Source organism: Rattus rattus, chromosome 2 (genome assembly GCF_011064425.1).
Source record: "Rattus rattus isolate New Zealand chromosome 2, Rrattus_CSIRO_v1, whole genome shotgun sequence".
Classification (NCBI taxonomy): Eukaryota; Metazoa; Chordata; class Mammalia; order Rodentia; family Muridae; genus Rattus; species Rattus rattus.
The window spans coordinates 29,984,538-30,056,626 of record NC_046155.1 but is presented as its reverse complement, the minus strand read 5'-3'; the positions used below and the strand labels follow the sequence as shown (position 1 = coordinate 30,056,626).

The following is a 72,089-nucleotide window of genomic DNA, read 5'->3' as shown; positions in this document are numbered from 1 at the left end:
GGGAAGTTAAGTGATGCAGTATTTTTAATATCAAAGCCACTCTACCTGTCAAATTAAGACTCTACCTCCACCAAAGAAAAGTACTACTGGCCAGATGTGGTCACGCCTCTAGTCTCAGTACTCAAGAGGCAAAAGCAGGAGGGTTGTGAATTTCCAGACCAGTCTGAGCTACCTAGAGTCTTCTTTGGTGGGGGAAGAAGTCTGTACTGCAATCTGAGGAACTAGCCAAACACAAATTCAGCCAACTGAACTCAAAAGGTTAACCAGTTATTCAGTAATTCTCATTTTACTTAGCCCAAGAAAAATTTAAGTCTCATGCAGAAAATTCCATCTCGTCTCGGACATCATAAATTGCCTTCCAGGGTCAGATGGAGACGAAGACTAGAACATGTGAATTGCAAAGATCTCAGTCTCTGAAGCAAGCTCTGGCACCAGTGTCAGACACTCTGGCCTGCCTACTCCGTTAGGCAGTGTCGGTAAAGGGCCTCGCTTTTTGTTTTGTTTTGTTTTGTTTGGATACGAAGGCAGTTCGTTCTTTAATATGAGGAAATGGGAAAGCCAAGTCACTTGCACTGAATCGTTATTTCTGCACAGAGCATTTTGACTTAAGTACAAATGAAAGGAACAATTTAACTGTGACTTCCTGGCCATTCAGAAACCACTGTCAAAAAGAATTTTTTTTTTTTTAAATTCTGACTGCCAAAGAACTGTGTGGATGGTGCTCCAGCACCTCAGAAAGGGCAAAAGGGGACATTGCTTTCTTTTCAGGCCATTCATCACCCTACTTCCTCTCTTTATTGTTGATTTTAAGAGTCTAAGAACCCACAGCCCCGTATCCTCAGAGGTATATGCCGCAGCTGAGGACCTACTATTTAACCTCATTTCTCTGTCATAGCATTCCAAACTTTGCATTTATAATTAAATAATTTTATCTGGGTCCTTCTTCTTTATTTGTAACCTGGGTATTTTCACTTGAGATTTTTTTTTCCTTTACAGATAACCATTGAATTGACTCTTCAAAGGTCCTTGACAGATATGCAGAGTGGAAGTGGGTCTGTTTAGAGGTTTGCCAGTTAATTAGGGGTGAGGTTTTGTGGATCTGATGGCAGGAGCTGTGAGGGCTGTGAAGGGGTCGACACAAAGGAAGACTGTTCACTAAGCTCACACTCATCCATGGTCCCTAATGATCTAAGTGGTCCCTGTCCTGTGTTGTAGCAAATCGTCATAGTGGTGATGTAAAGACTGTTTAAGAAGACAAGTCGTCTTTTTCTTTTCAGCTCCAATATTCTTGGGAGTTTTTGATAAGGCAGCCAGGCTTCGTGTTGAAATAATCAATAGTTGATAATAGATTTAATAGTGATTAAAGCAGGGACACTTAAGCTCTTACTTGTGATTTTGCAAGGCGGGACCAGGGCTCTGCCTGATGTGCTGTCGCACTTTGCCGGGGAAATCTTGGAGTTCGAATACTTCATTCTAGGTCTCATTTTTCAGGTTTCTGTGGGGTTAAGATATAACATTAGTCCAACTATACGTACCTGACAACATCAGAAGCAACCTTAGCTATCTCACTATGAAACTGATAGCCACATGGGGAAACAAAGAATAAATTTGAACATAGTATTCTGACTGTACACTTAGGCTAGAATCTAGCCATAGAATCAAAAAATAAAATAAAATCAAAGCACAGGGAAATCTCAGGCTGAGTAGTCTTATTGTTAATGGCATGTTTGTAGTGAAATCTCAGTACCATTTTGTTGTAGTACATAAAAAATACAAAAAAAAAAAAAAAAAAAAAGTAGCCATACTGATCTTGTATGATTTTTCAAAGTAGCAGGAAAGAAATATAAATACTTAACTCAGAAGCCAAGGCAAATGCCCTGTGATGTTAAATTTGAGTCTTTATTAAACAAATGCCAAACAGTGTGTGTACACACTTTATTTTCTAAATATTTTCTCCACTAAAAGGAACCATGACTCCAGATACGGGGCTAGGACAGTAATAATGACCATAAAACACGTTATGCCAGAAAACATTCAGCTATTAAAAGCTAAATGAGTTTGTGTTAAAAGCACACGAGCCATCACGGAGAGTTTCCTCGGGTCAGAACTGGCACCAACTGAATGTCAAAAAGAGTAATGGTAACAAGAATAAGCAGAGTTTCTCAAGAAAAAGGGGGGAAGATTGTCGGTTTCCTCTGCTCACTCACAAGTTCAAAGATCAGGGGGACAAAGGAGAAACTATAGCCCAAGCAGACACTGGGAAGAAAGGGGAAAAAAAAAAAAACAAAACAACGACCACACACACACACACACACACACACACACACCCCAAACAAACAAACAAACCCAAAATAACATCAAAACAACAGGTTAACTAAAATTCACAAAGAAAAAGATAACGTGAAGTAGTAAGCAGTCCGGAGCTCCAGCCCGAGCTCCCGCCCCAGCTCCGGGCATTGGTGGAGGAAGGGGAGAGGGGCTGGGAAGGGTTAGGAGGGAGGGGAACAACAATCGCATGGTCATCCTGAGTTTAGGTGGCCATAAGAAGAATAGAATTGCGCTGCTCGCTGCTGAAAGAAACCCATGGTTAACAGCACAGTTCTCACAAGCCTTAAATCCAGGGCAGGAATTTGGTCTGAGGGCGAGCTCCTCTTCACTGCTGCCTAGAAGTAAAGAAGCCACGCTATCCTTCTCCGGTAACGTAAGAATGGTAAGAGTGCCGCGACCAGAGGCTGTCTTAAAGGGGGGCTATTGTTTGACACTGAGCCACTCTGGAGATCGGAAAATACAGACAGGTGACAAATCAGGATGCCTGGGAACGCTGCCATCGCTACTGGCCGAGAGACAGTCCTGGAAGGGGAGGGTATGAACAATCCAATGAGAAGTTTCAATTACTGGGAGCCTGGGCCAAGGAAGACACAGTGATCAGTGGTCCCGCCCTCTGGTGGCGCGCACTACTATTCAGCTCCGAGCGTGCAGCTGCTGGTTACTTATAAACCAAGGCAGGCTGATTGATTGCTCCTCTATCTGGACGTAACTAGGCGCGCCGTTTGCTCCCTTCGCTCGGAGGTGAACTAGCTGGACTTTGCCTCACTCGCGGACACGGACCGCAGACTGAGGCTTCTCTGGAGTGAATGAGAACCTGCCTAGCCTAAGGAATGTAGAAATTGTTGTGAAATGCCACGGCACCGTAATTGCAAAAGACGAAAGCATATACTTTCAGATTCTAGAGTAAGCACAGCCCTGACGCTGAAGATGTGTGTCCTCACTACCCCAGCATGCTTACTGGGAATAAGCTCTAAGCCACTGCCCTCGGCTCACAGACCTGGAAAGGCGCTTCGGTCTCTCTTTTTATTTGCCTTTCATTTAAACTATTACTTATTATTTCGAATTTTTTGGTTTTTTAATCCCTCTTCTAATTTTACCTACTTCTTTTATATTTGAGTTTTAATTCTCATTATCTTCCTCATCGTTTCAACCCTAAGACATTGTCGTTTTTTTCCCCTCTTTTTAAATTTTCTAAAAATTAAAATATAATGACATCGTGACTCGGGCCAATAGAAACATCTAATTCTTGATAGTGGCATCAAAAACACATTGGAAAAATATAGTCTTAAAGTATTTTTAAACTGAGGAAGCTGGATATCCACATGTATAAGAAACGGAAGTAGAAACTTATCTCTTATACTGTACCAAAAGAAGAAGAGGAGGAGGAGGAGGAGGAAGAAGGGGAGGAGAGGAGGAAGGGAGGGGAAGGGGGAGGAAGGGAGGAAGGAAGGAGGAGGAGGGGAGGAAAGAAACTCAAACTGTTAGCATCCTCTTTCCTCCCTTACCATCCATCTCTCTCCTTTGTTCAAAAAGGATTAAATTAACTACTTGCTACAAGTTACAACTCTGCTGTAAAGGAAACCATTTATTCTGAGCCAGCAATAATGACTGATAATGGGTTTAATAACATGGATTCAAGTCAACCTAAACAATGCATTCCCAAGGGAAAGTCACTGCATGAAGCTTTGCAGGCAATAAACACACGCCAATACGATCAACATCTGCATCCATTAACAGCTTCGAGGAAGGGGCCAGGGGTAGATCAGAACTTGGTAGTTCGCTTTAAACATTCAGCCCTTCTTAGACTCAAAGCAAAAGGCCAGCTTCTTTGAAAGAGTAATAATAAATTTCTGAAGATGTTGACATAAGGCAGAGTTCCCTGAAGGAGCTGCGTCTGGGTTAAATATCCTACATACTCTTCTCCATCACGGAGTAAAATATTGCCATTATGAAGAGGTCTATGATTAAGAGTCAAAATCATCTCCGGCTGCCTCGGACGTTTTGTGTAAACGGCCACTTCTTTTAATAATGGTATCTGATTTGATGCTCTCAGAAAGTGCTGTTCATGCTTAGCCCAAAGCTAAGAAGCTAGAGGCATACAAAACCGACATAAGAGATTTCCTCCTTTCTCTGTGCTTCCCTTTGTTGACTGTTAACGTTGAACGTACTGGCGTATGAATGTAAAGGCTTTTGCTCAGGGAATGTATCCTTTAGGATGACTTGAATCCATGCTACAAAGCCATGACCATCACTGGCTCAGAATAAATTATTTCCTTCAAAGCAGGGTTGTAACTTTTACAGAGTAATTAATTTTTAACTCTTCTGTGGGGGATATTGGGATTAGGTAGCCATATAAAGGTCAGATTTTGAGTTGGGCAGGAAACAGTTTAAATAATAACCTGCCTGCACCAGTCATCAAAATTGCCTTTAATTATTTAAATTAAATTATTTAAATCCATGTGTTGAAGTCAATAGCCTACCTTCTTGGAGACTTGGAGTTCATACATAGCATAGTATGATACCAGTAGGTCCTCACTGAGGAGCCGTGCCTGCCTTTGTTTTTCTCTATCTTCAGTAATTATTTGATCTCATAATCTTCTCTTCCCTTCCTTCCTCCCATGGGCAAGCTTGCGCAAACACATGTAGAAGAACTCTGCCCTAAAGGACCATTAGCTTGCATGGTTCTACAAGATAAGAAACTAAGGAATGCGAGTTTAAGGACAAACTCATCGACCTAGAATGTATTAGAATTGCAAAACTCAAAGTATAATCCAGAACTCTTTTCAAATCCCATTCTGAAAAACCAACCCTTTTATCCAGTAACAAGTCTTTTCCTCTCTTGATATCTGAATCATTTGAGAGCCTATAGGTGCTGTGTTTGTTTCCCCTCAATAACAGAGAGCAAACGTTCTTGCAGATCGGCAGGGCACTCACCTTAATAGTGATGGGAGATAGCTGGTCTTGAAGGATGTACTTTACTGCAGTGAGCCCTTGTGCTAATGCAGTCAGGCTGCAGTTCTATTTATACTGTAGTAGCTCCTACTAAGCAGCACTGGTTACAGTAGCTGATGAATGAATGAAGTTATGCAAATGAAGCAATCTGAATGGAATGTGTGGGTGTGTGTAGCTTTCCCCTCCAGACACATTCCCAACAGAGCAGTCCTTTCAGAGTTATACTTAATTACTGTCTTTTAAATGTAATCTTTAAAACAGACGCTCAGTGATGCCTTTTCTGGAATATCTAAGAAAACAGAACAGACCATCTCTTCTGTAGAAGAGTTGTTTTCTTTCTTTTTTTTTTTTTCAGGCAAATACTTTTCTGAAAGGATAAATGAGTGCCCTTAGAAAGTAGGTAAATGTCTAGGAAGTATCTATGCTATCACTTTTTTTCTTCCTTGCATGCGGAAATGTCACACATGTATCTATTTCTAAGTAGAAAGTAGAATGATACTACAAATGTTTCATGAGCCCCCCCCCCCCGTTTCCATTCTCTAAAATTAACACTGTATCCCGAGTGTTTTCTGCTTTCAATCCTATAAATTTATTTTTATCAGTCCCTTCTTGCTTAACACTTGGCTCTTTCTAGTGTTTTTTTTTTTTTCTCTGTTCACGTCAGTAGTCCAGCCGAAGGAGGGTGGTGCATGTGCACGATTCTTAGAAAATGTCAAAGTTCATTGGTAACACCAGTTTTACAGTAGTGGAATTTGCCACTGGATCAAGAGGTGCATGCACCTCGTGACTTAATAGCTATTTCCACGAAACCTCCGCAGGTGTGTGTTGGTTTGTAGTTGACTGACTGTCTAGATGAGTTTTCTCCCTCTCCCGTTTCCCACCCCCACGGCCTGAGGCTGCCACAGTTGTTGTCACCTTTGACACACTTATCTTTCTGAAGAACAGGAATATTTTGAGGACACTATTCCATGTGTTGTGGGTCTTGGACTGAACTCAAAGGGGAGAATGAACCGAACACTGGCTTTCACAGCTTTCTGCTTGCTGGGTGAGGCTACCATGTGAATAGCTATATCAGTATCCCTGCTGCCGTGCATTCTCAACTGTGATGGGCTGTACTACCTGACCTGTGAGCTGGTACGAGTGAGTGGCTTCTACCAGGTATTTTATCACAATAATGAGATATAGTTAAGAAAGTCACCCCCGTCAGCAATGCTTATTGAAACGTTGTCCCTTGGCGCTTGGACTTTTAAATGAAATCTTAATTGATAAATTTCATGTGGAAATATCTAATTTCTAAATATCATATGGAGATGGCATTTGCATTTAAGAATTGTGAGTTTTGTGCCTTGCTTTAGGATATCGTTCACATCTATGACTGAAAGAAGATTTGCCTACAGCTATTTTCTAAAATTTTACTTTTTAATATTTTATACTTGGATTTTTTGATTGATTCATGATTACTATGAGCACAGAAATGTAAGTTGTGGTGAGGTGTGGTGATACACCCCTTTAATCCCAACTCCCTGGAAGCAGAAAACAATATATCTTTGTGATTTTGAGACCATCCTCAAAATGTATGTATGTACGCATGCATGTATGTATATGTGTATCTGTATGTTGTTTTCAACTGCTTGTTCGAATTATGTTTTTTTTTTCTTTTTTCTTTCTTTCTTTTTTTTTTTTCCGGAGCTGGGGACCGAACCCAGGGCCTACCATTGAGCTCGTACCCAACCCCCTCGAATTATGTTTGCAGTCCAGTTTAGACTATGTAAAGTTTTAATGCGTTATGTTGGGAGCAGTGTGCAGAGGGCTGTGAGTAAAGACTTCTAATAGCGAGAAACTTCTAAAATTTATTTACTTTATTTTTTTGAAGCAAGGGTCTCACTATGTAGCCCCTGGCTGGCCTGGAATTCTCCATGTAGACAAGGTTGGTCTTGAACTCACAGGGATTCATCTACTTCTGTCTCCAACGTGCTGAGACCAAAGTGTGTACCACCATGCCTGGCTGATAGCAGGAAGCTTTTAAAATATTGAGAAACATTCAATGTGCTTTGTGAGCATAGTCTTCTGACTCTGTAAAGGGCCATCCCAAGAAAAAGAGAGTAAAGAAGACCAGTTTGATGGCCAATTAAAACACTCCAGACACAGTGAGAAAAGAGCTGGGGTCATGTTTGTAGGAACAGTTCAAAGTGTATGAGGTTGAGTGTGGGCCAGTCACACACTTCGCAAAGCCCTTGAGTGTCAGCATGAGAAACTCCATAGTTCTGAGTCTCAAACAAACAAACAAAAAAGTGTGAGCTGTAATCATTTCCAAAGTACAAATGTGTGTGGTGGCCTCTTTGGCTGTAGGAAGTTACGTTAAACAAATACTGCATTGCCATTTTAGGTCAGGGACTGTGTACCATCAGCATGAGCCATGGGACAGCATGTGAAGATTTTCTTTTCAGTTGGGTGTATTATCTACATCTGGTCAACCAGCAAGTCCTTTAGACACTCCTGCCCTCTTAGGTGTCAGGCAATTCCCTTCGCTGACCAAAGCTGTTGATAGGTCATCAGAATGTTGGTTTGGCTGCTGACTTTTCTTAGTGAGAATCTTGCTTTGAAAACGTGGTGAAGCAGATTGATTTCCTGTAACCAATCCCATTAAAATGCAAGGTCCTTTAGAAAACTTTTACTAGACGTGCATACTCAACTTGGAAAAGTTGGATAATATCGAAAAGAGGAAACTCAACCTCTGACCCTAAAGAAAGTAATTAAATGGTTTGGAATTCATTTCAAGGAAACCTAACTTCACTGAGGTCTCTTAGCAGTGATAGGCTTGGGTCTGTGCACAGAGGGCTGTCTAATGATGATGCCAATAATAAGCCAAACAGTTTGTTGCTAGGCTAGGTGCTGGGGCTGCAGTGGTGAACCAGTCAAAGTTCTGCCTTCCGAAGTTTACTCCACATCGGGAGGAAGCGGTTGAGTAATATTCTGGCAAATACAATCTTCCTGAGCACGGACTCAGGAACCTGGAGCAGAGCAGGTGCTGAGGAAGTGCAGTCCCAACTTACGTCAAAGGTCCATCCACAAGGTGCAAGGGAGGTCAGGGTGGGGCAGAAAGAAACACCTTCTGGGCAAAGAACACTCCTGGTTAAGGGGTCAAGTGAAGACAGGCTCAATCTGCTTAAAGAACAGGGAGAGTCTGGCTGGACCATAGTAGGCTCTCAGGAACATAATGGTGGGGTTAGAGATGGCAGAGAGCAGGAGGCATGTTTGGCTGGGCTCAAGAAGCCAAAGGAAGGGGGTTGGGGATTTAGCTCAGTGGTAGAGCGCTTGCCTAGGAAGCGCAAGGCCCTGGATTCGGTCCCCAGCTCCGGGAAAAAAAAAAAAGAACCAAAGGAAAAAAAAAAACAAACAAACAAACAAAAAAAGAAGCCAAAGGAAGCAGCTTGACCTCAACTTAAAAGACAGAAGGAGCCAAAGAAAAGTTTTAAGCAATATGTGATTTGACTTTTTTTTTCCATTTCTCTTTCTTACTTCCCTCCCTCTCCCTCTTCCTTTCATTTCTTTCTTCCCTCTCTCCATTCTTTCCTTCCCTCCTCCTCCTCTTCTAGACAGAAATTCACATATCCCAGACATTGATACAAGTCACGGAGTAGAGGACTTTTTAAAATTACATTCATTTGTTACTCATGTGCCATGAATAATGGATAATAGGACACCTTGCAAGGCCCCGCTGCTCTCTTGTACTGCCTGGGTCCCAAGCATCAAACTTAAGTTAGCAGATGTAGCAGGAAGCGCCGTTTTACCCACTGTACCAATTTAGTGACTCAGTCTGGGTCTTCTGACCCTCTTGACTTTATCTCACAAGTGCTAGAAGCACAGGCTTCCGTCACGCCTAGTTTCTGGGATGCTGGGGATTGAACCCAGGACTCGTGCTAAGCAAAAACTCTACCAACTGAGCTTTGTGTCCCGGCCTCTTAAAAACAAACAAACAACAACAACACAAAATCTATGGCTGCCGCACAAGAGACATCTGAAGGTCAAGAAGGGTGAGCAAGGAGTTTACAATAGATCAGACTCTACAAAAATATACTTATTGCTTTAAAAAATGTATATGTACTTATATGTCTGTGTGAGTTTATGCACACCATGCATGTGTGGGTGTGTGCCTACACAGGCCAGAAGAGGATCTCAGATCCGTGGAACTGGATTTACCAGTGGTTGTGAGTTGCCACATGTGGGTTCTGGCAGCTAAACCCAGGCCCAAGAACAGTATGCACTCTTAACTGCTGAGCCATCTCTAGCCCTTAGGACAGACTCTTCAGTGAGGAGAGTGGCGCTGACTGCTTCTACACTGCTTTGGCCATCCATCATAACTGAGCCACGGGCTTTTTCATTAGCTGCTTGGATATGATTGTCTCCCTTCTAGGGGTGAGTAAACAGTAGCTCACCTCTTGCCAGAGGGATAGCTTGGCAAAGGCTATACTAATAATTGTAAGTGAAGCCAGATCTGATAACAAGCTCTGTCCCTGGAGGCATGGGAGACGTTGATAGAATGGGGTGATGTTGAATTCCAGGGCCTCAAGTCACAGTTTACTATTTTGTCAAGCCTTTATGGTCTAACATGGGAAGATTCCTGAGTCTGTGATGGGATCGAGAGGACTTATTGCTAGTTCACAGAAAGAAGCAGTGTCCCCAAATGATCTGCCCTCGTTTTATTTCTACAGCTGTGGTAAAAACACGCCAACAAAAAACAACTTGGGAAAAGGATGGCTTTTTCTTACGCTCCCAATTTCAGGTTATACAGTCCTGTGGGAGAAGTCAAGGCAGGAACTTTAAACAGTATTCGCATCGTATCGCAGCCAAGGGAAGAAAACGAATGCTTACACGCTGGCCTTTTGTGTTCAGTTCCATTTCTCTCCATCTCTATAGTGGTCAGGACCTTCCCCCTCTCCCAACCAGGGAATCGGCCCTCACAGTGGACTAGATCCCTCCACATCCATTAACCCAACCAAGACAATCCCCCAAAGCCATCCATACAGTGTGGCCCGCTGCACACGCCTGCCCCAATTGCTTAGTCTCTTTTTCTCTAGCGATTGTAGGTCGTGTCCAGTTGAAACCATCACCTGGTCTTAGCTGATAGAAGAGGAAGCTTTCTAACACAGTGTGACTTCATCACAGGACAGCGCTGACGCACAGTGGGTCTCTTACACAAACCCTCTGCCTTCTTGGGCACCTCTTGTGTGGTTTCACTTCCTTTTCTGGCGGAAGTCGGAATAAAAGATGCACAGGAAGGGAAAGCAGCAGTGAAAGCTACCTCCTCTGCTCGAGCAGAACTGAGTTACTTTCTCTTTCCTTCCTCCCACTGCTGTGAAATTTCCCTCTCCTGGGGAGGGAAAGGAAGTGCTCCCTGGAGAAACGTGACAAATCAATGAGTCCAATGAGCAGGAGAGGATGCCGTTATTCCTGGAAAGATTTCTGAAAAGAGGCACTTAGTATTTTTTAAATTATTATATTTATTCACAGAGAGAGAGAGAGAGAGAGAGAGAGAGAGAGAGAGAGAGAGAGAGAGAGAGAGAGAGAGAGAGAGAGAGAGTCCTGTTTTTGCCTTAGGAGACCAGGAGGGGGCATCAGGAGTGAGCTCCCTTACACAGATCCTGGAAAACAAACTGGGGTCTTCTAGAAGCGCGCCACGTGCTTTTAAGCACGAGCTGTCTTTATGGCCCCAGCTTTTATCACCTGTGACCCTCTGCCACCCATTGCTGCTGCGTCCTTGGCTCCCCCTTGGCCTCTATCCTTTCCCTCCGCCTCCTCACGCTGTAGCTTTAGGTCATAGGGCACAGCTGTCTTTCATCAGTGCCCACCGGCTTCCACAGCTGCACATCTTTGCTCACCCGGTTCTTGACAGTGATGCCGGATGTTTACCTTCCTAATACCCCACAGCTAAGTCGCTCGCCTTGCTTATCACTGCCAACTCTGTTTCCGCGTCCCTTTTGTTGACCTGCTAACCCTTCGGGAGTAAGGGCTGTGGTGGTATCAGCGTCACTTTCCAGGTGCTATTGATAACAGGTAGTTAGTACATATTCTGTAGTTTGGATCAGTGCTTGCAAAATCTCCATGAACCAGGTAAAGGAGGCATCATCCACGGAAGATGTGTGAGACACCACGGCTATCTCTAAGGTCTACGGAGCAGAGCAGGTGGAACTCTGGGTTGAGCTGTACCAAACTGGCACCACTCTGCTATTTTTGGCTTGCAGAGTGATAATTTTATGTATCTTAGCCTAATGGGAATCAGACTTCATGTTCCTGGGTGGCAATTCTTCCTGAAGTAAAGTAGCTGGCCGGCCCATGCTCTACAATCGTAGGTTACCCATTCAAATGTTCAGTTCAGGGCATCCCTTTATTTCCTGGCTTCCTCTTGAAACCCACCCTATACCTTTATGTGTTTTGGATGTCCCCGATGTGTGTGCACTAAGTCTGTAGTGATTTCGAAAAAGATAGACTGGCTTCCTGATCCTGACAGCTTAGGCTCAGGACCCCCGAACTCCCAACCCCCCACTTCTTGGGCCTTTCGCTGTTCTATCAGGTTTAAAAGCGAGGCGAGTGGATGGGTGCGGTGCTTCCTGTCTCCCAGAGTCCCCTTTGGTACCTACCCCTGAGCCTGCCCCTGGCCCACCCCTAGGACGCCATCCTGCTCCCCTTCCGGCCACTGTTACGTCCTGCACAGAGGCGGAAGCAGGTGAGTCCACAGCGGTGTTCGCTTTGTTTTCTTTTGTTTTTCTGCGTTCAGAAAGCTGTTAGTGCTAGAGAAGAGGTGTGTGTAACGGTATGAACGGTGCACTCAACAAACAGAGCTTTGCCTTTAGTTTAACTCTGAAGGGCAAAACAAGTTTTTTCTCCCACCTTAGACTAGGTTTTAAGTAAAACTTAATAAGTAAATAGATAAATGACTATAATAAAAATTCAAAATTAATATGAAATATCCAATAGGAATAAAGTGTTTGTTTCATTCATTTTTTCTCTTTATGTCCATTCCCAACCAGGAACATATCTTTTAAAAATTACATTATGTAGGGAGCCGAATTGGATTTGGGCCTGGCCGCTTTGTGACTGTATAGCTCAAGGTGGCTACGTGACTCTGGGCTGCATGGCCACAGAGGTTCAACCTTGAAATGACTGCCATACGGACATGAGATTGTTGAACTAAAGCCTCTCCCAGGAAGACCCAGGAAGCAATGACAGGATGTTTCAGCCTGAACAAAACACCGGATGTCCCTGAGCAGATTCCTGAGAAGGGTTCGACCTTTTCAAAGAACATGTCCCCGGAAGACTGTTGCCTCTTTGTTATAGGAGGACATCTTGCAGTGTAGTGATTCACCTTATATCCTTGGGCACTTCCCAAACTCCCCCACCCTAAGCTTCAGTTCCAGCTTCTATTCCTGCCTCAGAGCTTTAAATGCTGTACATTTCTCTCAATAAACGAGACCTTGACAACAGAACTTTTGCTTGGTCTCCTTCTTCTCTCGCCCCCCATTTAGGCCCAAGGTTAGCGCCCCTTCGGGACCCTGAATAACTGGGTCCCCGCTGGGGGGGACAACATTATACATTATAATAACACATTACATATTAATATATTAATAAATATAGTAAAAATATATTAAATATATTTAACACTTGAATAAGCACTATGTGACAAGTATGTACTAGACTAAGTGTTTTTACATAGTTACATATATGATATATATTACTATATAATATATATATATATATTCACACTTGAATAAGTATTGAGTACCAAGTATTGTACTTTACATAGTTAACTGGGTCATCGCGGCAATCTTGCCAGGGTGGATACTATGTTCTGTCCTACACAGATGAAAAGAAAATAGAGCACAGATATGTAAGTAATTCACCAAGGTACAGTGGCTAAAAGCCCAAGCAAACACTTTAAGGAATGGGTGGAGAGTCCTGATCCTGTTACATTTCATCTCTATTGCTACCCTCACATCCCAGCAAACTTCCTTTGCCATTCTGAGATTACAATTTCCTAGGTGGCAAAGGTTTGCTCTGCTAAGAAAACAAAACTAGAAGTTTGCCTTGATCTGAATCATTTGGCCCTGTGAGTGAGGGTCATACTCAAGACTTAGGGTATCATGGGATGTGATCTCTGTAGAAAAAAGGTTTTACAGTGCCGTAAAGAGAAATCTATGTGCTGTGGTTAGAAGAGGGAACTCTCAGAGCATTTCAAGTCAAAGAACAATTTTCTTTAAAAAAAAATATACATTTTGTTACCAGTGCATAAACAAAAGGCAAAATGGTTAGTGTATTAATAAATGCATGGTTTCTAAGTTTAAAGTCATATTTGGTCATTATAAATTCAGTTAGACAAAAATTATTTCCAGCGTAATGGTGGATTAGTTACCATGGAAACCTTCCTGACACGAATGCTGAAACTAAAATATTAAAAGGAATGGTCAGGCCTGAGAGATGGCTTAGCAGTTAAGAGCACACACTGCCTTTGGAGAAGACTAGGCCAGTTCCCAGCACCCACATGTTGGCCTACAACTTCCAGTAACTTGAGTTCCTGGGTACCCAACACTCTCCTGGCACCCAGAAGCACCAGGAATGTATATGGTACATATACATGTACGTGCAAATAAAACATTAATACACATGAAATAAAAATAAAACCTTTTAAAAGAATCAAAGGCTGCGTGTAGTGGTACACACCAGTGATCCCAGTACTTGGGAGCAGAGGATCTCTGATTTGAGGCTGTAGAGTCCAGAACACTGTAGGCAAGCTCTGTTTCCGTCTAAAACTGTCTTTTATGTCCCAGAAAAAAAGATAGAAAGTTACACCAAGTGCCAAGGTTAGGGGATAAGGCCCAGGACATGCCCAAGGTGGAGATTCTAAGTGGAAATTGAGTTCCCAAGGGGCTGCAAACAGAACACAGGAAGGACTGAAACGGATAGACCAGAAACACAAAAGGAACAGCTAGGAAGCCAGCCTCAACCATGCCTCTTTGAGAGTTACTTGTCCTCTGACAAGTGTGTGTGCTGACATCACGGTGCCTCTGTGCTTCCAAAATTCTGACCCAGATAATGACACATAAAGCAGTTTTAACATAATAGTGCCCTAAAAACAATGAGAACAGCAAAGACAGATCTTAGAGATGGTGGCCAGGTGGAAAACCACCAGCTATTCCTCACGAGAGGCTTTAGGGCAAATGAATAGTTTATAGTCCAATTTTACAAAGTAAATACGAGGATGGTGGCAGGAGCCGACAGAGAAAAGAAGCAGAGACCGACCACGAAGACTTCATTCATTGGAACAATCTGCAAAGGTGTGTGACACAACTAGTTTTTAATCTGTTTATCGAGCAAAGAAATGAAAAGTATGAAATATGAAACTTTTAAAACACAGTATTAAGACGAACACCGAGTGTAGCAGCTAAGCGTCAGATTTGACACGGGTGAATCAAGTCCACGGCCCGGGAAGTGTGTGAAAGCCTTCCTTCAGATACAATCCACGGACATGAAGACGTGGACACGTGAGAGAGAGGGTAGGAAATTTGGAGGGTAGATGGAGACAGTGTGCTGTGTATCTGAGGGAGCAATATTGAAGATATGTATTGAAGAATTAAAAAATTAATAATAAGCCGCCTAACTACCCCAAAAGAAGAAGTGGGGTCTGTAAGAGCTTGAACTTTTCACCCTCCCCTGCTGTACAATGGTTCCCGGAACATTCTTGCATGAAAAGTTTTCTGGAACAGCCACAATGACCCATAGCCTCCGGCCACAATGCTCTAATGACCCTGTAGAATGTCACAAAGCCCTAGGTGTGTTGCCTGGTGTTGCACATGACTAGCATATGATCTAGCTGTATGGGCTGTTTATGGTCTTGGAATTTCCCTCCTCCCTCCCTCTTGCTCCCCCTGGTTTGTGGTTTTTTCCTTTATAAGCTCTGTGAAAATTCAGGTCGGGGTCGAACTCCTCTACTCCCTGTGTGGTGTATGAGTCTCGACCCCAGCATGCTGGCCTGAGCTCTCATATCATCTTGCTTACAATAAAACTTCCTCGTGTGATTGCAGCAGGTCGGTCTCTGTGTCCTACTGGGTGCGCGTCTCTCCCGAGACTTGAGTGGGGGGCTCCCTTTGGGGTCCAACATTTTTGGGGGCTCGTCCGGGATCAGCGCGACCACCCAGGGGTCCTAGACCCACTTGGAGGTAAGATTCTCTGTTTTGTCTCAGCGCTGTGTCTGTGTTCTGTCTGGAAATCTGGTGCGATCGCAGTTTCGGTTTTGCGGACGCTCAGGGAGACCGCACTCCTGGAAGGAGGGCGGGGTGGATAAGGATAGACGTGTCCAGGTGTCCACCGTCCGTTCGCCCTGGGAGACGTCCCAGGAGGAGACGGGGGAGGACCAGGGACGCCTGGTGGACCCCTTCTGGTAGGTCCAGAGGAGACTTTACTCCTTGACGACCGATTTGTTAGGCAAGGTCTGGGACCTGCCGATCAGTTTCAGTGCCTCTGGTCGACACGAAGTCGACGTTGGTTTTGTTTTCTTTTTTCTTTTTTGTTTGTGCTCGTGTGTGTGGTGTGTGTTGTCGAGCTCGACATGGGACAGAAAGTAACGACTCCTTTGACTTTGACTCTGGATCACTGGACTGAAGTAAGGACTAGAGCTCACAACTTTTCAGTAGACGTTAAAAAGGGACCCTGGCAGACTTTTTGTTCATCTGAATGGCCGACCTTTAAGGTAGGATGGCCACCAGAGGGAGCCTTTTAACCTGTCTCTCATTTTTTTTGTCAAGCGCATTATCTTTCAGGAAGTAGGAGGACATCCTGACCAGATCCCCTATATCACCGTCTGGCAGGACCTGGTCCAGAATCCCCCCACCTTGGGTTCGCCCTGGACCGTAGGGTCCGGAGGACAGTGGCAGTTCGGCAGCTAAACCTAAACAGACCCAACCATCGGGGCCCCTTGGCACCCCCAAGATCTACCCTGAGATCGAGGACCCTTCATGGACAGAGCCACAGCCTCCCCCTTACCCTCTGCATGCCATCTGCACCCCCGGACCCGGCACCTGCCGAGAGGAAAGGGGTGGAGGGGCCCGCGGCGGGGACGCGGAGCCGGAGAGGCCACAGCCCAGAGGGAGACTTCACGATTGCCTTGCCCCTCCGCGCTTATGGCCCACCACCGGGCCCCGATGAACTAGTCCCTTTGCAGTATTGGCCTCTCTCCTCAGCTGACCTATATAATTGGAAAAATAATCACCCTTCCTTTTCAGAAAATCCTGCAGGCCTGACCAGGCTTCTTGAATCCATTATGTTTTCTCACCATCCCATTTGAGATGCTTGTTAGTAGCTGTTACAGGTCTTCTTTACCACTGAGGAAAGACGGAATCCTACTAGAGGCCAGAAAAAATGTTCCAGACACGGATAGAAGGCCCTCACTTCTGCCTGCTCTCTTCAGACGCCTGAAGGTAGGGAGTGCTCCAGGTCTGCCGCCAGGCTCCAAGGGTGGGTCTCTGAGGGGCTGGAAAGTGCCCCACCAATCTGGCCAAGATAAGGAAAGGATACAGAAACTTGAAGGGTTAAGTTAAGTTGCTGAGAGTTAGTGTAAGTTACAGAGAAAGTAAGGTTAAAAGAGAAAGAAGGTAAAAAGAGCAGAAAGCTGGGGAAGAAAAGAGACAAAAAGAAGAGGAAGTTAGAGAGCTAAAGAGAGATAAAAGACGAGAAAGGAACATATACTGGCCACAGTAGTTAGGGAACCTAGGAAGATAGTACCTGGCAACAGAAGAGAATTCCTGGCTAAAGATCAGTGTGCCTAATGCAAAGAAAAAGGACACCGGGTCAGTGACTGCCCAAGAAAGAACAAGAGGGGCCGCTGGAGAGCTTCTTGGTCCTAGAGTGCTGGCTATGTACAGAGATAGAAGGGAAGTGTGGATACAGGGACCCAATGCTCTGTGCTCCTATGCCCCCCAGTGGGCCAATATCCAAAGACCTTGAGTGCAAGGGGCTACTGGCAACGAACAATACTTATGGACTGCCCGAAGAACAGTGGACCTTGGCGTGGGCCGGGTAACCCACTAGTTCATAGTCATCCCTGACTGCCCCCATCCCTTGCTCATGAGAAAATTGCTCCCCAAAATGGCTTGCATGGGCTGAAATGGCTGGGTGAGGCCATGTGTATACATATCTACAGACTGTGTATGTGGAGCTTAAGACCTGTCTCAGTGCACCAGTACCTGATGCTGGGAGATGAATGGCTTAGCGCTGTTCTGCTTGGAACATATCACTCCTGCCAGCCGAGCACTAACAATCATCACCCAATCCAGGACTTAAACTGTGATAGAGTGGCTGATGTTTTAGAGTGTCCCAAAAGATGGGACCACTGGTCAGCTGCCATGGACTAGATTCTCCACCGGTGGGGACAATCTGTCACCTTGCTGCCCAGTCCGGACCTGGAGCCACCACAGCACGAGTGTCAAGCACTGGCAGAAGCCCATGGGTGGAGGAAAGACCTCTGCGACTGGCTGATTGACTGCTGCTGAAAGCCGAGGACCTTGTCACAGACGGAAACAGTTCTCTTCATGAATGAAGGTCAGAGATGAGTGGGTGCTGCCATGGTGGACAAAATGATGTCATCTGGGATGGCTGAACTTCTACACCCCCAGCACATCAGCACTGCAGATGCCTTTGCCATCTCTTGGATGCCCTGGTGAAGCCAACAACTGTGAGTACTATTCATTGCCCAGGAAAACAGGAGGAAGAGATTCAGTGACATGGGGCAGTAACAAAGCAGATAAAGTGGCTCGAAATGGCTATGCAGGAGCCTATCCTGTTACAGGCCTGCAAGAGACAGCCACTGGGAACTGGGATTGGACTAAGGATGGCCTCACTTAGAATGTAAAACAGAAGAAAAGGCCCAAATTGCTTAAATGAAAAAAAAAAAAAAAAAAAAGACAATGACACACTTGAGGGGAAAGCTATACTCCCCAGAGAACAAAGAAAAGACTCACTTTGCCAAATACAGAAATGGATTCATTTAGGAGATAAAAAGTTTGTCCAAGTAGTTAAGTGTATGTAATAGACTTTAAGATTTTAGCCAGAGAGACAGTAAAAAAAATATAAGGTATGTCAGTAGTGAATGCTTAGCAAGCAAACAGGGCAAAGAGACCTAGAGAGTTTAGTGAAAAGTCGAAGTGAACTTCACTGAGATAAAACCAGAAAAATATGATCAAGTATTTCCTAGTGCTTGTAGATACCTTTCCAGGAACAGATAGAAGCTTTCCTCACCAAACGAGAGACGGCCTCTGCAATCATCAAGAAGATACTGGAAGAAATCTTCCCCAGGTCTGGAGTGCCCAAGGTAATCTGGTCAGACAACGGGCCTACTTTCGTTGCCAAGGTAAGCCAGGATGTGGCCAAGTATTTAGAGGTCGATTAGAAATTACATTGTATTTACAGACCTCAAAATTCAGGACAGGTAGAGTAAATAAATAGAACTCTAAAAGAGACCCTGACCAAATTGACCATGGAGACTGGCGCAGACTGGGTGACACTCCTTCCCTCTTGCTCTCTTCAGAGCAAGGAATACCCCTTCCAGATTCAGCCTTACCCACTTTGAGATCTTATATGGGGCCTCAAGTCCCCTGACTGTATTGGATGATGTTACTGAACCAACATGTCATAGTGCCATAGTAATAATGATTTGTGTGCCAGGCTAAAAGACCTACAGGTGATACAGAAAGAAATCTGCTCACAGCTGACAGCAGCCTATGCCCCGGAGACCCCAGAGACATCCCATCAGTTCCAGGTCGGAGATTGCAGCTACACTGAGCCCAGACACTCGAGCCTCGCTGGAAAGGACTGGTGCTGCTGACCACCCTGACAGCCGTCAATTCTCAGCCCTCACCAGCCGTGTACTAGCTGTTAGGGCTGAGAGCTGGGACCTAGAGGGAAATTCAGTCATGTTTGTCCTGGGTTCTATCAAGATAGGTGTGGGATAGGCTTGATTTCCATTAAGTTTAGAAGTTCTGAAAGCTAGTCATGACCTTGGTGTGCAGGTTTAGATAGTGTCCAGATTGGAATCCTGATGCTAACGACTTAGTAAGACACAAAAAAGGAGTTGAGAATTACTTGGGGCTAAGGCTATCTAGGTGCTGCAAGGGCAGCACAAGGACATCTGCTGTTACAATACAAGGCTTATAGAGAATTCAGAACTGCCATTCAGGAGTAATTAAAGACTCCATGAATAAACTTAGAAAAAAAGGTTAGACAAAAGGCAGACAGAGAAGCATCAGGGATGGTTTAAAAGTTGGTTTAATAAGTCCCCATGGTCAACCACTCTCCTCTCTACTTTAGTTGGGCCCATTATAATTCTCATGCTTCTACTTACTTTGGGCCATGTATACTCAATAGGCTGGTGGCTTTTATAAAAAAAAAAGTGAGTGCTGTTCAGGTACTGGTCCTGCGACAACAGTACCAAGAGCTACAATGGGATGAACAGTGGCTCTAGGATTAGGCGATAAAAAGAAAAAGTGGGGAATGAAGAATTAAAAATTAATAATAAACACCTAACTACCCCAAAAGAAGAAGTGGGGTCTGTAAGAGCTTGAACTTTTCACCCTCCCCTGCTGTACAATGGTTCCCGGAACATTCTTGCATGAAAAGTTTTCTGGAACACCCACAATGACCCATAGCCTACGGCCACAATGCTCTAATGACCCTGTAGAATGTCACAAAGCCCTAGGTGTGTTGCCTGGTGTTGCACATGACTAGCATATGATCTAGCTGTATGGGCTGTTTATGGTCTTGGAATTTCCTCCTCCCTCCCTCTTGCTCCCCCCCTGGTTTGTGGTTTTTCCTTTATAAGCTCTGTGAAAATTCAGGTCGGGGTCGAACTCCTCTACTCCCTGTGTGGTGTATGAGTCTCGACCCCAGCATGCTGGCCTGAGCTCTCATATCATCTTGCTTACAATAAAACTTCCTCGTGTGATTGCAGCAGGTCGGTCTCTGTGTCCTACTGGGTGCGCGTCTCTCCCGAGACTTGAGTGGGGGGCTCCCTTTGGGGTCCAACAGTATGATGGCGGAGAACCTTTCAGAACTTTCTAAAGAGGTCAGTTCTCAGATCCAAAGATACCAAAGTGTCTCAAGCAGGAGCGGAGGTGGAAGGAAGCACTCTGCATCTTGAGGTATTTACTCGTGAAACTGATGAACATGTAAAAAAGAGAGAGAGAGAGAGAGAGAGAGAGAGAGAGAGAGAGAGAGAGAGAGATTATAATATCAGCTCCCAAAGAGAGAAAAGCTGTGGGCTCGAACAAAACCAAAGTTTAGAGCAGCCTTCTGGGTGGATGGTTATGTCTTACATTAGCCCCAGGATCTTTTTTTTTTTTTTTTTTTTTTTTTTTTTTTTTTTTCGGAGCTGGGGACCCGAACCCAGGGCCTTGCCTTCCTAGGTAGCGCTCTACCACTGAGCTAAATCCCAGCCCAAGCCCCAGGATCTTAAAGCTAACACCAGTTAGTCAATGAAGTACCTCGGGCATCTAGGAAGCCCTCCTGAGACTGCAGGGATGGCCCCAAACACCTTACTTTACTGGTAAGGCATGTGACGTGGTGAGCTGGGGTCTGCTGGGCCGGGGAGCAGGGCTCTGGGGTTTCAGCTCACAGGACAGTTATTGTGGATATCATGCTCCCATTCTCCTGGTGTTTCTTTAACATGCTGAACAACAGCAGAGAAGAAAGGAAATGTGAGGGAAATTACCGGATGTCCGTCAGGGAGGGGTTTGTTTTGGCCATTCTTGTCTTGTGTGTGGGACTGAGTAACTGACTACGGTGAGCCTGTCTCTGGGAAGACTCTGCTCATCTGCTTGCTCTGTTGCATGATGGGAGGGAACGGAATCTTATTTGTTTCCTTATAGTTTGGAAAACGTAGGAGGGTGGAAGAGGCAGGTTGTAGGCACGCGCTCAAGGCTCAGTCACGGAATGCTCGGCACTACGTTGTGTGGAAGGCAGCAGAGGACAGGTAGGAGAAAGCTCCGTGTATGCAAAGGCTTAGCTCAGGAATATTCAAGGGGAAAAGTGCCAGACCATAGCCAGGCTTTTGAATCAGTCAGCTTACCAGAAATCCAACCTGTTTTCCTTCAGCTCCCTTTAGAGCCGGTGTGGCTTGCTGTCTAAAATGTTTATACCAAAGACCCACAAAGGAAAACAGTTTGCAAGAATAAGGAATGGTGACCTCAAAATGTATCGCTCTGCTCATTTGTGAAGACAAAATATTATATGCATGCATGACAAATTATTTCTGGTTCTTGCCTAATTTACCACGGGGATATTCTGCCAGGTCTGAGGAGGACTGCAGCTGGCAGCGATTCAATCAAAATAGATTGCTTAAGTGAGGATGAGAACGCGCTGGCTAGTATGAGCGTGAAAACAGTACCTAGATCCCAAAACTTCAGATGGCTTCCGCAGTGTGCACAAATCCGGAGCAGAGCCAGGGTAGTGTTGCTGGCAAAGCCCTGGCTTTCGTCACCTGGTTCGCTGTTTATTTTTAAGGGAAGCACAAGGTTTTTCCAGACTGTGGTGCTCTGGATTCGTGGGTTCAGCCTCAAAGGAAAGCACACCGTCTCTTTAAATTACTACCCCTGTAAAGGAGCAGGCTCGTTTGAGCTGGAGGAGTTGCTCAGATACACAAAACACTGAAAGGAAGTTTGTTCTCCCCCACACACGACAGGTTTATATTCAGAGCCAGTATCCCCAACTCCATTCTTGGCGCACAGGATACTCCAAGAAGCTCCTAGAGTAGACCCTATGCACCTGTAGACTGCGTTTAAAGGCAACCTTAAAACCATCCAGGACTAACAAGGGGGAGCTTCGGAAAGAGTGAAGCATGTGTTTTTAGAAATGAGGAAAGAAGGTTCTAGACTTTAACATTTAAGACCCAAAGAGGAAAGCTCAAAGCAATAGATACAATAGCAAGATTACAGTCATGGAAATGTGCCAACTCCATTTAATTATAAACACATGCACACACACACATACATACACATACACACACACATTACACACATACATATACATACACATACAAACACACACATACATACACATGCATACATACACACATGCACACACATAAACACATACACATACAAACACACACACATACACAAACCACACACATACACACACCACACACACATACACACATATATACATAAACATACACAGACATACACATACACACACACATACACACATACACATATGCACACATACACACATACATATACATATACACACATTCACACACATACACACATACAACACACATACACACACATACATACACAAACACATACACAACACACACATACATACATACACTACACACACACACACACACACACACACATCTATGTTTTCAAGTCAAGCAGGTTAGTTCACACCTGTAACCTTAGTCCTCAGGAGGCTGAGGCAAGAGGACTGCCACAAGTTCAAGGCTAGCCTGGGTTACACAGTGAGTTCCAGGCCAGTCTGGGTCACAGAACAAAACATTATCTCAAAATAAAAGTGATCTGTTTGTAATTCTTATGTAAATGTGTGTGTTTGTTTCACAGAGAGGAGGTCACCTACTGTTTAGTAGAGTGCTTGCTGGTTAACTGAAAACAAGTTTCAAAAGTTTGCTTTGCCTGAACCTTTAAGGAATATTTATTTATCATTTGTGTATGAGGGTTTTGTGTGCACTGCGTGGGCAAAGTGCCTATGACTTACGTCCATCCATGCATGCCTGCAGAAGCCGGAAAAGGGCATCAGATCACCTGGGACTGAAGTTAGAGTCCGTTGTGAGTTGTCATGTGGGTGCTGGGAACCCAACCCAGGTCCTTGCAAGTTCATCCCAGTGCTCCTAAACACAGAACATCCCTCCAACCCAGGGCCCAAGCTCGCTATTCTCAGGCCTCTGACCCCCATCCAGAGGTAAGAATTGTCCTTGGTGGGGTGTGAGGCAGAGGGTTGGCTAGCTGTACACAATCTCAGTCAGCCTGAGGTGCTTAGGTGTCACATATGGACCTTCTGTGTGATGTGTTTTACGAAATGTGATAAATTAAACAAAACACATCATTTATTACATAAATTGTCTACTACTTCAACAGGGTTGTAACTGAGAAAATTAGTGGGGTAGATTATAATTAATTAGTAATAGCTTAACAAAAGCCTGACTAAATTTTCTTAATGTAACTACCTTCAAAAGTCTAAAACTTCATTGTTCTTGGTGCTCAACCCCCAACCCTGTGAAATTAACTCTTTAAAAACAAACAGACAAACAAAAGCTACTGCGGTAGAGCAGAGAATTTGCTTGTTTTACTAACGTTTCCTTCCCATATTAACGTTGCTTTGCAACTAGGACGTAGAGGAGGAGTGCCTGCTAATTATAGGGATGACCTTTTTTTTTCCCCCTAAAATATGTTTAATGCAAGTCTGGAGTGGGGAGAAAAAAAAAAACTCAAATAAATGACATTTCATCAGACTGGCAGAACGCGTTTCCAGGCAAGGTATCAGAATGTCTAAGATGGGAGAGAGAGAAAATTCCAGAAGCCTTGACAAGTTTGGTGTAGATCTGGAATTTTCATGCATCGCTGGTGGAAGTGTGGATTGCTACAACCTCTATCGGAAACAATGTGGCATTTCCCACTAACGCTCAACAAATGACATCTTTGTCTCACAAGTTTGCCTGGGAAGTAGGGACTCAATACCAAGGCACAGATGCGTTCACCAACGCTCAGAGCTGGTCATACACTCTAAGCAGGGAGCAGCACGCACGTCCATTCGAGCCGTCACAGATAAGTAGAGGTACATTTATTTAGGGGAGTTCTAATGAGCTATGTGAATTAAAAAGCTTCTGCTACTCGGACAAATAACAAAGTTGTGTGTTAAAAAGATAATGCTGAGGGAAAAGCACGAGGCAGGATACAAAGTCTGGACCAGTGAAAACTACAACATCGGGCACTTAAAAATTAAGCAGACCAACTTGTCATTTGTGGCAATTTGACTCAAAAGAATTGCTAACTAAAATGACCTAGCCAAAACAATAATAAAACTCTAAGTCCGCAGTGGCATTCAGAAGACAAAGCAACTACAAAATATTTTCCAATTAAGATATTATTTTGTGTCACCTATCTTAGAAAGTTAATTTAAATCCATCCATATGGCACAGCAAGGCTCTCCCTTGTACAAGGACTACAGTCCCTCCCAGTGCAGCTCTCGTGGGGTTTCTCGTGTGTTTTCGATGTCCACATTGGAGGGCAACAGAAACGCTCACGTTGAAGAGCAGGCAGTTAAAAGCTCCACGTTTCACAATGACACGTTCCCAAGCCAGCTGGCACAGCCAAAGGCCAAAATCCAGAGCTCAATGCTGGCATTTCGCTGCCAGGCTTCAGCGATGTAATTGTGTAAGGCTGGTGGCATCTCCAGCTACCCATCCCCCACCACTTCCTGTTTTTATTGTTTTTTGCATAGGATTCCTAATGGTCTCCGTTTTGGCTACCAGAAATTGGGCTAAAGTAAAAACATTAAGTTACAAAGACTGTTGAACGCTGGTCTCCTCATTCGTAAGATTAATAATAACAGCGCCGTGCACTGAATATTAACTGACAATGACACGTTTGGAAGTTGAAGGCATAGGGGCTTTTCATGCATAGCTAATGAGAGTTCCTAGCCATGGAGCTAAGCGAACCAAGCATCAATCCACACCTTGGATTGCTCCACGGTCTAGTGATTATGCATCACACGTTAACAGAAGTACTCTTCAGAGGTCTGAAGATGCACCGACATTCTGGGGCAGACTTAATATGCGGCCGGGGCCATCCGCTGGATCCCTGCCTCGGCACTTTAAATGGGGCCGATAGCAGGCTGAGTCTTCCTGACCTAGTGACTGTGAGAACTAGGTTTGATTCGAAACTACTGAATGGAAAGGACTGTTAAGTACCCCTCTTCTCAAAGATCACACCAAAGAGATTCCCCGCTGTCGTATCAGAACTCTAATAGCTTTAATACTTCTGTGTCTGAGTCTGCTCTCTTGGGTCTGATACCAAGGACCAAGAAGGCGCCTTCCACTTGATATAATGAAAGAGATAATAGCCAAATGTCCAGATCACAAGCTTGATGTCACATCGGAGGCACGACACTCTCTTCAGCTCTTTTTATTCCTTGCAGTTAAGAACACCCAGTTTAACTTGCAGAGATCGGGGAACCTGCAGGGCTCTGACCCAGGTCCTCTGCATGCCTGTTATGGCTGAGTCGCTTGACCACATTCCTGTGGAAATCCTAACAGTGGGTGCAAGGACTGTCCCTGACTCTTTTGCATACTTATGGGACCCCTTTCTTCCTATTGGGTTGCCTTTGCCCAGCCTCGATGTAATGGTATGTGCCTACTCTTATTATGGCTTTTCAAATGATGTTCGATTGATGTCTGTGGGAAGCCTGTTGTTCTCTGAGGGGATGAGGAGAGGGAATGGGTCTGGAGGAAAGGGTAGGTGCTGATGGGAGAAAGACTGAGAGGAAGGGATGGAAGGGAAACTGTGGTTGGGATGTAATATATGAGAAAAGAATACAAAAAAAAAAATTAAAGCACCCAGTTAATTATATTAAATGTCTTCTAGATAATGATAGCTACATTTGTATTCACAAAACATACTCTTAGGTCAGAGGAGGGAAAAAAATGTGCCTTCTTCAATAAAAATAATCTATAGCTCCATTCAGGGATTATGTATTTTGTTGTTGTTGTTGTTGTTGTTGTTGTTGTTGTTGTCACACATTGGCATTTCAGTTCGCCAATTACATAAGAAGTTACGTAGAGATCTGATGAAGCGTGGACTTGCTTTTGTTTTAAGGCAGGCAGGCTTTCACTGTGGAGAGTCGTGACTGGCCTGGAACTTGCTTTATATACAGAGCTGGGAAGGACACACAGAGATCTGCCTGCCTCTGCCTCTCCAGGGCTCCACCCCACCTGGCTACAAAATATTTTTGAACATGATTGGTGTGAATCTGGACGGGTCGTATACAATAGATGCACAGAGGATAACAGAAGATACCACCCAGGGAGGGAAAACCCAAAGTAACACATTCTGGGTTGAGGAAGGTCCTGTTTGGCTGTGAGATATGGGGGTTGAGGTAAGGGTAGGGGGAGAAGAACCATGTGCGGTAGCTCAAGCCTGTAATACCAGCATTTGAGAGGCTGCAGGTGGAGGATTGTTGTGAGTTCAAGGCTAGCCTGAGGGGTTCCCAGCTAGCCTGGGTTACAGTATGAGACCTTGTCTCAAAACCCCCAAACTTTCTTTAAATGGGGAAAGGGGTAGGGAGCTGTCAAGAAAGCTCAGCTAGTTAAACCACTTACTATGCAAATCCAAGGAGCCCAGTTCAATCCTCAGAACCCACAATAAAGGTGGAAGGAGAGAAAAGACTCTACAGAGTTGTCCTGTGACCGACATGCGAACACACCCACACTCATGCACAGGCACACACACAGGTGCACACGAACACATGCACACAAAGAAGTGAGCTAAGGAAAACATGACTAAGTATTATTTCTTAAGTATCTGTCATTCACAAGCCAGCAAGCTAATGGTGGTTAAGACAAGCAGAATAGCCATACATAGCAATGAAAGTTCGGTTAGTCCTCCCCAGAATGTTGAGTCCCTATTAGGACTCTGTGGGATTAATGAGCAAAACATTCTTCTGATGATTTTTTTTATTGCATTCTCAGAGGAACTCTAAGGAATTTTATTTTTAAAAAATCATTTGATTTATGAGGTGTTCAACATGGAAGGGAATTAGACATAAATTGTAAAACACCTAGCCAAGTTTGTGGGTGGATCCCTCTCGTTCATAGCAACAGCAATCATAAAAGAAATAGAGAACAGGCAGTAGCTGGTGGGAACCTCTCATTAGGGTAACAGTGGGCTCAGCCCTGGCCAAAGAGGTGAATGACTATAGTGTTTTCTCACTAATATTTTACCTTTGAAAGTGACAGGAATTTTGAATCAAAAATTCTTCTTCCCAGAGAGGCTTTAAGACATTAATGACAATGGTTTAGAAGCTTGCTTACTTCTTTGTCTTTTGTTGTTGTTTCTTAATGCCTTGGATTTTAATCCCTGACCTGAAATTTATCAACTTTACAATTCATTATGATAGGTACAACCTTTCTGAATCTCACTTTCTTGGCATCCCAAATCGAGACAGTGACATTTGTGTCACCAAGGTTGCAAGAACAGAGTAACTGGAAGATTATCTAACGTTCAGTGGACAGAAATGGAATCCGACCTGTAGCCTCCGAAAGTCACTTCCAACTTGTAGAACCAGTCACAGACCTTCTCTTGAGTAGGGTTTTGATGATGTGTGTTCATTTGATAGTTTTGTTTTGTGTCACATTTCACACAAGGGGGGGGGGATAAGGCTCAGGAATGTTGGATAAAATCCAGATTCACATAGCTGATAAATGATAGCTAGATAAATGGATTTGAAGCTGCCACTAAAACCCGTGGGTCTTTTTTTTTTCCTATTGCACTAAATCATGTGTTTCCCCTAAAGGAAAAAATTCTCAGGGGTATAACCTACCAATGGCAAAAGCAGTATTTCCAGGAGGCAGCATCAGCAAGGGGAAAGTTCCCCCAACTTCCCACATTCTTTGGTCTCCTCTCATCCTGAGGTCTGCCTGCCTGTAGGGATTGTTTCCTTAGAAGTGCTGTCACAGACTGGAGAGACAGTTTAGTGGTAGCATGCTTACCCAGTGTGTCCAAAGCCTTGGGTTTGTGTCACAGCACCATAAAACAAACAAAAATGTTCCTTTTGCACCCAGACATTGACACCAGAGAAATGGTAAGAAAATGGGGGGATGAGAGATCCTACCATGACCCCAAAGCCTTTGACCCGACCGTCATTTTACATTGCCCCACAGAATTATGGTTCCTTTCTACTGTTTGAGTAGTTCATATTTGATTGTGCAGTATCTAACTGTCCCTTCTGCAAATTGATGTTCAAAGGGGGAATTCTGTCCCCCCAACCTTGTATGTTCAGTGTTTGCAAAAGTGTCAACTGTTACATAAAAGATGCATTGATTTTGGCAAAGTCAGACTCATGTTGTAAAACACAAAATGAAAAGCATATTATCAGATTTCTTAAGCATAAATATTTCCAGGCACTTATCTATTTTCTCCATGCACTGTTTCTTTGTGGCGTTTCCTTCCAATGATTTAATAACTTTTTAACAATTGATACTCCCAATACCAGAAATACCCCTGATATTCCTGCCCACAAAGCTCTTTTCTTGTGACCCTTGGCAGACTCCGGAGTTAACTGTCCTAATCTGTCATCTTTTTATCTACTTCCAACACTATCTCGCCCGATAGTTTAAGCTCTCCATGGAATTATTTTTTTCGGTCAATGGGAAGTATACTGTTAGGAATGATCCAATGAAATAGCATTTAGGTGCCAGAGGCCATCAGAAGTTACTGCTCACTCTTTTACAGGAGATCCCAGAACCTCTCAGAGAAGAATGGAGACAATGTGACAATTGAGCCAAGAGGGCAATAGTACAAGCTACACGGTATGCTTAACTGTTTAAGGGGACTCTCTTCCTGTGTGACAAGGCTAAGGGGCCCCTAACTCTGAGAAATCAGAGGATGCTGAGACGTTTGAAACACAGAGCTGTGTGTCATCCAGGAGGAAATAGGAAGAGGACCATCAAAGATGTGAAAGACAAAAGTGAAAAACAGTTTTCCAGGATGCTGGACCCAGTGGTGGACCACAGTAGCCAGCCAGGGTGACTTGAGGAAGTAGACACAAGGGGGAAACAAGTGTAGATTGGGAAGACAGCCACATACAGCCTCCGGCTCCTGCGTGAGCACAGTATAGGGTATTTCATGCTGTGCTCTGTAATATCTGAACGACATACGTGCAGTTAGAGCAGTGGTTCTCAATCGGTGGGTTGAGACCCCTTTCACAGGGTCGCATGTCAGATATCCTGCATATCAGATATTTACATCACGATATTGTAACAGTAGCAGCATTGCAGTTCTGAGGTAGCAGTGAAATAATTTTATGGTTGAGGGGTCACCAGAACACGATAAGGGTCGCAGCAGTAGGAAGGCTGAGAACCACGAATGTACAGAGAGGTAAAGCAGAGGAAAGTATAAGGAAAAAGTTGCCAGGAGCATAAAGGACCAGCAGTCTTCAGAAGAAAGTCTCTGGAGTGAATAACGTCACAAATGGTGAGTGTTTTAACGTTTATCCATTTAGATCGTTGACTCCTTATTTTTCCCCACAAGCGCTCTGTTCTCAGTTTTCCTGTAATCTTCCTTTTACTCACACCACTTGCAAACAGCTGCTGAGCACAAAGGAGGAAGCTGGATTACCTTCTTGCTTTGTAAAATTTCGTGGCAGTGGGGATTCAAAGGCTAACACTGTCTACATCATGCAGTTTATTAATAATTTTAAAGATCACCCAAAGGGAAGCAATTGGCAATGTGAGTTAGTAGCAACGATTTTTCCATCCACTTTACTTCTGTTAGCAGTGATCACAAACCAGCCTAGTAATTTATTTCTCAGAAATAAGAAGGGAGGGGGTGCTCTGTAGGTCCTAAGGCTTTCCTTTGCAAAACCTACTACAAATCTCCCATGGTTTTGATCTCAGTCTTACCTTATTGATCCTGTCCTGATTTCTCCCTTCCTCGCAGCTGCAGTTTCTCCTCCGTGCAGAGCGCCTTGGGCTCTTTTTATGACCCAGAACTTGGCAGAGAACCAAATGGTCTTGGAAGAGAATGTGGGAGGCAGGATTGGGGCCAGTTTTTCTCACTTCTTTTCAATAAGCTAATAACATTCTCGTCAACATTCCTGGTATGGTTCCATAAGCATCTAAGACTACTGATTTCTGCCTCCCCTCTGCCTTTCCTTTATCTCTTGATTTTCTATGTACGTTGGGGGTGGGGGGTGGTGAGGGATGAGGTCTTGCTATGTAGCCTAGGCTGGCCTCTTAATTCACAATCTTACTGCCTTGGCCTCCAGGGATGAAACTATAAGGTCAGCACACCCGTTCTCCTCGTCTGCCTTAATTATAGAATTTAACTTCTGAGTGATGGATTTTGTCCACCCGCACCTTCCAGACTCATACCAGAATTAGCTCACGTGCATCCCTCTCCCATCTTGTGTCCCGACTCCTTCTCTGGCCCTCACCTTCACAGTTTGGCTCATGGTAAGCCAGTAGCTCCCAAGTTTTACCTTCAGCATTCCTTTATCGACAGTCTTCTGGTTTTCTATTTCACTTTTGCCAAGGGCTTATTTTGCAACCTTCACTAAGGTGCCAGTTTTTCTTTCAAATTCTTTGATAATAAAATCATTCCCTATGGCACATCAGAAATAGGCAGCTTGTCTATAGATAAAGTCTCTCAGAGCTCCCTGTACCTCAACGTAGCTGACCTGCCTCCCTACTCTGACCACTAGAGCAATTAAACTACTAAAAATAATGATAATGATAATAATAATACTGATGATAATGATAATACTACTAATAATACTAATACTGCTACTAATAATAATGGAAAGCAAATACCAGTTGTTTGAAGAGTCCACATGAGGAAAGAAGAAACAAAAATCCTGTTGGATAACTAGACTAAGGTGATTACTTCATACGATGTAGTGACCATCAAGACTATAAAATCTGTGGTTCCCATACAGACCAAACAAGGTCGCTTGAAGAAAAAAAAAATATGTTTCTAGAGATAAGTGGTGTTTGCTTTCTTGCATAGAAAGTTCATTCCAAAGAGGTTGATGTGGAGTTGAAGTAGAGACAACTTCCTTCCCCTGTCAAAAGGACCAGCGCTCCTTTCTCTTAGCAGCTAAGCAGCACCAGGAACAGATCCCTAGTGACGGGCAGCCAGAGCCTGACTGGATGAACCCTGAGGAATGTGCACCATACAGTGGCTGGTGGAGGGTGGTATATCTTAAGAGAGGAACAGGAACGCCAGGTCCTGCTACCTTCAGCTCTGTGAGGAGATATGGTTGGGTTGAGAGAACAGAGGAGGAAGAAGCTAAGAGACAGATGGAGGTCATTCACACAGTGCCTACCCTCACCACGTGGTAGAAAGAGTAAGTTGCATGTCCCATGACTCAAATTTAAAATTAAATTGTCACTGCACTTGATACAATCCTTAAGAAAACTGAAATCTTCTCAGGTTTGCTCACTAATGAACAATGGAAATTATATAAAGAGAACAGAGATAGCTCCTGGGAGGATTCCCCTCATTAACCATTATTCACCAGGCAAGCTTTAGCCTACTGAATCATGGGCTAGTGGGTGGAAAAAAATCCCCTGACCATCAGACAGTTAGTTACCCGTCTGGGGAAGTCACCATGATAACTCTTGATATCATTCCCAACCTCTTCACTCATTCACTTTGAAAGGTAAAAGTTTTAAAGTTGCCCCCCTAGACACAAAGTTTAGAGCAGAAAAAAAAACCAAAAAACAAAAAAACAGGTTAGACCCCAAAATTGTATGTTCCAAGAAGCCTCTCCTAGGGCTATAGAATGGATAATTACATTGGCCAGCTCAACAGTTTTCTCCCAAAAACTAGCTGACCATAAATCTTAGAGAACAATCTTGAGAAGCAGGAAACAAGTTCTCCTAGGAACTAGCGGACCATGAAGTTAAACAATCTGAGAAGTAGGAGACAGCTTCTCCTAGGAAACAATCTTGGGGGACAGAGAGTTCTTCCTTGTGATTTTTCACTGTTATTCTACACACTTTCCAATGACGCCATCCCTGCCCCCTCGGGTTGTGGTTTCTCCCTTTAAATACCTCTTCTCCCAGCCTCTCGGGGTCGAACTCCACTGCCCCTGCGTGGGATACGAGTCTCGACCCCAGTGCACTGGTTGCTATCGATAAACCTCATGTGATTACAACAAGGACGGTCTTGTGTGAGTTCTTGGGGGGTTGCATCATCCCGAGACTTGAGTGAGGGTCTCCCCACTCCGGGGGTCTTTCAACTTTGTGCTGTGACAAAGAACACAACTAGAAAAGAAAGTGTTGTCTACCAAGTGAATGGGGTTGAGGCTACTGATGAGCCCAGCGTTTGCCTGTGGAAGTCATGAACATGACTCACTGTCCCTCTTAGTTCTCCATGTTAGTGCCAGCAGGAACCTTCGGAGGTCCCCACTTAGGGGACCCCACCCCACCCGTGTTTGGGAATCTTGATGTACACAGTAGAAAGGAAGTTCAGGTTGAATCATGATAAAGCAAAGTTGGATTTATTAAGGATATGAGCAGGGACGTATGGAAAGACAGATGTGACTTAACGATACCCATGTAGATGACTTTATATATTTTAAAGTTAAGTTGCTTGAAGCAGTGGCTCCCAACCTCCCAACCTGGCACCCTTAAGATACAGCTGCACATGTCATGGTGACCCCCAACCATAAAATCACCTTTGTTGCTACTTCCTAGCTGTAATTTTGCTACTGTTATGAATAGTAATGCAAACATCCGTGCTTTCCAGTGGTTCTAGGCGACCCTTGTGAAAGGGTTGTTTGACCCCTATGGGGTGGAGACCCACAGGTTGAGAACCACTGGCTTGAAGAGTCTGTTTTTCCACCAAGGTCCAGAGATGAAGCAAAGGTTAAACTTCTAATCTTATGAAGTTAACTATGAAATGTGGGGGTCAGTTGACTTAATTTCTCTTTGCATGAGGAATTTCCTTTTGTAAGTGAAATTATGAGATGGTTCATTAAGTGTACCACGCATCTCTATGGGCGTCGGTTATATTCAACTCAAAGGTCACGTGCACTCTGGCTCTGAGTGGACGTGGTTTGCTGCGACTTAGCACTCTTTTCTGAGATGAATCTCTCAGAAAAAAAGGAGTCTTTCTCTGTAGGCCGTCTTTATAACGTGGCTTTTAGTTTTGTTTGAATATTTTATTTTCACCAATGAGAAGTCCAGATCAAATGAACCAGTCACTTCTTGACTTTTCCCATCTTTCTGCCCTGATTTGGGAAAATATTTGAGGCCATCTCCCTACCTCTGCTAGGTAGGCCTCAGACCTCGCTGCCCAGAGAAGAGATTCCATGCATCTGACAAGTTTAGCTTGGCGTAGCATGTCTCAGACCTTTCCCAGAACCACAGACAGTTTCTAAAACTTTTTTTGTAGAGATAGCGTCTAGCTTGGAACTCACAGACATCATCCCTGCTGGGATTGAAGAGTTATGCCACCACATCAGACCTAAGATAAAACCTTAACCAAAACTATCATGTATGCCGACCTCTGTATGTTAGACAAGCACTATTGCTTAAGTCCTCTCATCTTGGGAGGCTTCCAGACACCAGAGTTCTGCAGAAGAAATGCAAAAAAACCTTCCAATCCAGCAAGATGTGCCACTGTGCCCACATCCGAGGAATGTCTTGAGAGAAGCAGCATCCAGAATGTTGATTGTTTGCCCACCCCACCCATTTGTACAGAGGCACTGACAATGTTTTAATCACATTCCACTTACTTCCTCAGTCCTACCACAGTGTGAAGAATGTTTTATAGAGTGTGCAAAATTTCCTCATTTTCTTCTTAATTAAAAAAAAAACTATTTTATGTACATGTGTGTGCACGTGGGTGCATGCATGTGTGCCAGGGTGCAGATCAGTGCAGGCATCCGGTCCTCTGGAACAGAGTTACAGGTGACTGGGGTCGGCCATTTGGGTGCCAAGAACTGAACCTGGGTCCTTTGCAAAAGCAACACATATTCTTAAGTGCTGAGCCATCTCCCCAGCTCCAGTTTACTCATCTTCAATAATGCAATAAATACTATTATCACAGCGTGCTGCTACTTTTAAATAGGTACTAAATCACTAGAGAGAGGCATTGTTATTTCTCTTCGATTTCATAACCCCAAGGGGGTTCCCTTGGCTCACAATCACCTCCACCTAAAACAGGAAAATATCACTTTTCTGTTGAGGCCTAGTAAGGAGAGAGGTCAACAAGGAAACATATTGACTTTTCTCCCACTGAAACGGTTCGATAAGATGTGTTTATCAACCTTGCATACTACATGCATAGCCAAGCCAGAGAACGGGACGTGTCACTTCCTCCGACTCCTTGTACAATAGACAGAGCTAAGTACTTACTGTAAACACCAGTTTGCCTCTGCAATTCATCACTCAGTGAAAACTGACTAAACCCTGTCACCTTGTCTGGAAGAGACTTCCCACAAGGGCAGCCTATGAAATCAGGCTGTGTGAACCCACAGCAGAGTTGAAAGACTCAGGGTATAAAGAAGCCCACAGAAACCATCCAGCCCACAGCCTAAGTACTCCCTACAGAGATTTGACTCATTGGTCATGTCTCTTTGAGGACATAAAAATCCAGTCTTCTGATTTTTTTTCCCGTCTTTTGAGACAGGGTTTCTCTGTGTAACAGCTCTAGGTGTCCTGGAACTCAATTTGTAGACCAGTCAGGTCTTGAACTCCGCCTCTTGAGTGCTAGAAATAAAGGCATGATCCTCTACCACCCAGCCCAGACAGTCTTCTGATTCTTAGTGACTGCAAAATGTCTTTTTAAAAAAAATACGGGTACTTTAAATCTGTGTACAAAGTTTCTTACTGGTAGAGTGTGTTCCTAGATTTTCCTCTTTTTAATTCGTCTTGGGGTAGTGCAGTAAGACCCTTGTTCTTTTGCAGATCTATACCTCCCATATGCTTAGATGCAGATTCATTACACAGAACAAAGAAAGTCCAAAAGCCAAAGACTCAACCAAACCAAAGCCTGGGCATGCCCAAAGCTGTCCCTGTCTGCCATTTTAATCTTAGGAACATGGGCTCCGTGTCCTGCTGGTTAGTTTTTGTCACCGTGGCATAAGCAAGGTTCATCTTGGAACCTCAGCTGAGAAAATGCCCCTAGAAGACAGAACGGTAGATAGGTCTGGAAGACAGTTTCTTGATTAACGATTGCTGTCGGAGTGTCCTGGTCGGGTGGTTCTGAAATGTATTTTTGAGAAAACAGCAAAACAAAACAAGTGAACAACAGTAACAAAAATCAAGTTAAACAAGTCATGAAGTGCAAGCCAGTAAGCAGCACCTTTCCAAGGTCTGTTTCAGTTCCTACCTCCGGGGTCCTGCTTGGAGCTCCTGCCTCGGTTTCCTTTGGACCTCAATTGTAAGTGACATAAACTCATTCCTCCCCAAGTTGATTTTGGTCATGGTGTTTATTACAGCAATAGGAACCCAACAGCATGGAGATCTTTCCTTGAACTAGAACCTTATACTAGTCAGGGATGTCCTCACCCTTTAAATGCTTTTTTCTACATGTTTCCTTCGTTTGAGGAGGGGAGGGGGAAGGGAGAAGAGAATTGAAGGAGATACTACGGGGTGAGACAGTTAGAATTGAGGAACACTGAAGAGTGATATTGGAAACCTATTGCTGTGGAAACTTACTAAAATACATGAAGGCAATGCTAATGAAGTCTTGAAATGATGAGGGAGGAAGAAACAGTCCTAACTGGATATCGTTTGCTGGCAAATTCCCAACTGTAAGCCAGTTCCAGTAACTGGAGTGGGTTACATCCAATTCCATTGAGTCGTTGGATAAAGGGGTCCTATGGAAATCCCCAAACAGCCCAGATTGCTGCCAAGACATAAGTTGCTATCCACAAACTGACAGCAAGTTCCCATTTAAAACAAGGAAGAAGAAGAAACTATAAAAATAATTTAAAAAAATCAGTCAGGCAGTGGTGGTGCACACGCATGGCACAAGGCAGGCAGAGGCAGGTAGATCTCTGAGTTCAAGGCCTGCCTTGTTTCCAGAACAGCCAGGGCTATACAGAGAAATTGTCTCAAAAAACAACAGAAAATTAATGACTTATTTTATTTTATGTGCATGAATACTTAGCCTGTGTGTGTGTGTGTGTGTGTGTGTATGTGTGTGTGTGTGCATGTGTGTGCGCGTGCACCACATGTATGCTTATACCTGTGGATGTCAGAAGAGAACATCTGACTCTCTGGAACTGGAGTTACAGACAGTTATAATCCACCATATACACCCTGGGACTTGAACCTGGGTCCTCTGCAAGAGTAGCAAGTGTTTTTACCCACTGAGCCATCTCTCCAGCCTAGTATGCCACATTGTTTATTCATTTTCATTAATGGACACTTAAGTTCCTTCCTTTTGTTAGGTTTTGTGTTACAATGACCGGTTCCTATGCTGTGTGCCCAGTAGCAGGAATGTTGGACCATATGGAGATTTTTCTTTTCTTTTTTGCCAGGAATGACGGTTTACTTATATCACTGCCTAAACATATAACCTTACATTGTCCCTCAAAATAACACAAACCATGTAAAACTGACCATTTAAACTATGGAGTTTCTGCTCGTGCCTATTCTAATGTCTGCGTTGCACTGGGGGAGAACATTGGAATCTGAGGCTACTGTGGTCCTAAAAAAAAAGTCCTGATGCTACTAGTTACTGTGTTCAAGAGTGTGCGACACAACTTACAGACACGTAACGTTTAGTATTTAACAGATACCTGAGAACAGAATTATATGCAATAGTGAGAAGAGATGTTTTTAATAGATCACTTTAAGTAATGTTAAAGTAGTATCAAGAAGACATTCAGATTCTTAGAATTTGTAGTAGCATTTCATCCATCATGAATCTTCTCTATGTGCACATAAATTGTATGTCCACGAAGCTGTTAGGTTTTGACAAGTGGTTGGGACAATAGTCACAATGTCTCTCAAAGGCTGGTTTCTCACATCAAAAGTCAGTTCTGTGTCTTTCATCCTCTTAACTGCCATGCTTAATTTTCAGGTTATCCCAAAATAAGTACTTTTGTGACACTCATTCATGACCATTACGTATAAGACTCAAGCATTTGCTTTAAATTCTTTAGCTATGCTTGATGACATTTAGAGCACTCATCACAACTTATTTTCAAGAAGGAACAAGGTTGCTTCTCAGATCCGTGTAGAACGTTGTATTTTAATACCTTTCATTCCCACCATTACGTGTTTTGTAGAAAGTGGAGGAATATTGGCCTGGATAGCCAGAGATTTACTTTCAAGTCAGGTGCAGTGGCCCCTGCCTGGAGCATTCAAATCACAGAGGGAGCAGGATTGTCAGTTCAAGGGCAGTTTTGAGGTATATATCGAGATCTTATCAAAAAAAGGGATGGGGGAATAGAGAAGAGAAAAGAAGGGAAGGGAATGGAAGGGAACGGAAGGGAAGGGAAGGGAAGGGAAGGGAACGGAAGGGAACGGAAGGGAACGGAAAAGACCAAGCTATATCCTTTGCTAGGTCAGAGCGAACAGCAAACATTCTTAGTTTTGTGCTCATTTGCCAAAAGTGGGGCCTTCTTGGTAATTTGCAGGTATAGTAACTCAAGTTATGATGAAATATGCTGAAGAAAAAATGTGAAATCAAGTACTCTTATGTTGATTGCCTCATCAAAAATAAGTGGGTGTAATCAAAGGTTGATCTCCTAGGGTGGTTCCCTCACTAGCTAGATGCACGGGCTCAGACCCACCAGACGTGTTCTTGAGTCTCCTCTTAGAGGCAAGATGCAAGCTCACACCAGCCCAGAAATAAGAGACAGTGCCTTACGAGGAGAGTTCCCTCCGAAGTACAGGAGACCTTACAGATCCACGTGTAACTTAGGAACAGGTCCTGTGTCTTCTCATTAAAACTTAGATGGCCAGAGGTGAGAGTCCTTTGAAGCATCACCCTTAACTGGTGATATGGGATGCAATAATCTAAAAATCAGCATCCTTTCGTGCAAAGGCATTATCCAGGCCTTTCAGCCATTTCTGTTCATCTCTCCTTTTGACTCTAGTGTCTGTGCTCTGAAAGGGTGCAGGAGATGCTGTGATAAGATGTGTTTTCTCTCCAGACATCTGCTATGACTCATATAAAATCATAGGAAATATGACATTTTATACAAATAGATTAAAATATAACCCAGATGTGAGAATATCTGCAGTAAGATTTTTCTTCTAAAACCGTGCGTCTTGCCCCTCTCACACTGGGCTGTGGTTTTTTTAGAGTAGGACTCCTCACTCACATTTGACTTTTGTCTCCCAAAATGAGGGATTAGCTTTGGACCACATTTCTCTTCTGAGAATTAGGATTTCCAGAATTCATTTCCGTCGCGACCCAGTTGTTGTTGTTGTCTGTTTATATTTTTATTGTATCTTAGGATAAGATTTGACTGAGACAAAATCTCAGGAATCTCTGTTCATAAATCCAAACCGTATTCTAGCAAGTGCCAAGTGAGGTAATGCAGAAAACTGAAATGCCCGGAGTGCTTGCTGAATGCCAAGGCCCTTTTCATATGTGGTCATTATTTATACTGCTATACGTCACCTCATCTATATAATATCCCTAGGAGGGAAACTGAGGCTAGTTTTCTTGCCCAAGTTAACGGCGTAAATAGACAATGGAGCTGGGTTTCAACCCAGGGATGTCTGGTCACCTTTTCGTGTCTGCTACCGCCGTTGGACGGTGTGGCTACTGTCTTCCGGGACGCTGAAAGTCCACCAGCTTCCTGAAGCTGTAAGAACTCGGGAGTCCATCGTCCTCTCCACCCCGGGCTCCACTCACAGCTTCTCTCTTCTTCTATTCTCCTGGTCCTTCCCCCAACACCGGCCTTTGACAAAATTCCATCTGCAGCTGCAAGGGGGTCTGGGAAAGTAGTTGGCAGAGCTTTCCACACCACCCTGCTCTCCGGAAGTAGCGCCTTATCACTGACCCACTTGACTTTATAATGCTCACTTTGTGTAAACTGTGTAGCAATTCAGTGTTCCAGGGATGAGTGGCTTGGCGCTCTCTCCTGACTTCAGAAGAAAAGGGATATTTATTGGAACGGCATTGCATGACTCACGTTAATACTGGAAACCTATAGAAACCAGTTTCAGAAAGAGCAGGCGCCAATCACCGGAAAGCCGTGGCTGGCGTGGAGACTGCAAAGTGTCCCTGTTCCAAGGAGGTTGTTACAACCAGCCTTACATCCTCAGATTCTGAACCAGTCAAAGTTCCTTCTGTCCTGGTTACTTCGTAACTGTAATTTTGCTACTTTTATAAGTTGCAACGAAAATATCTGATATGCAGCTCCACAGGTAGAGAATAATAATAATTATTATTATTGGATAATAATTTTATGGTGTAGGCCCATCTTCCTCCAACAGTTGGTTGCCTGGAGCTTGGTTGAGTCATCTTAGACTTAACATTTAGGAACCTCCTTTCCCTTGAGCCTTCTAAGCCCCAGACGGTTTGGACGTGAAATGCCCCCACGGACTCATGTGTCTGAATGCTTGCTTGGTGGTGCAGTTTAGGGACACTATGGAACTCTGGGGACTCAGGGATGGATGATGGCAGGTATCCCTGCCCTGCTCCTGGTCTCATTCTCAGCTATTTCTCTGCTGTGGGGATACAAGAAGTCCCCCCCTATCCACCAGGGCCATAAACATGGTGACAGCAGACTAAATTTCTTCTATAGTGAGCCCAAATAAACAGCTCCTCCTCTGAGGTGCTGTCCTCGGGTAATTTGTCATGGCAGCTAAAAAAAAAAAAAAAAAGAAAAAAAATTCTATGTTGAACCAGAGAGTTGATAAAACTTGGAACTTTGGAGAGGATCCCTTAAGAGGAGTTCAAGTTTCATTTGAATGGGAACAGAGTTTTTGATGAACTTTGAACTCTTGAATCTGATGAAGATGTCTAGCCATCTTGTGTGTTCCCTATGGAGAATGATCTGCTATAGTCGTGCTTTTGATGGTGTTGTTTGGAATCAATGGGTTTATTAAGTATATAGCAAGCAGAAGTAAAAGACTAAAACAGCAGCAGATTTGGGCTGCCTTGGTATAAACACAATCAACCATTGCTTCTGATGGACGGAGTGCCCTTGGCAGAGAGTCCTCTTCTGGGTGAGACTTTCAATTAGTAGCATGGGCAGTTTTCTATCGTGGCATAAACTCTAGCCGAGCATTTGATTGGAGACGGTGCCTTAGAATGATTTGCCTATTTAAGTACACAGTGTTTTAACTCAAAGGATTTGGTCTCTTTTTGTTCTTAAGCCTCAGTATTTCTATTCTTGGAGCTATTGTCTTTTTCCCTTTAAACAGGGCTGTGTGACTAGCCCATCCCCAAAGGAGGGCTTTTGGAAGACCCTCTAAGACAAACATGCTTGGGTCTGAAGTAGGGGTCAAGCTCATCTCCAGAGCTGGTCTGGTAATGAGTTTAAACTGCACATATATTGATGGACATACGCTCTGCAAACTTCAGCATCCAAAGCAGCCTTCTGAGCTCACACCGCTTTCCCTATTAGGGAATAAAAAGCATTGGTGTTTTCTTGTTCTGTCTACAACTGCTTTCTCTCCAGGAATGTTTTCTGGTGTATTTTAACTGGTTGATCTTATGTCCATATTAAATACCTTCATGGCTACCATTTATTATCCGTCTATTTATTTGGGACTTTATACATATTATATCATTTAATTTGTACCAAAATCCCAGTAGAATTCTCAACGCAAAGATACTACAGTCAAGGGTCAGCCAAGTTCCCAAACTTTCACCCAAAGTGATAGTTCCAGCTAATGCTAACATTCATAGTTGAGTCGGAGTCACCTTGACTCCAAATTTTATGCTTTAATCTTTATGCTGCCTGGTGTGCACACAGAAAATGGAAGAAAGGTTGTAAAATCTGTTCATGATTACTGAAAGATTTTTGTTTCAGAAGAGCACTTTAGACAACAGGGATGTGGTGATCTAAAAAGAGGAGCAGGAAAGCCGCCCTTCTACTTGCTTTAACTTAGGATTTTTTTTTTCAGGTATAGCATATTATTTAATATTTGACACTTGCAATAAAAAGTTTGTTTGAACATTGTTAGTTCAAATGACTGAATGCAATTTTTGCTGTCTGCCTGCCTTCTCCTCCTCTTCCTCTTCTTTTCCTCCTCCTCCTCCTCTTCTTCCTCCCCCTTCTCCTTCCTCCCCTTCCTCCTCCCCCCCCCCCTCCTCTCCTCCCTCCTCCTCCCCCCCTCCTCCCTCCTCTCCCTCCCCCCCTCCCCCTCTTCTCTCCCCCCCCCCCCCTCTCCCCCTCCCCCCCTTCCCCCTCCCCTCCCCCCCCACTCCCTCCTCCCCTCTCCCCCCCCCTTCCTCCCCTCCTTCCTCCTCCCTCCCTCCCCTCCCCCACTCTTCCTCCCTTTCTTCTTCCTTTCCTTCCTTTTTGCTTTCTTTTTATTCTTTTCTTTTTTGCATTTTGGCTTCATTTCTGGACTTAGTGGGTAAATTGGTTGACAGGCAGGGAAGATGACTGCAGTTCAGATCCCTAGGCATACATAAGTGACAGGTAGATTTGAGGCCTGGCTTGTAATTCCAGCCTCAGAAAGCAAATCCTTAGGACAAGATGGCCAGCAAGACTAAGCCATACTAGTCTCTGGGTTGGACAGAGAGACTTTCTGAAGGATTCAGGTGGAACAGCAGTTAAGGAAGGTTCCAGACACAGACCTCAGCCTGCACTTTCAGGCACACACACACACACACGTACATGCACTTCTGCATACATGTATATGCCTGCACATCCACTCACACACCACCAACACATGTACGAAGTAAAATAAATCTGTTTGTAAAGTCCTCTGAAAAGTCAGTTGTATATTTTAATGGCACCTTACCTTCAAAGACTTGAGGAGGAGTCTGTGTCTAAATAAAATCAGCTCTGCTCATTTCTCTGGCAAATGTTACTTCTCTGAAGCAGAGAGTTCTTTTCGTGTATTTTGATTAGTTGTGACAAAGATTATGTTTTGAGTTCCCAGGTGTTTCTCCTGTCTTGCTGAGCTCTCTCACCTCTCTTCTCCCTCTAGGTTCAATTTGCTGTAGATAGCAGACATCCAAAAATGCCTTTTGTCTCTTCACGGCCACTAAGTTTGTTGTCAGATTTATTAAGAGTCAGAGCCTCAGACTTCCTGGACCCAATAAACCAGGGTGAGCCATCCTTCTTCAATAAAGCAAGTAGTGGTGAAAAGCAGGGTAAAAGTTTTGAGCGTGGCCACATTGAGAATATGGACCCTGGACGGTCACCGGGTCTCTTTTTCTCTCCTTCCAATGTGGTCAAATGGAACAAATTCCCTCTTTCTCCTTTTCACTGTTAATTGTTTGCATAATTGGCTTATTAAGGATGGGTGGCTCTGATAGAGCATTGGTCTCCAAGCCAAAGTACCACTATTGTCATGAATTCAGCTGTGCCTGCCTGGAAGACATCACCACAGCTGGCCTTTGTTGACTCTTGGTAACCTCACAATACATTAGTTGACAGTCACTGATGTGTGCAGGACTATTTCTGAGCCAAAGTGTCATCCTCCCAAGTTTAGCTGTGTCACTTGCAACAGATTGCCACAGGTAGGCTTGTAGATTTGTTGACTGTTCATAGTTTTCATAGAAGAGGAGGCAGGGAAAGTCATGGGACTCCATCCAAGTATCCGGCCATGCCTCTCCAGCCAGTTATATATAATTCTTTCCTAATTGCAAATGTCCTCAGGAAGGAGCTAGAAGTACATAGGAAGGACTAGGGAGGGGGCTCCATCTTTGGAGACGTTGGGGACTTGGGAGTGTTATCATCTATGCAGGGTACAGACCTTATATTGTGGCTACTTTATGCTCCTACCTTCTTACCTACTGCTCTGTATGTAAGCCTAATAAGCTCATTGTTTCCTCAGAGTGAACTGGTGTGGAATTGTACCTCAGTTTGTTTGCAACTTTATTAGGAAGGGAGGCGGATGTCACCTGGTTTCCCCTTGTCACAGAGAACTTCTTACAACAGTGGCTGAGCCTGGTTTATTGGGGTGACCAAGGCCCAAGTCGTTACTCTTATAACTGTCATATTTAAAAGGGGTATGGGAGGCCTCAGTTTCAAACCATCTTTTCTCTTTATGCAGTATCCTTTCCTAGGGCTATTCCATGTTCACATCTACAGCTGCTTTATCAGGCAATGACTATCAAATCTCTGTCACAATCCGCACACATCTTTCTGTCCTTTAAACTTTGATGGAACAACCCACAAACATCTGCAGTATGCCATGCTCCAAATGGAAGTACTTTTCCATTCACCCTGCCCTTCTCCTTACTCTAGCAAATGGTGGTGTCAATTGCCCAAATAAAAACTTAGGTGTTTTGTTTTGTTTTGTTTTGTTTTGTTTTTTTGATCTCTCCTTTTCTTACATATATTCTCTAACCTATAAATTTCCATTTAATGGAGAACCAAATCCTCTCCACTCTATTTCCCAAGCATCTCTGGAATCCATGTTCCTCTTTCTGTATGGGACTCTACTGTACTGGTAGATGTTCGAGTAGCTAATTTAAAAATGAGCCAGAGCTTTCCTCAGCTGCCACCAAGGTGCTCGGTCCTTCCGAGGAAGCTAAGGCCGAGTTGGGGTGAGGCCCTCACTTCATCCGGCGACTAGCACCATGCCGGCAGTCCACAACATGGCTTCTGTCTCCGAGCTCGCCTGCATCTACTCCGCCCTCATCCTGCACGACGACGAGGTGACGGTCACGGAGGATAAGATCAATGCTCTCATTAAAGCAGCTGGTGTCAATGTTGAACCTTTCTGGCCTGGCTTGTTTGCAAAGGCTCTGGCCAATGTCAACATTGGAAGCCTCATCTGCAATGTAGGGGCTGGTGGGCCAGCTCCATTCGCCGCTGCTGCCCCAGCTGAGGAGAAGAAAGTAGAAGCAAAGAAGGAAGAATCTGAGGAATCCGAGGATGACATGGGCTTCGGTCTTTTTGACTAAACTGCTTTTGTTAACATGTCCAATAAAGAGCTGAACCTGTGGGGGGGGGGAATGAGCCAGAATGGGAGTAATAACCGAGTCTCTGATGGTTTAGCTGAAATAGTCCAAGGAAGAGGTTGAACCAGGAAAGCACTGTTGCTCCTTGCTTTCTCCTGTGTGAGAAAAAAAATGCTGGGAGAATACATTTACCATCAGAAGCGCTGAAAGGCTGGAATTGGGGCCAAAGATGAGTAAGATACAGGAAGGTTAGCTGTGGGGAAATACTGAGCACTGAGTCCAAAAGGAGAATGTGCATTTAAGGTTTAAGGCTCAGTGATAAGGAAAAGTCCTCCAAACAGAGGTGCTTGCATGAGAGATACAAACTCGTGAAAGTGCAACTGACAGCATACAAGCCTGCGACTGGAAAGATTGCCATACCTTGGCTCTGTGCTGTGTCAGCTGCAGAAAAGCCGTGCTTTTCCCTATGAGTCCTCCCAGGGAAAGCTCCTAATTACCTATGGTCAAGTTTGAAAGATTACCTAGGATTTTGCCCAGGTCTTGTTCTAATCCCACAACCTCTGTCCAGCAATCCCACCCAGGGTACAGTCCTCTCTAGCCTCCAGAGTTATAAGATCCTCCTCATGGGTGGCCTCAAGCCTATTGTCTTAGTTTGGGTTTCCACTACTGTGAAGAGACACCATGACCAAGGCAACTTTTATAAAGTATGTTTCATTAGAGCTGGCTTACAGTTTGAGAGCTTCAGTCCATTATTATCATGGCAGAAAGCATGGCACTGTCCAGGCAAACATTGCAGTATGCAAGCTGGAGAAGCAGAGAGGTCTATGCCTTGATCCGAAGGCTGCCAGGAAGACAGACTTTTCTGCAGGTAGCCAGGAGGAGAATCTCTTCTATGCTAGGTGGAGCTTGAGCATAGGACCTTAAAGCACAACCCCACAAGGATGAACTTCCCCTAACATGGCTATACCCACTCCAACAAGGCCACACTTCCTAATAGTGCCACTGCCCGTGGGCCAAGCATATTCAAACCACCACACCAGTCTTCCTATCCTCCAGCTTTCTCTTTACTATTAGTGTGCATGGGTGTATTGGATGCTTGTGATGTATGCACACATAGAAGGAGGTTCATGTGCACACATATGCAGAGGCCAAAGAAGACGTTGGGTATCCTTCTCTATTTTTCCACCCTATTCTTTTGAGACAGGGTCTCCCTCTAAATCTTGTGCTCATGTTTTTTTAGCTACGCTGGAAGCAAGTAAATCCCAGTGATCCTGTCCGGTCTCTTCCCCCAACCCCCATTAACATTGTTGGGATTACAGGTGCATGCAGAATCATGCCTGGCTTGTTGCATAGTTGGTAAGATCTGAACTCAGGTCCTTATGAACAATATGTGGTCTTATCCTCTGAGCCACTTTCTAGCCCTCAAACTGTTTTCTATAAAGAAGCCAAAGAGGGTTTTTATTGATTTTTTTTTGATACAGGTCTTGATATGTAGGCCAGGTAGGCCTTGAACTCATGAATCTCCTGTCTCAGCTTCCTGAATGCTGAGATTACAAGTGTGCACTACAGCACTTGGTCTCCAAAGAGATCTTAATCAGTAAGAACCCAAAAGGAAATGGACTTTATTTCAAAAGGTTATAAATGAAAAAGCTCCAACAACCCATCTAGTTAGAAAGGTGTGTCAGGATTAAGGAAACTAGAAGCAAGTGAAGCTGTGCTCATCCGTAGGCCTGAAGGGGCAAGAAATAGTTATTCAGAGGAAGCTGGAACCACAGCGGGGCGTCTGGCAGGGCCTGTGGTCAAGGTGTCACACTGTGACAGATGTTGTACTGGAGCAAGGGGGGCCAAGACGTGGACAACCCATGGACTGGACCCTGCTGGAAGCCAGCGGGCAGCATGGCAGGATGAGGGGCCCTGTAGGGATCCACGGTCCAGGCAGGAGCAGAGATGCATCTGGGATTAGTGAGACTAGAGCAACTCTTCTCCTTGATGCTACTGATTTGGTCACACCGCACGCTGTGGAGATGCCCAGCTCCTGGATGTATGTGGTTTCCAGGGCCTTCCTGGCTGGGCTGGCACTTCCTTGTCCCTTGAGCACGCGCTTTATCCGTTCATCCTCTCCACCTCAGCTGCACACAGCTTATTTGCTTCCCTCCTATCCACATTGTTGTCTTTAGTCCTGACACGTGCCACTCACCTAGGTATTTCAACTAGGTTGTCCCTCTGGAGGCATTGGCTGGGCTTATCATCGGTTCCCCATCCTAGCGCCACAGCAGACCCTTCCCTCTCTCTCTCTCTCTCTCTCTCTCTCTCTCTCTCTCTCTCTCTCTCTGAAACAGGTTATCTGTCTTGGAATTCACTCTGTTGAGCAGGCTGGCCTCGAACTCAGAGATCCACCTGCCACCGCTTTCTGGGTGCTGACATTAGAGGTGTGTGTCACCCCCCCCCAATTTAGCAAATATTTCTTGTATCTCCCATCATATTAAAAGCTTTGGGGAGCACAGACAACATCTATCATGTTCAGAATGGCATTCCCAGAATGCATCTGGTACTAGTAAGTACTTAAATACTTATGGGCTGAACACATATTCGGTGTATTATAGGAACATTTCATTGATCGTCCTTCAGTTCATAGTGAAGCTGTGTGTCTAATCTGCTTAGTGGGCTGGCTTCCAAAACAGTCTGAGCCAAATCTTTATTACATGTATGTATTCATAGACACACATGTTACATATATCATTTTATTGGCCATTTTATTTATTTACATTTCAAATGTTATCCTCCTTCCCAATTCTCCCTCCACAACCCCCTGATCTTATGAGGGTGCTTCCCCACCCACCCACCTACCCACTCCAACCTCAGCACCCTAGCATTTCCCTACACTGGGGCATCAAGTCTCCATAGGACCAAGGGAATCCCCTTCAAGTGATATCAGACAAGGCCATCCTCTGCTACATATGTGGCTGGAGCCATGGATCGCTCCATATGTACTCTTTAGTTAATGGTTTAGTCTCTGGGAGCTCTGGGAGGTCTGGTCTGGTTATTTGGCATTGTTTTTCTTCCTATGGGGTTGCAAACCCCTTCAGCTCCTTCAGTCCTTCCCTTAACTCTTCCAGTGGGGTCCCCGTACTCAATCCAGTGGTTGGCTGTGTGCATCCACATCTGTATGGATCAGGGTCTGTCAGAGCCTCTCAGGGAACAGCTATACCAGGCTCCTGTCAGCAAGCACATCTTGGCATCAGCAACAGTGTCTAGGTTTGCTGTTTATAGATGGGATGGATCCCTAGGTGGGGCAGTCTCTGGATGGCCTTTCTGTCAGTCTCTGCTCCACTCTTTGTCCCTGCATTTCCCTTTGACCGGAGCAATTCTGGATTAATATTTTTGAGATGGGTAGGTGGCCACATCGACCAACTGGGGGTTCTTGCCTAACCTCTGGATATGGTCTCTACAGGTTCTTTATCCCTACCTCAAAAATATTTCTGTATACAAACACTTGCAATATCCAAGGTGCTATTTGGGGTATACAGAACACAGGGTTTCCATAGTCTTAAGGTCCCAGTTGCACAGATGCAAAGAAGGGTCTGGTGCACTTGACCTTAGGAAGGAAGAACTTATGAGCACCCACATGTTGTCTTCCAGTATACCTTTCCTTTTTCTTTTAGTTTTGCTTCTATGTGTATGGGTGTTTTGCCTGCATGTATATCTGTGCACCACTTATGGGTGTGGTCCTACTGAGGCCAGAAGAGGGAATCAAATGCCCCAGAACTGGAATTAGTCAGTGTTGGCTACCATGTGGGTGCTGAGAATTGAACAGTCGTCCTCTAGAAGAGCAGACAGTGCTCTTAACATCTGAGCCATCTCTCCAGCCCCACTCCTGAGGAAACTTTAAACAGTCCTAGGCCCTAAAACATACATGTAAGGAGCTGAATTGGTTACAAATAGTTTCTTCTTCTTATCTCCATTTTCTTCCCATGATAACTAATTTCTTCTCTTCTCAGCTCCTCTGGAGGGAGATCAACCTTGAGGCCATGACCCTAGGAGAGGAAATACAAATACAAGTACTGCTCTGCTTTGCATTTTGGGAAATCATGGAATCAATCAATCAATCATGGTCAAAGAGAGCATTCCAAGATAGAACCTCGAATTATCTGATATGTTTCATTTAGACTGACCCAGAACCAAACTAGGTAGAAAATTAGCCCTCTGCCATCTTGATTCTCAGAATTGCCTACAGCCTGACTATTACTGGATTTATTCCTGGGCTCTGTCAGTGACCAGTCGTCCATGTGGCTCTGTCAGTGACCAGTTGTTCATGTGGCTCTGTCAATGACCAGTTGTCCATGGGGCTCTGTCAGTGACCAGTTGTCCATGTGGCTCTGTCAGTGACCAGTCGTCCATGGGCCCATGGGTGTTAACCCTCGTCTGCACCCATTACACCCATTAGTCCCACCTTCCTAAGCCCCACCCTTTGTTTTCCTATTCAGAACCATGTTTCAGTTATAACCAAATCACACTCCCTACAGCCCTCAAATAAAGTTGTTTTATACTCTCTTGATATTGATCATCGGTATGGATTAGATTATGACCAAACTTTTAAAGATCTACAAGCTACACGTTTAAAATAGAAACTTAGCTGGTTGAACGCAAATTAAATTTTAATAGGGAAGTCCCATCCCATGGAAAGATCACTTGGATGGAAGGAAAGATTTACAAATAATATCGTGTTCACCCCCAGTATCCTCTGATTTTCCTATGCTTATAGCTAAGTTTTGTCTTTTGTCTTTGTTTTTGTTTTTTATAACATGTCACAGACTTTTCTGGCAGTGCTAGGCAGCCCTTGTCTGTAAGTTTCTACCTTCAGCGGCTTCTAGGGCCCTGAGTAGTTCTGTCATATAGACCACGGCTGGAGCACAGGAGCACAAGGACATCCAACTGGGTTGTCTCCCCCTCCTCCTCCTCTTCTTCCACCTTCTCCTCCCCTCCTCCCTCCTCCTTCCCCCTCTTCCTCCTCCTTCCCCCTTTCCTCCCTCCCCCTCTTCCTCCTCCCCCTTCTCCTCCCCCCTCCCCCTCCCCCTTCTCCCTCCTCCTTTTCTTCCTCCTATTCCTCTTCCCCTCCTAAGCATTTTCAAAATCTAGATTTGGGCTTTAGTAGACACCCAGACTTTATGGATCTAGTATCCAGTTACAAACATTTGCAAATCATGTCATATGTTTGAGCGACAGATATTATGAAGGTGGAGGTACCAGAGAGAGTTGCCAGATAACACTCGATGTCTGCATCTTGTCTTGCCTTTGCTAACCCAAGTCACAGGAGCATGCTACTAGAAGGGTGGAGTGCACACACATCTTTTTAAATTTAATTGTTTTATGTGTATAGGGTTTTTTTTTTCCTGCGTGTATGTCAGAGGCCAGGTGAGGGTGTCAGATTTCTCTGAAAAGAGAGTTACAGACAGTTGTGGCTGCCATGTATGTGCTGGAAATCGAACTCCCGTTCCCTGGAAGAACAGCCAGTGCTGTTAACTGTCAAACCATCTCTATAGCTCCTAGGTACGCCTCCTCCTCCTCCTCCTCCTCTTCCTCTTCCTCCTCCTCTTCCTCACCCTCCTCCTCCTCCTCACCCTCCTCCTCCTCCTTCCTTTACCCCCCTCTCCCTCTCCCTCCCCCATTTTAGTTTTATGTGTAAGTGTTTTTGCCTGCATGTGTGTTTCTTTAGGACTAGAGTTGTAGACAGCTATGAGCTACGATGTGGGCACTGGGAATTAAACCTGGGTCCTCTGGAAGAGCAGTCAGTGTTCTAACCACTGGACCATCGCTCCAGCGGGCCCGGGACACACATTATTGCAAGTGAAAGAATGGACAAAGTGAAGGTGAGGTAGCGTCTGTGACATGAGGCTGTGGCCAGGAAACATGAGACTTTCTGTGGGAGCTGAGATTTGGGAGAAATCCAAGTGTCTGCTTGAATATTTCTCTTCTCACAAATCTGAGGATTCATGACCATCTTGGACTGTGTCCATGGTCAAAGTTGGGGTTTATACAAGTTAATTATTTTCAAACAGGGAACAAGCTAATTGTCTTACTCATGAGCAGTAAATCATTTCTTTCTCTCCTAGTTCACATGAAAAAAAAATGTCTTTAAATTTCTGCTCTTGCAATACCTCTATCTTGACCGGTACATCCATTTTTTGTTCTTCAATATGATTGCCTGTGGCCTGGGACCTGAACAGAGCCTACCACAGTAACAACTCAAGCTTTATTCTAGCTACACCAATCTGAAATCAACAGGGGAGTCCAACTGGCAGGATCCTTCCAGCATCTGATGTCAATCAAATCCCTGTCAGTGTAGAAATCACACAGAAAAGAGAGACGCTAACTTATTTTTTCATCTCTGTACTTTTCCCTGTGGGTAGAAAGAGGCACCTTTTTTTTTTTTTTTTTTTTGGTTCTTTTTTTCGGAGCTGGGGATCGAACCCAGGGCCTTGCGCTTCCTAGGCAAGCGCTCTACCACTGAGCTAAATCCCCAACCCAAGAGGCACCTTTATTCTTGTAAGTTTGGGGACCCTTTGCTTTAGATGCAGAGAATGTGACATAAATTGATATGTCATAGACAGTGTGACTACATCTGCTGTTCTAAAAAGAAGTTGGAGATCTGTGTTTCTCGAGGCTTAGAGAATTAAGACCCCATCTAATGATGTGTGTGTGGGTGGGGAGGTGTTCCTATATTCTGCAGTTATAGCACTGCTGTACTTAGACCAATATTTTTATATTAGCACATTGTTAGTGTCACATTTTAGTGTTCTATATTCCCACCATGTATTGATGAGAAATGGTTCATATTATAACTTGGTGGGCAGGTGTTCAAGACAAAGTCCCATATGGCTCAGGTTGGCCCTAACCTCTTCACGAGGCTGAGGCCAAACTTGAATTCCTGATCCTTTTGCCTTCCCCTCCCAAGTTCTGTGATTACAGGCAGTGGCTACCATGCCTAGAAAACATTGCATACAGTGTTAAGTGCTTATGTTCATACCCAGGGAGACCATGAGGCTGCTTCCGGCTTTAGCATTGTAACTGGTTGACTCTTGCCACATGAGAACCCATGCCCTCCAGCAAGGTGTGGGGACTTTTTATTTTTATATTTCCCCCGGCTCTGACATTCGTTGTCTGTGTAAATGAGGGCAAGTCATTTGAAACTTCCTACCATGGCTTTTCCCACCTCCCTGTGCGGGTTGGCATGAATCAACGAGGCAACAAACGCCAAGTATTTACTGAGAGTTCAGCCCTGCAGCATACACTTGAGTCAACCATTATTATCCGTGCCAGGATCACAAGTGAAGCAGAGCAAGCCAGGCTTTGCTTCTAGGGCACCAAAGTTCTAAAGATAAGGCAATTTCAAGGCTACTGAATGAGTACATATTTGACTGTGTTGGGAAAGTGCTCACTGATACTTTTTAGTTAATCGTACCTGGCTTTCTTTGGGCCTAGTGCCAGGTCCTTTGACATCAGGAGAAAATGAACAGGGACAGAGTTGAGAGGTTCTAGCTGCAGGGTCTTTGTGTTGAGACCCCAGGCTAGTCCTCTGGTTCAGGCTCTCCTGGGCTGAAATTTCAGGTATGCGTCACCACACCCTCTTCAGGTGCCTTTTTAGACTTGGCTCGGTGGGACCATTTCCTCCACACAACCTACTAATCGCATCACTGATTTGCAGGGAATTTGCTTCTGTTTGCTCTTAAACCAGTTAAGGCTAGTTCCAAGGGTTGACTCAGAAGGCAAGGTGAGCATTGAGCAGAAAAATATTTTCCCGAGTGAGTCTTTCTACAATTTAGGAAATCAGCCCTGCCTTAATTCACATGTCTGTTATGGTTGGTCCTAATAGCACTATCTAAAGTCAGTGCTGTCAGAAAGGAGAAGGCTGAGACAGAGACAATGAACTGACCCCCAAGCTGTGTGATTTGTGAACAGCCAAAGGGTGATTTTAAAGACAGATGTTTTTGGTTTAGAAAGCATGCTCTTATGGTACCAAACCCAGTGTCTCAGCATTTGCCTTTTAGTAATGTAGCTTTCTTGTCCCCACTTAAAATCAGCCCTCAATCAGTCTAGTCCTTGTTCAGAGCTCACCTCGGCCACCTTCATACAGCATGACTCTGTGTGAGGTAGGTACCTGCTCCTTCATCCCCCTGCACATAAAGCAAAAACATGATCAAGATGACCATTTCACTGGACGCTTGTGGGTAACAAGTAAAAGGCTTAGAACGCAGAACAAACACATCGTAACTGTTGGGTATAATTAGTGTCTCCTCTCAGGGCTGAATTCAAACGTTTCTCTTAATCGGTCATAGAATGCTTTAGATTTAGACCCTTCTGTGGTTTATCTAAATTGTCATGACCTGCAGCACCGCCACTCTGGAAGCTTTGGAGCGGTCCCCTCCCTTAGCGCTGCTGGAGCTCCTAGCAGAGTGAGTGATCTCACAGTTCCTCCCCAGGCTCTGGATCCTGACCTCCTGGCAAAGAATACATGAGGCTCCTCATGCTTGAAGGAAATTCTTTCTTGAGACTTTTCTACAGCCAAGGGCCTTTCTTCTCACTCAAACCTTTGTTTTATCCCTTGGCTTTTCTTTCCTTTCTGTTTGTCGTTTGTTTGTTGTTGTTTTAATATCTGCCTTTTTTTCCCTCACCCTAGAAGTTTGGACAGCTAATTGGCAGTGAGTCTCTGAACTTCTACAGTGTCATCCGCATTCACCCTCGTTAGCCAGCTGTATTCTTACCAGAATGGAGCTTTAAAAAAATAAAAAAAAAACCCTCCAATTTAAAAAATAATGAGGTCATATGTAAGCCTTGAAAACCATTTCTCTAAAGATCACAGAAAAATCTGTCACTCCCAAAAGGAGTGATGGGTCTCTTTTTAATAAGTGAAATAGGAAAATTAAAAACAAAAAACAAAACAACCATAACCAAAAAAAACCTTCTTTTAAAAAAATGATAGAAGGCAGGTGGTTGTGGCACATGCACGAGGTGAAGGCAGAGACATGAGGATCTGGTCTCCATGGGCACTAAAACACACCAACACACACATACACACACACACACACACACACACACACACAAAATGTGTACACACGGATACATAACTAACTCGTTGATTTTTGGAGGTGGTTTTTTTTTTGTTGTTTTTTTTTTTTTTTTTTTTAGCAGGATTGGGGCTGGAGAGATAGTTCAGCAGCTAAGAGCATTTGCTGCCCTTTCAGAGGACCCAGATTCAGTTCCTAGCACCCACAAGGTGGCCCACAACCATTTGTAACTCTAGTTCCAATTGGTCCCATGCCTTCTCTGGCTTCTGCAGGCACCAAGCACACACATGCATCCAGGCAGAACACTTATACACAGAACATAAAGATAAATTCCTTTAAAACTATTTTGAAGGTACGTACAAATTTTTGTTCTCTATGTTTGGCATTGTTGACCTGGCAACTCCACCTGAATAAAAGTATCCAAAGGAAGAAATTATATAAGGATGTAAAATATTTATACAATGATATACATAGAATATTACTGATGATGGATAAAAAGTTGAAAAACGTCTGAAATCTCATTAATAGAGAATTGGATAAAATAATTATAATATACCCATGACACCCATAACAGAAGGGATCCTTCAAAATTTAGTCAGTGTAAATGTAAGTTAAATGACAAAGGAAGTTGATCTTTTTTTTTATTGATACACAGTCTCTCTATGTAGCTTAGGCTAACCTCAAACTCAAATTCACTTTGTAGCCCGCACCGATCTTGAATTCATGATCCTTGTGTGGTAACTTTTCAAGTTCTGTGATTGCAGATTCAGATATGTAGGCCTGGCTAAGACATGAATTAATTAATATGAGATTCTGTGTGCGTTCATGGTCATGCACACACTATAGTTATATCTTGCATGGTGTGCACCTAAAAGCTACCTTTGATATTTTTATTTGCTTTACTTTTAAATTCTACATTTTGAAATAAACTTATTCAGAAATGTTTGCTTCAAAGATCTTACTAGCAAAAATGAATACATAAAAAAATATAAATGCGTACATTATTAAAGACAGGGCCTTAGCTACCTCCTTGGTTGCTCGACTTCTTACCTATACCTTGCTCTTGAAGTAGCAAATGTGAGCGAAACCTTTCTCAATCAATAATCAAGTTTGCCCAAAAGTTTTTCCTAGGATGCAGTAATTCTGTAGTGAAACTCCACCGCAATCCCTCCAGGTCTTTCTTGGTGCTGAGTCCTGGTTCTAACAGAGTGTAAATGGCACTGTCAGCGCTTCAGTTCTGAGGTGTCATGGGACCAGCATGGTGACTGCCGCTGTCTCACAGAGAAGGCTGGATCTCAAGAGCCGGCACATAACTCTAATCCGGTGGTACGTGTGCTAAGAGTTTTCTATTCTTTTCTTAAGTTGTAGTTGATCTTTGTGCCAGGTCTTCTTGACTCTCAACATGAGTGACTCGGCGTCTGCCTAAGAGATTAGTAAAGCACGCATCTAGGTGTGTCTGTGGAGATGTTTCCAGAAAGGAGGAGTAAGTGAAGACCTCCCTAAGAATGAGCAACACTGGCCATCTCTGCAGCCCTTTTACTTCTTTACAGCCAAAAAATAAAAGAACAACCAAAAACCTTCTAAAAATTCTTCCTTCTATCTCTGCAGGGTAGAGAGAACATAATTTTTGTCTACAGTTTCCCGGTGTGAAATAGCACTGCAGAACTTCATGTTCTGAACTGTGACTCCACACCTCTTCCCCAACCACTTCCACCCCCTTATTGAGTTTCCAGTTCTTTTAGGTTGCGAATTCAAGAGTCTTTGAATTGAGCTTTTTCATGGAAAGTACCAGAAACACTGTTTGGGCTCCTAAGTCCCCAGCCAGTTTGTGTTACTTTGGGAGATGCTGAAAACTTAGGAATTAGGGGCTGGTTAGAGTAAGCTGGTGCCCGGAGTGTCCCTTTGAACTGTATGGCTTCCCTGGTTCCTTCTTGTCTCTATCTTTCTGGTTGTCCTGGTTTCCTGGTTACCCCCTCAATCGCATGATGCTTCCTCACCTCAGTCCCAAACCAATAGAGCTACCTAACTTTGAGCTGAAACTGAAGGAAAACATTTCCCTAGTAAGTTGTTTTTTGTAATCTGCTTCGTTAATTAAATTAATTTGTGTAGTAACACAAGACTAAACTTTCAGTCCATTCACCTGTATTTTGATGTCACGGCTCTTGACTGTCAGTTTTATTGGATTGACACACGCCTGGATGATTAGTAAAACACACACTTTGATGGGTTCTTGAGGGCATATCCAGAGAGGATAGTCTGAGGAGGAAAGGCCCAGCGTGATTTTGGGTGGCCTCATTCAGTGACCTAGGAGCACAGAAGGAAGCCACTCCAGGCAGGCATTAGCTTTCTGCTTTCTGGTTGCCATGAGGCACTGTCCCACCACAGGCGAGATCATGGGACCAAGTGAAATAGACAGAAACATCTGTTCATCCAAGTCTAGGAAAGGAGGGGCAGCACCGAACACGAACGGCTACAGTGACAGAGCAGTCAGACGGAAAGGACCAAGGGACATTAGGACACAGAGTCATCTTTAGGCATGGGGCAGTTCGAACCCTCAGCTCTCTGCTGTAGTTTCTCCATTGAAGTTTGCCAATTCCTACCAACACTGGGGAGTTAAAAAATGAATGCGGTACGACTCCAAGAATTCAAAATTCAGATCTAATTCGAGATGCACGGGCTGTTCCTTGTGAGTTGAGTTACTGTGCCTTGGTCGAACCATCTGGGCTGTGGACAGACAGTAGCGACCTACCCCACAAGATTGTTCCAGGAATCAAGTGAACTGATAAAGGGTTTCAGTGACGCTTAGTAATTACTCACTCAATCTTACTGATCCTTCTGAATCATCCAAGCCGGTTTCTTAAAGTTCAACACTTGTAGGCTTCCCCTCGTGGCTTATTGTGTGAGTCATGAGTCGTGGCATCTCAAACTCACATGGCCACTGCTACGATCAAAGAGCATTAATACCTCCCTTGAGTTTGCAGAGATTTTTTTTTTAAAGATTCAGTTTTCATTGTTTCTAATTACACATATGAGTGTGGTTGTGTGCATGTAAGTGCCACACCTAAGGCAAGACAGCTGATCCTCGGAATACATACATACATACATACATACATACATACATACATACATACATACAGTTTCGGCCCAACAGAAAAGCCACTGTCCTCACCTCTATGGAGGCATGTGGTGATACTTTTAGCCAGAGAAGGAACAATTGCAGACGAAACGTTATTTTTTTGATGGCGGTTGCAGTTAACCAGAGGTCTGCAGTCTATTACTGTTGCCCATCCACACTTACTCATTGATTATCACTGTTTATACTGCTGCTGGGGGAACCCTCCAGCTTCCTTCATTTTTCATTGATTTTAAGTGTTACTAACGTGGGGTGACAGAGCTGAGCAATGCATTATTCATTCTCCTTTAGGTTTAGGGATGATATTTCCATCTGAAGCTGCCAAAGGGGGGTTAGAAAAACATTTCCCTGGAAAAAAGTATATTACGCACTGTCCAGCCTCAATCTATATCCTAAATGGCAGGGTTGGATCCTTGTCTCCAAAAGAGACGTAAGCCATACCACACACTGAGCTGTGACTTCAGGTTTATAGAGCGTACCTCATATAGCACATTCAGACACTAGAACGGGGCCAAGGCCTCACTAATCATATCATTTAATTAAATGTACAATGATATTTGGCTTCCCGGGAAATCATGTATTTGCTTTAAAAAAAAAGTCGCAGATACTAGAACAGGAGATGAAAACTAATTATTAGCACAAAGATCATCCTAGGCAAGGCTAGAGAGATAGGCAGGCAGCACTTAAGATGCTTGCTGCTTTTGCAGACAGCTAGTTTGCATCTCAGCATCCATGCTGGGCAGTTCACAGCTGACTGAACCCCAGCCCCAGAGGATCTGAGGTCCTCTTCTGGACTCCTCCAGCACCTCTACTCAGAGCTATACACACTCACGTACGCACACATGTGCGTGCGCACACGCCCACGCATAAACACACAATTAAAAAAATAAATACTTAAAAGATGTTCCAGGAAAGTAAATAAAATATCCCACGTGGCAGATGGCTTCAAGCCTGCATTCGTGTGCCTCAGGCTGTAATCTCGGATATAAACCTCCTCCCTATAAGCCTATCTTTGTATTCTTAGGTTCCCTAAGATCAGTTTCTGCTATTACTGCCGGCTCTTGAATAAAGCTCAATCTCTGGGCTTGAGAGATGGCTCAGCCATTAAAAATATTACTTGCTCTTCCAGAGTATGCAAGTTCGATTCCCAGCACCCACATCAGAATCTGACCCCTCTAACCTCCACGGGCACCAGCCCTTGCATGCACACATCTACACACAGACCCAGAAAGATAATTAAAAATAAAATAAAAATTTCAAAACTTGATTTTCTTCTTAACTCTCAGTCTTTGGGTATCGGCTTTCAGCAATGAGCGACTGGACTTGGGTTCATTAAGAGTTCAGTAAGCTGTGGTCAACAACTATCGCTTTTGGAGGAACAGGTTCGGACCAGAGATAACGTTGTCAGTGGCCTAGAACAAAATGAACAAAATGAAAACAACGCAAGATTAGGAACGGAAACTGGCAAAGGTTCGCTCTGGGTCAGTGTGAACCTTCATTAGGATAACACTCCTTCTACTCCATCGGTGAACGGGAGGATGTCGTGCAAATCTGCTACACCTGACTTCAGTAAAACCGTCTTTGTGTTATCTCAAGCTAATTAGCAGCGTGTGTATGTGTGTGCGTGTCTGAACAAGAGCCTTTCTGAACTCTGTAGAGAATCCTAAAGAACTGAAGATGTCTTCCTTCGACATGGCCAAAAGCACCTACAGTGGCCTCATCCGCTTCAGGGCTCAGGATCCCACAGCATGAGGAGGACTCTACCTCTACAGAGAGCTGTCAAGAGAAGGGAATCAGGGTCTGGTGCTGCACTCAGTTGGCAGAGTCCTCTTCCAGTGTGGACAAAGCCCTGGTTCAATCTGCAGCACTGGATGAACTGGAAGGCTGGCATACACCTGTAAAACCAGAACTTAGGAAGTAGGGGTAGATGTTCAAGGTCACCCTTAGCTGTGTAGCAAGTTCAGGACCAACCCGATATGCATGAGACCCCCGTCTAAATGAAGGGAATATAGTTCAGCAGGCAAAGGCATTCGCCAGCAAGGACCTGAGTTCAGTATCTTGGACCCACAAGGCGGAAGGAGAGAACGAACCCTGCAAAAGTTGTCATCTGACGTCCACACACCCCTCACACACAACTTTTTTTTCATCTTTATTAACTTGGGTATTTCTTATTTACACTTCGAGTGTTATTCCCTTTCCCTGTTTCCGGCCAACATCCCCCTAACTCCTCCCCCTCCCCTTCTATATGGGTGTTCCCCTCCCCATCCTCCCCCCATTACCGCCCTCCCCCAAAAATCACGTTCACTAGAGGTTCAGTCTTGGCAGGACCAAGGGCTTCCCCTTCCACTGGTGCTCTTACTAGGCTATTCATTGTTACCTATGAGGTCAGAGTCCAGGGTCAGTCCATGTATAGTCTTTGGGTAGTGGCTTAGTCCCTGAAGCTCTGGTTGATTGGCATTGTTGTTCATATGGGGTCTCGAGCCCCTTCAAGCTCTTCCAGTTCTTTCTCTGATTCCTTCAACGGGGGTCCTGTTCTCAGTTCAGAGCCTGCCCCACATGTGGCCCATACATATACAGCCACCAAACTAGATAAGATGGATGAAGCAAAGAAGTGCAGGCCGACAGGAACCGGATGTAGATCTCTCCTGAGAGACACAGCCAGAATACAGCAAATACATAGGAGAATGCCATCATTAAATCACACATGACTTTTAAAAGCAATGTAAAGCATAAAAAGAAAAGGACTATCAGAGAAATTAATTCCTGGGCCTTTTCAAAGCAGCTATATATATATACAGGACATATACCTAATTTTATATGTAATACATTATATGACATAATATATTTCATATGTAATATATTATATGACATAATATATTTTATAAGTAGTATATAATATGATATACTATATCTTATATAGTATATATTTCATATTATAAAATTATATGTAATGGAAATATGTATTATTAAATTAATATACCATATAAAATATTATTAAATGTAGGATATAATATACTATATATTATATATGATATGAAGTGATATAATATATAATAAGTAATATGTAATGTGTAATATGTAACATGAAATATAATATGTAATATGTAATGTATAATATATAATAAATATTTTGGATATTGGATTCTCAGCAGTGAACAGCTGGACTTGGGTTCAGTAAGAGTACAATAAAATAATCCAAATTATATATATAATTTATATTAGATGTTATATATATTATACTATATATTTATTTTTATATAATATAATTATAATTATACATAGTCTATATTATGTTTTATGTGTAATATACATATATGTATATGTATATTATATATTATATGTATATTTGTATATGATATATGTTATGTGCATATTTTATGACATACAATATATTTTATATATAACATATACATGCATAGAATATTGTACATTATGTAACATAAATTTATATAATATAGTATATATTTTATATATGCATATAATATTTAATTATATAGAGAGATATATAAGATATGTTATAAGCTATAAGACATATAGTCACCTCTGACCTCAGAGTAACCCGGCCCCTACCTTATTACTCCAGATTCCCTAGCATCTAACAGTTCCTGATAAAGTAGTAACAATCTTAAATTGCCTTACTGTCTGTTCCTTTCCCCTGAACGTCTCAGATTTCTCTGTGATCCAGTCCCATACTCTGCCTTCTACATACCCTTTATGTATATTCTATAAATATTGATTTATATTTCCCAATGGTTCCTCCCAATTCATTCACTAATTTGTCTAGTGTGTACTGGATACCTTCTTTGTCACAACAGTCCCCTTCAAGGGTGTGCACACATGCCATGACATCTGTGAGAGGACAACTCGGGAGTCAGCTCCCCACTCCCATACAGGGTCTCAGGGTTTGCTAAGTGGGTGACTTTACCCACGGAGTCACCTCACTGGCCCTTGAAGAATGCCTAACTCGTTGGTGAAAACCAGAGCACAAGGCACATTGACCGCTGTGCTGCTGTCTTCTTTTTATTCAGGCTAAGTTATGGGTGCTTCTAGCACCCGCAGTGCTGCCTCTGTGCCAACTCACTGGTACCATTTTGTTACAAAAAAGAGGAAAGAGCAGAGGTGAGCTGGTCCCGAGGCTTTAAGGGGGCCGGAAGAGCTTTGCAACGTTCAGATGAGTTCCAAGGGCTCTGCTGCACACTGCTCTCACAAAAATGGCCCCCGCACTGGATCTCACATCTGTCTTCTAAGGGAAGTGTCTTTAGCAGTCAATGAAGTCCCTCAGGGTACCAGTTTAGATGGAATTTATGCAGATAAAGTGCATAGGACTTTGCAAAATACTAAGAATATTTGGACAGATAATATATTATTAAGGATTTGATTTATCTTCTCTTTCACACAACATATTTAGATTACTTTCTTTCCTCTCCCCCAAATCTTCCCAGATCCTCCCCAACTCTCAACCTACCCATCTTCATACTCAAGTATTCATGTGTGTTCTCTCTTTCTCTAAAAAAAAATAAATTAACAAAAAAAACCAAAACAGAATGAAAACCAAAATGATCTAAATTTTAAAACAGTAAGAAAAAAATATCAAGACAAAGTGAAAAGTACATATACAGACACACGAACATCGAGTCTGTTTTAGGTTGACAAGTGACTGGAGCCAAATGGAACCTGCTTTAGAATGTGGTTGATATACCCAGTGACACTAGGAGGATATGTTTGTGTTTTCTATTCTTATAAAGCCAGGTATAGTGTCACAGGAAGCAGGCGAGGTCAGATCTCCATGAGTTCAAGGCCAGCATGAGCTACATAGCGAGACCCTCTCTCCAAAAAAGAGAAAGACAGAAAGGAAGGAAAGGAGGCAGGGAGGGAGGGAACGGGGGGGAGAGAGAGAGAGAGAGAGAGAGAGAGAGAGAGAGAGAGAGAGAGAGAGAGAGAGAGAGAATAATTCAAGATTGGACAATGTCGGATTTTTCATTTTTTTTTTCTTTTTTTTTTTTTTTTTTTTTTTTTAATGGGGATTGAACCCAGGACCTTGCGCTTCCTAGGCAAGCGCTCTACCACTGAGCCAAATCCCCAACCCCACGGATTTTCATTTTATTACATATGCTTTTTGCCCTCTTAGAGGCAGATTGCAACAATGGTTTGTTCATCTCACAGTTCTGCAGATGAGGATGTCCAAGGTCTTGACACCGGCATTTGTTTGTCCTCTGGTGACGTCCTTCCTGTTGCCATGCCATGTGAGACAATGTGCAAGACAGAGAAAGCTTGCCATCCCTGTCATAACCTGGCCCACCACAAAGGAAGCAATTCACTGCATTAGTCACGATTCGTTACTTCAGTGAAATTCCAGACATAGCTACTTATGAATAACACGTTTCCTTAGCTCATGGTTTTGGGAGATGTAAGGTCACAGCCCTACATCATCTTACGTTTTAGCTATGTCTCTTGATGGTTGATCCCATGATGTGAAGACAAGAGAGTGGCTATATCTTGAGCCAGGAGCAGAAAGCATGGGTCAGGCTTTCCCCTTTTATAGTGACACTCAAGAACTATCAAAAGAGCCACACAAGAGCTATATAGAAAGTCCCAGAAGACGGTCTTCATGCTCTCAAGTGACTTCAACACTTTCCACGGAGTCTGGCAGTACTTGTCAGAGGTGCCACTCTTCTGTAGTGGCAGACTGGCTATTGGCTGATATGGATAACCTTGGCAGGGAGGAATGACTCTGTTCCATTGTCACATCCTCCAGCAGTTGAGATCCCACATGATCTACTGAATGCAAGGGAACAAGAATGAACAGAATAGAATTGGAAGCCTAGACTTGGAGGCAGACAAAGATACTCCTGTTGTGTAGGCAAGCATTAGGCTTTAGAGAACAGATTTAAAGGAACAAATTCCGCTTACCCTGGAGCTCTCAGATTGTCTATCCTATCCTGACAGCAGAGCCGGTCTCTCCCTCTCCATTACTAGAGAGACTGCTGTGCCATGCCTGTCTTTTTACATGGACTCGGGGGGTGGAGTTAAAGTCTTCATGCTTCCAAGACTCCCCTAGATTTAATAAACACAATTTTCCTACCTCAGTGCTGTGACGGAGAGGAAGAATGATTAAAGTGGCATTAACATTAATGACAAGGCGACAGTCAACATACCAGAGAGTAAAAGACCCCGGACAAAAGAACAAAGCACTGCTGGTGGTTAGTTGGGAGCACTCACAAGATACCTTAGGGAGCTAACCGAAATACGGCAGGCATGGTGGCTTTGTCAGTCACCTTCCCATCCCTTTGACAAAACACCCAGGAAAACAGCTTAAAGGAGGAAAGATGGATTTGGGCCCACAGGTTGAGAGTTTTCAGTGCACGTTCCATTAATTATGGGTCTGTGGTAAAGCAGAGCATCATGGTAGATGCTATGGTAGAAAATAGAGCTGCTCACCTGAGGGCAGCCATAAGAGAGAGAGGAGAGAGCCAGAGGGACAGGACACACCCAGGGCATGGCCTCAGTGAGCTCCTTGCTCCAACAAGGTTCTACCGGGTTCAGTTTCCATCACTGCTCGGCAGTCTGCTCAGTTATGAGTGCATGAACAGATCAGTCCTCTGAGAGGACTGGAGCCCTATGCCACAGTCACCTCTCAGACCCAAAGCATTCAGGGATCGGTCCTTCAACATGTAAACCCTTGGAGCTGTTTCAGATCCAAACCCTAAGAATGCCTAATCTAGCTGTAACCAGAAGAGATTCTGAGGCAGGCTGTAACATTATCACGTGCCTTCTTTATCTCCTCTGACATATTCCGTCTTCTCACTTCTCCCCACCCCACCCCAGCGTCATACATACACTAAAGAATCCAATGATTGAAAACAAGAGGAAATGTTGATAGGAAATAGCAAAATTAACAAAAAGAAGGACCCCTCCCTCCTCAGGAGACTACAAAGGATTTTGTAGGAAGGATGAAGAAAAGCAAACAGAGAGAGGTGAAAGGCAGTGATCTTGTGCCTGACTTCTGGGAAGAATTCCTGACTGGCAAAGAGAACACCTAAAACAGAAGCCAGAGATAGAAGCTTCTGGAAGACTCTTCAGCCTCTGTGCAAGGGGAAACAAGGCTTGCTGGGCCTCCAAAGTGAAGGTGGCAATTTGCAAAACACGTAAATCCAGGAGCCAACTCTGGGAGGCCAGTTACTGCTGTCTTCACTAGCCTATGTGACCTTACATATGTCTGGTAACTTCTATGTCTTCTGGCTTCTTCCCTCTGAAAAGTTGGGAGAAAGAACCGCTTTTAAGGTGTGATATATAAATTAAATTAGCATATGCAAAGCAATTAGCCAATGTCTGGGACATGGGAAGGCCATGAAGGAATAAGCTGTCACATTGCTAGTATCTGAGCTGTAGTGGTTTTGCTCCAGAGACTAGCTGGGCTTCTGGATGTCTCTGCAGGTATCTGGTGCTGACCGTTGTCATGTAAATGCATGTATCTCTCCTCCTTTGGCGATGTGGATGTACCAGAAATTCAGATACAATCCTGGAAAAAAAAGAAGAGACTCTTAAATTTGCTAAAATTGTGTTTCTTTCACTCAGCTGAAATAAAACCTTCAAATAAGGCTGAAAGTGACTTTGAAAAAAAGAAACAAATTTAACTTCCTTTTACTTCACACTTCAGGGTTTATGAACACTGTCCATGTGCATTCCCCGGACTCGACTGAGCGTCTTGTAGGTTAGACTGTTGGTCTTTTAAGTGCAGAGGTCATAAAGCAGGTTCCTAGTGGACTTTAGACAAGTGAAAGAGTACGATGAATTTTTAAGTCTTTAACCAAAATTCATAAACTATTCAATAATTACAGTAGACATAAAAAATTCCCTTTTTACTGGTTTCAGTTGCTCAGTAATATTAAGTATATTCCTTTTATTGTACAATTACTACCTCTGTAAAGTCTTAAAATATCACCCTAAAAGGATCCTGCAACCCACTAAGCCACTAGGCATGTCCCTCACATACATCTTCTGGGCCCCTGGAAGTGGGGTTTCTCTCCCTCTGTGTATTTACCTATTCTAGGTAACTCATGTAAGTGGACTCATACAACATGTAATCCTTCAATTCTGTTTTTTTTCCCCACTAGAGTGCTGTTTTCAAGGCTCATCCGTGTCAGAGTACACATGTGGTCTCCGTCTTTTCCTCACTAAAGAAGTCCAGGAAACATCCAGGCCACCATGTGACTATCTCTTCATCCTCTCTGGGCACTGAGATCATCCCCACCCAGGGCGTATGCAATGGATACTCACGTATCTTTTAGAGTACCTCTTATTAATTCTTTAGGAATTAAGTAGCTAGATAATGTGGTGATGCGATGTTTAACTTTTTGAAGGACAGCCAGACTGTTCCCACAGCAGGAATGTACCTCGGATTAAATCAAAAGCCCCTTCACATCTTTGGATGTCCAGACTGCAATCTGTATTGATTTTACTTTAGTTCAACAATTTCCCGAAATCCCTCCAATCTCTGGTCCCTGGAGCCTGAGCTCTGTTTCCCAGCATAAGGCTAGGGCTGCCCTTTGCCTCTTGGCCTAACTCCTGGAACACAATGCCCCATCCACCCCATGCACCTCCCCTTCATTCTTTTCTCCTAGATCTGAGTCTTGACCCCACTTCCCCAGGGTGTATATATATGATTACAAACTGAAATTTGCCATAACCCTCTTCGGACTGATCATTTTATACAGTTTTAATCATTAAAATGACATGAGTACAAAGTCTGAAGAAGGCTGTGGCAGATAAACAAATGTGTCACTTAATTACGAAACACATCTTGTGTTTTTAGTGTTAGAAATCAAACCCAGGACTGGGCCCATGCTCAGAGCCCACTTTACCTCTGATCGAAACCCCCGTGCAACCTCTGTCTGCTCAAGTAGAACTCGGTCAGCCTGCCCAGAGGTTCTGCTTGTGTTCCCTCTCACAAAAGGCACTGTCCCATCGGCATGTCAGATGTCCTGCGAAGCAGATACTCACATTACAATTCACACCAGTAGCAAAGTTACAGCTGTAAAGTAGCAAGGAGATACTTTTGTGATTGGGGGCCATAACAAGATGAGGAACAGTCCTAAAGGGTGCTGGCATTAGGACGGCTGAGAACCACTGCTGTAGAGAAATCACTTGGTTTTCTTAACGGCCTTTTGAGCCAGGTATAGACCTCTGCCCTTCGTATTCCCTACGCATTAGTAATTGGATCCCAAGGGCAGTCAGAATCCATGTTGACTGTTCAAGCCAAGACCGCTTTCCAGATTCCGCATCACTCACCTGGAAGGACCCACTGTGTTTGTTGTTCGGAGCCGTGGAGACTTGGTATTATATCCTTAATTCATTCAGCATTGTAAGATGTTGACATTCCAGTGCTATTATTTCTCCCTCATTTATTTGTTGGCATGTTATATTAATAGACACTTCCACTCCCCAGCCATTAAGCTATCCGGTGGGGACTGTTTGTATTTTGAAGACTTTCCCTGGACTCTCGCTCTCCACTTACTAAGCTGCAAAATATACGATCTCCTGACATCTTGCAGAGGTGGACACTTAGAATTTCAGAGGACACTTATGAACAAGTCTGCTGCAGCTGTTGCCTCTCTTGATGCTGTTGGCCAGCTTTAGGAGGTACTTTTTTAAAAAAAAATTAGCGTAGGTTCACTGTGTAAAATTAATGGTCTTCATGATGACATTGTCATCCAGATGTCTCATGTCTGTCCATGTCATTCACAACCTCTCCTATGGTGTCCCCTCCCTATGGTGCTAGGGAAGCATAAGGAGCTACTGGCTGTGTTACGGGATTCACTTAACGAAATCTGGGAAGAGGTTCTTGAGGAAAACTCATTTTAAATCTGTTGATAAAGTGTGGGCCTCTCTCCACCTCCACAAAAGCACTGTGGAGCACTGTTCCTGTTGTTAAGAGTACTAAGCGGGCTGGAGAGATGGCTCAGTGGTTAAGAGCACTGGCTGCTCTTCCAGAGGTCCTGAGTTCAAATCCCAGCAACCACATGGTGGCTCACAACCATCTGTAATGGGATCTGATGCCCTCTTCTGGTGTGTCTGAAGACAGTGACAGTGTGCTTATGTATAATAAATAAATATTTAAAAGAAAAAAATTTTTTAAAAAAGAGTACTAAGGTGGATTCTCATAAGACCCACCTCTGCAGCCTCCCTGCCCCCAGCTCAGTCCAGAGTCCCCCTTACTCACACATGTGAGGGGGAGTTTGAATGAGTCCTTTGTCTTGGGAGGTCTCCATTTCCTCTCAAATTTCCACTGTGCCACGGGCCCTTACCTCCCCAAAGGACACTTCCCAATTCACAAACACACCATTAGATAAAGGAGGAAAATTGGAGCTTTCTTGTGGCTTCCGGAAAAACAAAGCAAGAAGCAAAGTGTCCAGAGACCTCTATTAGGACATGTCCTTTCCGGACGGTCTAACAGGGACCTAGCTTGGAGATAACAAGTGTCCCAGAGGTCTCAGTGAAGGGAAAACCCTGACCTCCCAGATGTAAAAACTAAAAACTGGCAAAAAAAAAAAAAAAAAAAAAAAGACAAAAAAAAACAAACAAAAAACAAAAAAACAAAAACAAAAAAACCCAAAACCAACAAACAAAACAAAATATCATGTCACAGTGGAATTGCTACATTTCTTTTGTATTTCTTTTTGCAAGCCTCCACAGAGTCCCTATGTAAGCGCAACCAAATGGTGTTGGTTGTTTGTGTCTGGATTGTTCGCTTGCCATGCTTTCTAGGCTATTCCATACTGCAGTGTGTATCGATACCGTATTCATTTCTAAAGCTGAATAAAACCCGTTGAATGTGTGTATAAGCCCATGCCTTATTTTATCTCTCAGCTCATCTGTTGAACATTGGGGTGGTTTCTGTCGTGTGGTTATTGTGAATGGATAGCCTGTGGATGAGGGCATAGGATTTTCTGTTTCAGTATTCATTTCTATTTTGCATATATACCTAGGAGAAAGACTGCTGCGTCATGTGGTGTTTCTTTTTTCCAAGTAAGGGATTTTTGCCCCTTTTTAGCTTACCATTTTGTTCGTTGGTGGTGGGTGAGGTGGTGCTGGGTCTCGCGCATGCTCAGAGCTCATGTCCCTCTGAGATCTCTCGAACCCATTATGTGCTATTTCTATGGTGAACGCTTTGGGGAGCTGCTATGCTGTTTTCCACAGCAAGTATACCGCTCCACAATCCTGCTGGCAATACACCAAGATTCTAATTCCGCCACATCTTTACTGTCATGTACACTTCCCCACTTTCTACCTTTCTGCGGGTTGTTGCCTTTTTCTTGATCTTGATGGTATCTTTTATTCTACAAAGGTTTAATGTTGATGAAGTCCACATTTTGCCTCTGTTAGATGTTTTTGGGTTGATGTTTAAGAAAGCGTTGCCAAAGGCAGTGCCACGGACATTCATTTCCCTCGCTTCCTCCTAAGAATGGCGTAGTGCTAACTACTGTCTTTAGTTCTTTGATCCGTTTGGTTTTGTTTGCGCTGTACAGTGTCTCCGTCCTGCAGATGTATAAACAGTGTTTGAAGGTATTAAGTAGCTTTCTCAAATCAGCTTCCTAATAAGTTCAGAACTCCATCACTTCCCATGCCCTGCTCTTATCTGGTCCAAGTAAATCACCTCTTACCGGCATTACTACTCCGGCCTTGATTCCAGTCCAGCCCCTGCATGCTCCTACTGGGGTAATGCCAAATAGCTTCTTAAATGCCTACCCTGGCCCCACATTGTTTAATCAGGAAAAGCCTGGTTTTGTCACTGACCCTTAAACCTCTAGCTACCACGATCCAGTTACTTCTTTAAACTGTTTTCAACACTCTAATGTCCCTGTTGCTCACAACAAACTCCTTCCTGTTTCTCAAGCGGACTACACACCCTCTGGCCTTGTGGTCTCCGCCCAGCTGCCTCCTCAACCTGGGATAGTCTTCGACCAGATACACCCACAACTAACTCTTCCTGTCCTGCTAACCATCAACTCTGAGGCCTTCTTTTGTAAAATGGCAGCCTACTGCTTCATGCCTCTGTTTCCCCAGTTCTCCCTCTGTCTCGAATCTTCCCTATGGATGCATTCTGATGTCATTTCATTATTTGTTTGTTTGTTATGTTTCTTCTTTCTGACTCTCTTTTTCCCCCACTAGATTTTCAGCTTCCTGCCAACTGGCAATTTTGTCTATGTCACCTGCTGCTATGTTAGGTTTGTAGGACAGTACTTGGCTTACAATGAGTGATATATATATAGATATATATAGATATAGATATAGATATAGATACAGATATAGATATAAAATGGATGAATGAAGTTATAGGGCAGTATAGTGAAAGCCAATCAGGCTTCCAGGGCCAACAAAATCAACACTCAAGGACTAATTCCTGCTGGGCTAGTGTGTTCATCAGTTAGCCTGCCCTCCTAAGTAAGTCACGTCCTGTCCTCTCACTATCCCAGTCTTTCTTGCTGGTCACAGTAACCTAGCACCCCTGTCTCTTGTGGTATAAAGGGGTTTTACATATGTGGGCCTCCCATTCTTCTCGGGCTCCTCATATCTCAGCTCCAGGTCAATCTGTCCTGAAGTAGCATCTACTTTGTTAGTTCCTGCTCTCTGTGAGTTTTCTGTCTTCTTCCCCATCTGTGTGTGACCTAGACTGGGCATATTTACTAGTGGGATTGAAGACCATGTTGGGTACCAGTAGAAGTTACAATTGAAGAGTTGGTGCCCCAGCTGTTGCTGCTGGAGTCCAGGGACTTGATAGATCAAAGTGACTCAATGTCCAGGTTTTGTGGTAGCCTAAACTGATCCAAAGAAATCGAAAAAGAAGCAAAGAGTGAGTGTTTCTGTTTCACAATGCCGGCTTGCCCCTGAAGGTTATTTCCCAACACTTCGGTGACATCAGGGGGGAGTGATGTACTTTTAGATGCTTCCATGGAGTATGAGCAAATAGAGAAGTCACTGGGAACCCCCGGAGTTAGATAGTAATAATGACATGTCAAAATCTGAAGATAGGGAAGGCTAGAAAAAAATTTCCCTCAGGTAAAAGGTTGTGTGTTGAAGCAGCTGTTGGATCACTGTCTTAGGGTTTTACTCTGTGAACAGACACCATGACCAATGCAACTCTTATAAGGGACAACAGTTAATTGGGGCTGACTTACAGGTCCAGAGGTTCAGTCCATCATCATCAAGGCAGGAACATGGCAGTGTCTAGGTAGGCATGGTGCAGGCAGACCTGAGAGTTCTAAATCTTCATCTGATGACTGCTAGCAGAATACTGGTTTCCAGGCAACTAGGATGAGGGTCTTAAAGCCCACACCCACACTGACACACCTACTCCAACAGAGCCACTTCTTCTAATCTTACCACTCCCTGGGCCAACCAAGAGTACACATGGAATGACCCAGGGCTCCAGCTGCATATGTAGCAGAGGATGGCCTTGTTACAATGGGAGAAGAGGTTCTTGGTCTTGTGACAGCTCCATATCCCATTGTAGGGGAATGTCAGGGCATGGAGGCAGAAAAGAGAGGGTGGGTTTGTGGGGCAGCACCTTCATGAAGGCAGAGGGTGGGAGATAGGGTGGGGGTTCCAGAGAGGAAACTGGGAAGGGGAATAACATTTGAAGTGTAGACAAAGAAAACATCCAATAAAAAAATGGGAAAAAACTGATGAAATTTTAAACAGGCCCCAGTGCTGGTTTATTGTGTGTTTACATTAGTACATATAATTTTTGTTTAAAAAGTGTACTTAGTTTACTCATAATCTCATTTGACTCTTGAGCAAAATGAGACAATGGATGTCCAGAGAAAAAGCACAATTTTCCCTTTTATTGAAAATGGATTTTTTTCCCCACAAAATATATCCTGGTTATGGTTTCCCCTCTCCCTCCTCCTCCTCCCAATTCCTCTCCACCACCCCTCCCATCTGAATCCACTTTCTTAGAAAACAAGCAGGCTTCTCAGGGATGATTAAAGTAAAAAATGCTGAGAAAATAAAAAATTAACACATCAGAATTGGACCAAAAGGAATTGAGCTCAGGAGAAGGCACAAGAAAGAGACCCACTTGTTCACACCCTCAGAAATGCTATGAAAACACTAAACTGGAATATATATACAATATAATATACACAAAGGACCTGTAGGGTAAAAAGAGAAAGAGACATATATATATATGTCTGTGTGTGTATGTGTGTGTATGTATGTATGTATGTATGTATATATATATAATAAATAAAACAATAATAAGATAATTTAAAAATAAAAGGAAAAACCCTGACATAACATTATGAGACTAGGACCCTCTAAAGATGCCGGTGAGTTAGTTATTTTCTGTTGGCTGCCCAGGGTTGGGCATGTGCCAACTCAGTTCCTATTAGAGCTCCAACTGCCTCCTTTTCCACCCTCATGAGCAGGCACTGGGCACAGAAGGTACAAGAAGGCTGAGCCAGCTTTAGGTATTTTCTCTAGGAAAGATGTCAGTTGGGACCATACTTGTCAAACTGGCTCAGACGACATCTCTGACCCTCAGACAGATGGGGAGATGCGAAGAGACTCCTGGCCTTTGGGTAGAGTTCCCTCGGTGTACGCCTCTAGCTATATTCTCCTCCCTCCTCAGGACTGCCCTGTGGCTGGAAAGGCTAGTGTTAGAGAATGCCCTCAGCAAGAACCCTCGTTCTTGAGCTATGGTTCATGGGATGGAGGTAGTGAGCCTCTCGACCTAAACTTAACCAGCAACCTCAGATCATTGCAACAAATGCCTCTTTCCATCTCCCAGTACACACGAGCATAGCTGTAGCTCTGTAGCCTGAGTCAGTGAACACAGCCACTGAAGGTCTGCTCTACCTATCTCTTCTCTCATCATGGACTCCAGCTGAAGAGCAACACAGATCCTGGGAAACACCCAGTGAGGGGAAGGCCAGGGTTTCATTTCCTGGGCTCTGTATCAGCTGCTTTTCTCATAACTGTGACAAAAGACCCAACAGAAGCAACTGCAGGGAGAAAAGGTTGATGGCGGCTCGAGGTGTCAGAAAGCCCACTATGGAAGAGAGGACATGGTGATGGGAACATCTCTGCCTGTGCTACTGGAAGAGCAAGGGAACTGCAAATCACGTGGAGGCTGGATCAGGAAGAAAAGGAGCATGATGGGAAGGAGCCAGGGATGACATACCCCCAAGAAACAACCCCCTGTGACTTACTTCCTTCAGGTTAGCTCCACCTCCTAGAGATTCCATAAGAACACTATCAGTTGAAGTTCAAGAACATAAGCCTGTGTGGGGCACATCATATTCAAACCATAACATCCCCCTGCTGCAGGCTCGTCTGGTTGGCCATTGGCTTCTACCAATCCCCAGTTACTATTAGACAGCTCCTTTTTACAACTGTGTTCTGTGGACCCACTCTCTTCCCTGTGTTTGACCCTCCTGCTTCCTTTAACCTGACCCAGCCTGCTATAAGTGGCTCTTTAGTTAATTCTCTTTATTCTGTCAGGGCATGTCATAGTTCAAACATGTTTTGTCTACGTCAAAACTCATGTTGAAGCTTTACTCTTCAGTGTGCAATATTAAACAATGGATTCTAATGGGAGGTCATGGAGGCCAGGTACACAAAAATAATGGATCAGTTCTCACTCTTGGACTGACTTAGTTAATGAGAGGGTAGGTTTTACAAAGGAAGAGGCTACCCCTCATGTTTTGTCTCTTCTCCTTGTCCTTCCACTTCCCCCTCCCCCAACCCTCCATCTCCCCTTGTTATAAAGATACATGAGGACTTAGCCTTACATGCCTGACTAACCTTGAACTTCCCAGCATCCAA

At 43.9% G+C, this 72,089-nt stretch overlaps 2 protein-coding genes across 4 annotated transcripts in view; one reads left to right on the top strand and one right to left on the bottom strand.

Annotated features, from left to right (window-relative positions):
* Positions 1-30,039, bottom strand: part of Il33 (interleukin 33) — a 38,480-nt gene extending 8,441 nt beyond the window's left edge. The window contains exons 1-3 of one of the 3 annotated variants that reach the window (XM_032891792.1): positions 29,960-30,007; positions 20,805-20,989; positions 1,388-1,495 (exon numbers count right to left, since the gene is read on the bottom strand). In XM_032891792.1, coding sequence (XP_032747683.1) covers positions 1,388-1,484 — 97 coding nt within the window. In that variant the 5' untranslated portion in view covers positions 1,485-1,495; positions 20,805-20,989; positions 29,960-30,007. Of the gene's footprint in view, positions 1-1,387; positions 1,496-2,606; positions 2,811-20,804; positions 20,990-29,959 lie in introns of those variants that run through there. The other 2 variants (XM_032891793.1, XM_032891791.1) reach the window with 2 other exon arrangements.
* A 13,635-nt stretch (positions 30,040-43,674) lies between these two features.
* On the top strand, positions 43,675-44,113 carry LOC116893768 (60S acidic ribosomal protein P1-like). Its single transcript, XM_032895470.1, has one exon. The coding sequence runs from the start codon at positions 43,746-43,748 to the stop codon at positions 44,070-44,072; it is 327 nt and encodes a 108-aa protein (XP_032751361.1). The 5' UTR covers positions 43,675-43,745; the 3' UTR covers positions 44,073-44,113.
* The last annotated feature ends 27,976 nt before the right edge of the window (positions 44,114-72,089 follow it).

Excerpts from the sequence above, each read along its gene's own strand:
- LOC116893768 (XM_032895470.1), top strand. The coding sequence starts at position 43,746 with ATGCCGGCAGTCCACAACATGGCTTCTGTCTCCGAGCTCGCCTGCATC.